The sequence below is a fragment of the Primulina huaijiensis genome, chromosome 14 (genome assembly GCF_012295235.1).
Source record: "Primulina huaijiensis isolate GDHJ02 chromosome 14, ASM1229523v2, whole genome shotgun sequence".
Taxonomy (NCBI): Eukaryota; Viridiplantae; Streptophyta; class Magnoliopsida; order Lamiales; family Gesneriaceae; genus Primulina; species Primulina huaijiensis.
Genome location: NC_133319.1, coordinates 5,944,549 through 6,015,279, shown reverse-complemented (window position 1 = coordinate 6,015,279; position 70,731 = coordinate 5,944,549). Strand labels below are relative to the sequence as shown.

At 36.0% G+C, this 70,731-nt stretch overlaps 3 protein-coding genes across 8 annotated transcripts; 2 read left to right on the top strand and 1 right to left on the bottom strand.

Annotated features, from left to right (window-relative positions):
• Positions 1 to 2,349: 2,349 nt before the first annotated feature.
• Positions 2,350 to 7,246, top strand: LOC140957738 (GCN5-related N-acetyltransferase 6, chloroplastic-like). Of its 6 annotated transcripts, none has more exons than XM_073415111.1 (9): positions 2,350 to 2,693; positions 3,758 to 3,980; positions 4,104 to 4,190; positions 4,340 to 4,376; positions 5,207 to 5,278; positions 5,759 to 5,863; positions 6,166 to 6,322; positions 6,439 to 6,515; positions 6,841 to 7,246. In XM_073415111.1, the coding sequence occupies exons 2-9, from the start codon at positions 3,967 to 3,969 to the stop codon at positions 6,913 to 6,915; spliced, it is 624 nt and encodes a 207-aa protein (XP_073271212.1). In that variant the 5' UTR covers positions 2,350 to 2,693; positions 3,758 to 3,966; the 3' UTR covers positions 6,916 to 7,246. The 6 variants fall into 6 exon arrangements, with proteins under 6 accessions (XP_073271212.1, XP_073271208.1, XP_073271207.1 ...); XM_073415107.1 differs by having other exon boundaries at positions 2,351 to 2,693; positions 4,138 to 4,190; positions 6,847 to 7,246; XM_073415106.1 differs by having other exon boundaries at positions 2,351 to 2,693; positions 4,138 to 4,190.
• Positions 7,247 to 24,432: 17,186 nt separating this feature from the next.
• Positions 24,433 to 27,663, bottom strand: LOC140957110 (uncharacterized). Its single transcript, XM_073414243.1, has 7 exons — positions 27,269 to 27,663; positions 26,188 to 27,175; positions 25,247 to 25,972; positions 24,999 to 25,169; positions 24,851 to 24,911; positions 24,522 to 24,769; positions 24,433 to 24,462 (listed from the first exon to the last, which is right to left on the bottom strand). The coding sequence occupies exons 3-7, from the start codon at positions 25,433 to 25,435 to the stop codon at positions 24,433 to 24,435; spliced, it is 699 nt and encodes a 232-aa protein (XP_073270344.1). The 5' UTR covers positions 25,436 to 25,972; positions 26,188 to 27,175; positions 27,269 to 27,663.
• Positions 27,664 to 27,857: 194 nt separating this feature from the next.
• Positions 27,858 to 68,051, top strand: LOC140956897 (uncharacterized). The gene is given in 35 exon segments (XM_073413828.1): positions 27,858 to 28,114; positions 32,890 to 33,057; positions 33,139 to 33,228; positions 34,619 to 34,755; positions 34,854 to 34,944; positions 35,105 to 35,187; positions 35,677 to 35,783; positions 36,044 to 36,196; positions 36,542 to 36,606; positions 38,435 to 38,522; positions 38,604 to 38,682; positions 38,759 to 38,867; positions 38,950 to 39,009; positions 39,145 to 39,263; positions 39,663 to 40,041; positions 40,142 to 40,326; positions 40,414 to 40,486; positions 40,673 to 40,823; positions 40,898 to 41,073; positions 41,248 to 41,595; positions 46,864 to 47,031; positions 47,129 to 47,422; positions 52,716 to 52,892; positions 53,975 to 54,238; positions 54,839 to 54,937; positions 55,023 to 55,207; positions 55,665 to 56,000; positions 56,735 to 56,888; positions 57,030 to 57,140; positions 65,223 to 65,390; positions 65,692 to 65,815; positions 66,733 to 66,885; positions 66,984 to 67,096; positions 67,170 to 67,229; positions 67,428 to 68,051. Coding segments are annotated over 35 exon segments (5,484 nt in total). The 5' UTR covers positions 27,858 to 27,901; the 3' UTR covers positions 67,632 to 68,051.
• Positions 68,052 to 70,731: the final 2,680 nt, after the last annotated feature.

Here is a 70,731-nt window from a genome sequence, read left to right as displayed (position 1 = left end):
ATCCCAACAAAAAAAATCGTGTTCTTTATGAAACTATTTGAGAGACAATTAGATTGCTCTCACTTTCAATAAAGATGGATATATGAATTGATGGTTTCAATAATAACATGTGGTTTTTAATTCGCTGAGGTTCATACAACTTAATGATATAATTATTGAATTATATACATTCTTAATCCATGGAGGTAAATTAAGAAAATAATTCAATATCATCTTATAATTAATTATATTTAGCATAATAGAATTTCTTGTGGGATAAAATTCACTATTCAAACATAATTAATCTCAATTATATATGTTATGACCAAATGTGATCCAAATACTTTATGTAAAATTTTAATTCTCTTCAATTAACTAAAACCATAAAAATCAATATAATTTTCCATATATTGATTTGTGGCTAATTTTTAATTTTGAAAATTATGTGAATTGGATCAATATAATTTTTCAAAATTTCTGCCCAATTTAAAAATCTTAATCGTATGAAAACGGAGGCAAAAACCGCTCTGGTAGGTAAAAATATAACATAATATTGACCTAAATTTGATCTATATACGCATAAACATACAACGTAAAGATTGATATGCAAAAAAATAAATAAGAGCAAATTCTAAATATAGCCATTAATATTGAATTTGAGATAAAAATGACGAGATCTCATGAACAATGAAAACAATGATCTTATAAACCTTTTATCCAATTTATTAGATATTGTATTACTGAATTAATTGCATTGATTTAGTAACTATGTATGCCAATTCGTGACGCCCTAGAAAGGGCGGCCCGTGTCATCCTTGGACTGGGACAGAAAGGGAGGACCAAAGCAAGACCAGTCCAAAGTTTGTCCTAGGAAGCCAAGAAGAGATAGGGTGGAAGCCAGTCAAGGTAAAGAAAGAGTCATCTGTTTAAATAATCCCTGACATGCAGCAACTCGATAAACATATTAGACAACTATAGACTAATACAAGTTAGGAATCATATTTCTTGGTCGACAAGACATGATTGAACGATTCTGCCTGGATGGAAAAAGTGTCTGGTCAGGCAGAGAAGCCCTTGACATCCCAGGCACTTGCAACACTTTGGAGTCTTCCTTGACAAGGCAAGGCAAGGCAGGGTACCTGAGAAAATTAAGTTAAGTGATCGTTGATCTTGTCCACCAATAATCGAGAGGTATGTTCCCCTCTACGTTTCTAAGCCATTCGACCCAAGCTCACCTTATCCGATCACCAGCAGGGACCGTCCAAGTCAGTTTTTTCCTACTCATACCGACCGTGAGGAGATTGGTGGGTCACCATACCTCGTAATAATTAACATGACAAATCAACGCTCACGACAAGACCATGGACAATATAGGTCGTCGTGCCTATTGTCAGGAACATTGTCCAAGAGTTGCAATCGAAGTCATATTCTCCCATATAAATACCCAGGTTTGCTATTCATTTGAGACGAGAGATATTGCGTTGTACTGTATTCAATAAATAATCTCTCTACTTAGTGTGTCATGTACTGACTCGAGCGTCAGAGTGTCCACCATATCGAAATTTTCTTGTCGAGTGTTTGCGGATCATTTTACCTGAGCTCATCCTACCCAGTCCAGAATACTCACAGTACATGCCAAGTCACCTGAGCTTATTCTACCCGATCAAGAGTACTCACCGTGCAGGCCATACCACACGAGCTTATCTCAACATGTCAAAAATCTTCAGAGGGAAAGTATATATCTATGTCTGATAGATTTCCTACCTAGCTCACCCAATTGATATGAACATCGTCACCGCTATTTATAGATGTTCTTTAAAAATCACAGAGAGACTTAAGATTTGACAAATCTTGATGATATATATGTGATATGAGTCAATCAAATATCAAGATACTTATTATCTTAATTCATATATTATTTTTGATTATTTCATCTTAAATATGAGACTGTCTCATATTTAATTTAATTAAGTATTTTGATCATAATTAAATTATTTTATGAACTTAAATAAAATAATCTTACAGAAATGGATTTGCAATTTCCTAACTCTCTTAAATGACGGCCCACCCCAACCTGCCAAATTACGTAAAATTAAATAAGTCCGTCGAACCACCTAACTCACCACCTGGAAAGATGGACTGGTTAGACCATTTACCATTTACCATTTACCATTTACCGATGCTTTACAAGCCCCTTTTCACGTTTCTACCAAGAGTTCCATGCCAAATTTTTAGATACGGAAATGCGATTTTAGTTTTGGGAACATCTGCTTTACTTCCTTCCACTGTCGATCAGAACCAAAGTCGTTGATTACTATTTGTGGACCCGGTTTACCCAACAGCGCATATAAATCTCCTGCTGACCTCTCTACGCTTGCCGTTTTCTGTATAAGAAAAAAAATCCCAATTTCTATCGATTCGCTCCCACTTTAGTTTCTGTATCCACTTCCGATTCTTGCTTTCGTGCGCCGTACTCCAGAAGACATTAATTGAGAAGAAATTCTCCGTCGATTGTTCGTTATGTGTTTGTCTTTTATGATAATCTGTCGTTTGATGGTCTCCCATTTGATTTGATGACACGTGGAAGGTCAGGGAGAAGAAATGGAGCTGAAGAACAATTTTTTACCGGAATTTCAAGTCCAGCAGCCGAAATTAACTTGCTTGATATCGAGCAACAAACGCAATTCTACCCCTGTTCTCGGAATGTTTGCAAGGTATTTTTTTTTATAATTATTATTTTATATATCATTGTAATGTGCTTATGGTGTAAATTTATTCGCGTATTAACGTATACATGTCAATAATTGATGTGTATTTGATTCTCCACACTAAGCTAACTGTTGTATTTATCAGTGTTTTTTAGACTTATTTTTTCCATTTTACATACTGCGATGGAATTTGAAATGTGTATTAACTTTGAAAATGGAAAGGGTGAACAATTTGACAGAAATTAGTTTTATTTGAGCTGTTGCTTTGGAGAACATGCAAGAAAGTGAAGCATATACAGCAGAAGGATTGTTTTGCTATATATGGATAAATTCAGACTTCATAACATGGTAAAACAGCCACAGACCCTTGTCCTTTATTCATATGTCCTTGGATTTCGAAAAACATGGAAGAAATTTTGTAGCCGTTGGTTTCATGGGCTATTTCATTTGCAGGAAGTTTTAAATGCTTTTATTGTAAAAATGTTAGGAAGATTTCCTGAGTTGTGATGAGCTACTTAAATGCTCGTGCGCTGGTCTTTGAAATATTTAGTAACTCAAAATCATCCTCGCTAGTCTCATGGATTTGAATATGTGGGTAAGAAACCTTCAAAAGAACCTTTTTGAGATTATGAGAAGGAATATAACTTTCTGTGATTGATGATATAAGCAATGATTTGTGATCATTTGCTTAAAAGCATTTAACTATTATGATTGGAGTGTGGTAAAACATTTCAAAACCTTTGTTTGGAATATTCTGCAGATGAATGTTTATTGTTCCATGAGAAGATGTTGGGAGTAGAGTGTACTTGCTTCATCGTCCATTTCATTTTTGCCAGTCTCCTGTTCTATGCCACCAGTATGTAACTGATAATCAAAGTGATCCATTGCATGGAATAATTAAACTGTTCGGGCTTTCCTTTTGTCAATTTACATTCAAATCATATCTGCCAGAATGTTACCAGGAAAACAGTTATCAAAGTTGTTTTCTTTCTGTCTTTATCAGACCTTACGGCTTTCTTAATGAACAATTATTCAGTTACTTATGCTTTGCACCTTACTTAACCGTATAGAGAGACATTTCCCGCTCAATATTATAGATGGAAACATCTTGAAGTTCACTGCAACAATGACCAAAATATCCAGAACTTGGGTTTATCGAAGAATGAAACATCAAAGCTAGCTAAACTCTCCTTTAACCGTCTTCAACTTACTGACCAAGAGTGTACTGGCCTTCAAAGGCGAAACTTTGGTCGTTTTGTTGCTCGTGGAGCTATCCTGGATGAAGAATATTGGGTTGGTTTTTCTTTCTTTTCCACTTTTTATAATATATGTATGAACCACCCAACCAAAATCATCATTTGGTTTTTTAGTTTGTGTTTGTATCATGGTGTCTGTATTTTTCTGAAAGAACATCAGATTTCTTGTCTCCATGTTTGACTTAAAATGGCAGACAGCGGCATGGCTGCGAGCAGAAGCCCATTGGGAATCCTTGTCTTACATGAGGTCAATTATCTGAATTTTGTACTACTTGATTGTGATTCAACATACTCCATTAAAGCCCACCCACACATATTAAAGAATCTTTCTTCTGGACATCCTAAATTGTCAATTTTCGAGTTAATTAATTACAATGATTATTTCGTCTTTTTCAGGAATGTCGATAGTTATAAAAGAAAATACGCTGAACAGGCAAGTCTATATAGATTGGAAGCGGTGTTTTTTAGATCACATTTTAGCCCCTGAATTTTCTTTATCATCGATGACTTGAATTAAGTTGATAAAAATATGTTTTTCTTATTCTAAGGTAAGCCTTTTTTGGGGCGACAAAAACTAATCAGTTTGTAAACCAATGCTCCTTAACTTTTACCGTTATGAACTTTGTTACTGTTTTGTCTTGATGCACGGATACTCCTAAATTTTTTTCTTGAAGTATCGGACACGAATACAGATATGACACGCTGGTACGTGTGTTGGATATGGCAAAATCCGTGTTGTTGACTTTTTGTAGGTTGACCAGTCGGATACGTCTTAGACAGGGCTATGATATGTCATGGACACGGCATGGATATGTTTCAGCAAATTTTTTTTTTGTTTATATCTCTTTAATTTTTAATATTATATTTATATATATATTAATAATTGTCGTATCCTAACCATATCGTATCTTATATTTTTAAAATTTGCGGCATCGCCGTATCCATATCATATTCGATACGATACTCATACCCTTATCCATGGAACATAGATGCACGGTATCCAAATCATGGCGCTTGGATTTTTTTCTAATGTTGTCAATAGCCCTGTTGCAGTTTGGTTGTGGACATCAATTGGCTTTGTGTTAAATACTATTTTCAAATAAGCTTTCTATTTCTGGGAGAAGCTCATGTTTGCTTTGGATTTTTGTTCACTACAAGTTCTTGTGATGACCCTCAAATCCTCTAGTACCTTGCAATTTAATGATCTATTAATGGTCTATAAGTCTATAACAATCTCTCAATTTATTCATCTCATATCGGCAGGAATTTTATGCTTTGAAGCGAAGATGTTTTGGCCAGGAAGGAAAATCGTTGAACTGCTTCTGCTTAGTTGCTGTAAGTAGAACAGACAGTGACACGAGTATTTCACCAAATCCTTTGAAAGTTTTGAGATAATTGCATGTGTCAATTTTTTCTTCTTCATTTATTCAGTACCCTAATGCTATAGTTCGAGAAAATCTCTACTTTTTGTCTGTTTATTAATCTATCTCATGCTCTGACGCACATTCCCTTTTTCCCTTTACTATTTATTATATTTCTGATTTACTGAAAAGAACCAACAGTATTCATATTCAAGATGATGTTCTCGCAAAAGAATTACTAGTCTGGTCTATGTTGATTATGTCAGCCTTAGAACCACACTATATCAACCTCATCCTAACCTGTACCAAAATCATCTGTTAGCACCATTCTTCTCTTCCGTTTATGTGCAACTTCAATTGTACATTATCTGATCATAAAACGTTGGAGTATCTCATACTTCAATTCCCATCCAGAGGCTCATAACTTACTGATGATGTTTTTTCCACCATGCAGGTTAAGAAGGAAGAGAAAAATGTCAGAAGAACGGTCTTAAATAGTATAGTGGGAACTTTGGACTTAAGTATTCGGCAATTTGTGCAAGGAGAAACATATCCTGAGGTACAATCTCGTGACCACGAAATGTTGTTGATTTCAAACATGACCTAGCATTTGTTGTGTGAGATAGTTTCCTGATTGGAAATGGTGCAGCGTTTAACAGCTATAAATCAGAAAGTATGATTTGTCTCAGCAGCTTCACATCTGTTGTCGTGCTGTTATTTGATATTTTCCTGATTGTGCAGTCTCGCATATTGAGGCTTCTATTGCATTATATTTTACAGAGGAACATGTGCACTCTTATTTGATTATAATGTGTTCCCCAAAATTTGACCAAACTCTGGAATTTTTTTCTTATTTTGTAGCATATTAAGAGATATTCTGCTGTATTGGCGAACCAAGAGCCCCTGGATATGCATAAATATGCTTATATTGCAAATGTTTGTGTGGCAAAGTTTGCTCGACGTCAGGGTATTGCTTCAAACATGATATACTTAGCCATGGATGTTGCCATGGTATCAGGTCTCATATCTTAACTTCCAACATTGTTGCAGGTTCTGCTTGTTTGTTTTGCTCTGAATGTGTTATATATTGCCCTAAATTAATGTCTTTTCTCCGATTTACTGTTGTGCCAACAGGTATGAAGCAGCTTTTTGTTCATGTAAATGCAGACAACAGGCCTGCCCAGGATCTATACAGAAAAACTGGCTTCAAGGTACCCTTTCCCTGCCCTTGCCTGCATATTCTATAGTCCCTCTTTGATTATTGTTGAACTATCATGTTTTTTAAATTCTCCACAAAGATGTCTCGAGGGCTAATGACACTACTGATATGGTTTTTGTGTCCATCATGAAATGTTTGGCTAACCACGCTTGACCAACTGAGACTGCAGAAAAAGCATAGATGTATCTTTATTGATTAATGCTATTAAACATTGTTTCCATGTTACATTTGTTTTATATTTTCACATCTTAGAGAAACCACTTTTGGATGGATTGACATACATTTAGTTTGCTGTAATCTTTATGATGTGAATCTAGAAACCGCATTTTGGATGGATTGGCAGGTCGTTGAAGCTGCTTTGTCTCATTTATCAAAAGATCAAAGGATATTAATGTCAATGGATTTATAAAATTGATGTAAAAACATACCTACTTCCATCCATGTGTCGTGCACCAAGATATCGCTAATTCCTTCCCCGACGGTATCATTTGCCTCGGTATTGTGTTGTATGCTCATTGGAGTCAACTTCTTGCTGGTTTGTGTATCTGTATTGTTTTGATATATACATTCTTTAAGTGTAAAAGGTGTAGAAACTATCATGTCCAGTTACAAAAGTTCACTGTTTACAGCCAGGATGGATATCATTTTTGAGTCACTGCTAACCAGATTTCTAAATATACGTGTAAAAGGTTGGTCAATGACTCACTTTTGGGTGGAAATTTCATGATATGTTTACTTTTTTATTAAATAGTTCTTATGAAGCCATATGGCAATAGTTATAAAAATTATCATATAATCATTTTATTTCCATATTGTTGAATTTTTTGATTATTTAGTTAATTGTCTTTAGATAAAAATTTTAACACACGGTATGATTCAATGTTCTAAAAAGCGCGAAAAGCGTCGATGTAAAGCTTGAAACAAATTTAGGACGGGTTTAATTGTAAAAAACAATTTTTAGCTTTTCCTGTAATTTTAATTTTCTCAATCCTAAAGATGAAATAATATATAAACATTAAGCTCATGCATAAATTCTCCCATTTTTTTTAAACATAAAAATATTAAAGTTATAATTTTTAGTAGTTTTTGAGGCGGAATATGTAGAAATAAATTATGGTAAACTTTTATTTCTTGGTTCGTCGCAATTGTGGAACAAACTTCGACGATCGTAGTTTTTAGTAACAAATTGTGGTGAGATTTAACTTTTGAAAGGTTTTGATGGGTTACGGGAGATTATCGGTTCTTTCTTTAAGAGGAAGGGTTTTTTGCAAGTTTTTATTTGCAGTACTCTTATTGGATGAAAAAAGGTTTATATTAATTAATTTAAAATTTAAAAATAAAAATGCTATTAAGCACACTTATGACGCTTAATGCAGTTAAACATGGTTTGATCCTATTCATAGTTCCCACGCTTCATGCTTAAAACCCCAATAATCGAATAAGTCAAATTTTTGCTTTAAATGTTCTTCGAATATTTTGAATAAAAGTTGGCTTAAACAATTCCTCGGTTAGCTATCCATGAAAATTTTCTGAGTAACTTTTATTTTTATTTTTATGTAATTTATCAATTAATATGTAAATTTTTAATCAGTAGCTATATTATGTACTTATTTTAGAGTGCTAAATCAATTTAATAAGATATAACTCTTAGATGTGATAAACAATCTTAACTATGAATAATTTAAAAAACTTCATATATATATTTTTGTACTACCTTTTTTTCTATATAAAATATCCAAGGGTGGATTTTTTTAGATAATTTTACCATATAATTATTATTAACACATGATTTTTTTATGACGTAGGAATATATAATCACTACTCTTCGGTGCATATTGAGTAAAATCCTGGAATTACACAATAGCCTCAAAACCACATTAGCAAGGTAAGCCATACTTGGTGACCAAGCCATGTTGACAAGCTCGTCCGAGAAAGTGTTGGTAGGAAGAATCGAATTTCTAACCACCATGTATTTACTTATTCTACCAACTCAAACATCAATTTGTCGGCCGTATTTTTTTTTTATTATTATCACTATAAAAACAAGGTCCATCTGCAAATATAGGCCCCAAACAAAAAATTTAAAGTCAAAAGCCTCTTGTAATTTTTTTTGGGTCAAATAGACCTATTTTGAATTAATTTATCTTTTAAAACTAATACCATTTTATTGAAATTTTTTAGTTTTGGTGATAAAAAAATAACATCAAGTTGTTTCATGATCAAAATTTTATTTTATTATATTTACATGTTTCGATCTAAATGCCTTGAACTTAATCCAAATTGCTTATTATTCAAACTTTAGCTGGACTGCATTTTCCTATCTCCAACTAGTTATTCTAAAGCCAGGCTTATCCTCTTTAAGCTCAAACTGCTTCAAGAGTCGGGCTGGATTGATTAAAAGTATTCAAGCTGCATATTGATATCCAACTGGTATGCTTGTGCATTAAGTCATTCTTTATGTCTACCAGCAGACAAGTCAAAAATTATTTGACTAATCATGCATCATAGTTGATGTCTCTCCGTTATTCAAGAATGTATTATAAAAAGACAAAGACACGAGCAAACCTTTCTCTCTCCAAAATCGAATTTATCAGAAGTTGTTAGTTGTCATATTTGTATAAATGCCAATGATTATTAATTGCAGCGTACTACGAAGGGAAATGAGACAAAATACACATTGTTTTTGTGTAGGCTAGAAGCTCAGTTGAACGTTGAAAGAGATTTGAACGTTGGAAATGTTCAACTACTTAAAGTCGTGGTTCAAAACCAAATAAACAACCGAAGCTTTTACGATCTGCCTTTAACAAGATATTGAGCACTCGTATATTTCCATTATCAAGTTGCTCAACTTATCACACACATAAATCCATATTTGATCATCAAAGATTATTCGTGCCACACAACAACTTATGTTGTTAATTTAAATTTTTTTGCTAGAATGTAGTGTTGTTTCTATCTGAACATAGGGTTCAATAAACAGTTGTTATTTGTATTTTCATTGAAGATGATATTAGGAGTCAGTATAGGCAATGTATAAGTCCTAGGTGGAGTGAGTTGTTATATAAGTTCTAAAGCAAAAGCGTTCTAGCGAATTCCTTCATTGAGTGGAATAATGAGATGTTGATGCATCGTTTTCTCGTGCCCAAGTCGCAATGAAAGTTTGAAATTTTTAATTTGAACATGCAAATTATGCTTGGATATTCGTATGATTTTAATCCAATAACAGGGGGTTTATGAATAATTCACTTAACTCCAATTATTTCGAGATTAGCAGATATATCTTTTCTTATATCTCCATACTAACAATCAACTGGATTAATCGTCTTTCTTCAAACTCTGAAATCAAGTACACAATTGATTTTCTAGTTCTTCTTCAAGTTTTCAATTGTAAACAAAAAGAAATTTTGCACGTTGATAAAAAGGACGATTGACGGATGCGTGGGGGCACGACAGTGTTGGGTGGTCGGTGGTGATGAATGGTGGTGATCGACCGATTTTCTTCCTCGAGAAAATAGATATGGCCGAAACTTGATGTTGGAGATGAGAGAGAATTGTCTTGATTTGATTGTCAACAACATTTAGATGTCCATATTGAAAACCTGCAGGAGATCCTTGTTTTGTCAGCAAGAAATAACAGAATATATGCAGTGTGGTGATCCCAAAAAAAGAGAAGAACTAAATAAACAAAAAGAACAGAAAAAGAAGCAATAAGAGGCTATAAAAAAATAATAAGTGAGAAGGACTGAAGAGCAAACGAGGAAGAAAGTCTGCAATCATTATCAAAAGAAGAAAGGGTGGAGGAGGAAGTGACAGTGGTTGTATAAGTGGATCCTATCAGCCTTCTCATAACCACCATAGATATTTTATATAAGTTGTAGGTGTAAAAATGATTCAATTTCTTGCAAATAATTGTAAAAACATTATTTTATTCGGTCGATAAAATACATTGTTTTCATTATGTCTAAATGTTGAACTTCTTTGATGTATTTTTTTTTTGTCTAGCAGTTTATTTTTGTGAACACGAAAAAATAAAGAAATAGTTATATTGAATTTTTTTAGTTTTGATAATGACAAACAACATCGAGTTGTTTCAGGATCCAACAGGCTTTGCTTTCGATACCCTGGACTCTAGCCGGATTGCTTATTATTGAATAGCTTATCTGGACTGCATTTTCCTCCAATTATTTATTCTAAAGTCAGACTAGATAATCCTCTTTAGGCTCAAGCTGCTTCAAGATTCAATCTGGATTGATTAAGAATATTCAAGCTGCATATTGGTCTCCAGCTAGTATGCTTGCACATCAAGTTATTCTTTATGTCTACCAGCTAGACAAGACAAATCATTTGACCAATCATGCACCATAGTTGATGGCCCTAGTGACTCAAAAATGACTTCTAATAAGACAAAGATGAATGTAAGCATTCTATCTCATGAATAAACTTTATCATCAGTCGTTAGTTTTCATATTTTGATACATGTCAATGAGCATTAATTGCGGAGTAATATAAAAGAAAGGGAGACAAAAGACACATTGCTTTTGTGTTGGCTAAAAACTCAGTTAAATGTTGAAGTAACTACTTAAGGCATGATTCAAGAGCAAAGAAACTACCGAAAATTTTACCATCTACCTTTAACAAGATATTGAGCACTCCTATCTTTCCATTATCAAACCGCTCAACCTAGCGCACATATAAATCCAAATTTGATCATCAAAGATCACTTCGTACTACGTAGCCACTCAAGTTGTTAATTTAAAAATGTTTGTTAGTGTTGGAGTACCGTTTTCTCGTACCTAAGACGTAACAAAAGTTTAAAATTTTTATTTTGAAATTCGAAATGCTCATTGAGTCTAGTATGAATTAAACCATTCATAGAGTGTTTAGATTTGTTTATCTTTGAGTATTTAACGTCTGCTCCGACTATTCCAGTTTTTAGCGGATATAACACTTCTTGTAAATCTCGTCGAACGGATCTCCCTCTTTTTGATATCCTAATCAAGTCCACAATCGGAGATTAGATTCCTTGTTTAAATAACACTAGAGATCTAAAAAACTTTGCATTGAGACTAAATCGCAGGAATTTCAGATATATTTAGACATAACAATTTTAAAAATAAACAAAAAATTCAAACCATGCGATTTCTAGGTTGATTTGCGAACATAAAAGAAAGCAAAAAATCAAAATTTTTCCACATATATCTATTAATTGTATAGATCAAAATCCACGAATTACGCCAAATTTGGAGTAAAATTGCATTGGCTCCTAAGTACTCTCTCGCGTACTTTAACCAGCCAAAGAGAAGATTAATGATATGTTAGTATTTTTATTATTTAATTTAAAATAAATAAACAAGGACAAATATGAAATGTTCCACGTGAGACATTTTCTTAAATCGAAATATGGGAAGGCCTATTGGCGGGCCACTTTAAAAACTAACCTTAAATAAATTTTAATTTTAAATATTAGCCTTTTAGAATTCAAAATTTGATAAATAACATCCACTTTAAAAAAAATTAATTAATTTAGGAAAAAGCGTACAAAACAGGGGAGAAAGGAAATCAATCGGTTCTTCTTCTTGTTCTCTCCATTTCTCATCCTTCTCACAACGATTTCTTTTCTTCATCCTTCACTCATTGGTCTTCTCTTCATTTTTTTTCTTCCTCTACATTAAGCAAGATAATATTGTAGAAATTTGTTTTCATAAAAAAAGTTTCAATTTCTCTCAACATTGTCAAAGATTTTAAATCAGGTGTAAGTTTCTAATGCCATCTCAATTTTTTTTTATCGATTTACTGATTTTTATTACAATGTGAAAGGGGATCGGTTACGGTGACCGGAAACGCAACGGAAGCACAAAATTTTTATTTTTTAAAGAAATTTTAGGCCACCAAGTAAATAGTGTGTAGCAAATACAAAAACACAAAATGACATTCATAGTGTGTTAAGAAATGTACCTATCAATCTCAAAGATTGATGTAATGGCTCCAACCAAGTTGTAAACAACTTGGCTCTTCAAAGGCAAGACAAATCTACAAGCTCTCCTTGTTCTTGAGTCCTTCCTTCAAAATCAAGCCCACCACCAAACTTAAAAGATCCACCTTACACTTGCACTAGAAAATGTAGGGCATTTTTCTTTGAGAAGTGAATGTTTTTCTTCAACAATTGAAGAACAAAATTGAGAGAAAAATGGGAGAGAAAACCATGAAAATTTCGGCCAAGGTAAAGTGGAATGAAGGGGAAGGAGACTTGTCTTGGTAGAGAAAAAAGTTGAGGCATAAAGTTGCATGCCATGCCTTGGTAATAGTAAAAGTTGTCTCCCAACCCTTCACCTCCCATGCATGCATTTTATTTGGTTTTTTAACAATTAAAAAAACCCATGGACTTAATTTTAATTATCTCAAACATATTTGAGACTAATTAAACATTACTTGAATTTACTCAAGTCCCACTAGTTAAATAATTATTTAAATTGAGCTCTACAAGACTCAATATGATTTAATTAATTCAACACTTGAATTAATTTAATTATTTGGACTCTACTAGGTCCACTAGTGTTTAATTAATTCAACACTTGAATTAATTTAATTTAGTCCATAATAATGTTTATGAAAATCACAATTTTCAAATACATTATTCACTTGGCCAAATTTTAATTTAGGAACACTTCCATAAATTAAAATTTACATTTCTCTCATAGAAGTCATACTTCTATTTTTCCTTACGCCTATAAACTCATTTATAAGCCGTTCAACACATTGAACTATTTTCTCCTTTATAGAAGTCATACTTCTAATTTTCCTTACGCTTATAAACTCCTTTATAAGCCGTTCAACACATTGAACTATTTTACTTCTCAACGGGATCTAGAAAGCTAGTACTTGTGTGGCCCTCAATGGTTCATTGATACAACTAGCCGTGGGTTCACATCTCCATGTGATTCGGACTAAACATGTCCTTATATGAGCATACCCCAATTGCTCCATTCTTATTTATCAACTCCTTGATAATAAGAACGTCAGAACTCAAGTCTGATAGTACCCAACCAATCATGTTAAACGCCTAGCAGCATCGCTTACATGATTCCCTAGGTATCAAATGATAGTGCCTGCAAGAACCATTCAATTATGGTTAGCGTACAGTACGGTCCCTTCAACTCATATATCCCGACCGATTCGACAACCATTGGTATATCGAGAGTTGTCAATGAATCGATACTATGTGTCATGTCGTAGTTGCATCGATGGTGTAATCTATGAAACCCCTTTCATAATTACCACCATACTCTGATCAGAGATTTCAAACTACATATACATGAAAAACACATAGGATATCCATACCCGTAGGTAAGCGGTGAATCCCCGACTACAATGCATCGACTCCTATATGTTTCGACAGAACACCCAACCTTGCCACCTGATGACCCCATGAGAGTCGGTAAACAAGTCAAAGTGTAATTCTAGCACATAGAGTCTCAATGTTGTCCCGGGTCATAAGGACTAATGGTGTACAACCATAAACTAGGACTTTTCCACTCGATAAGTGAGAACCACTTGGAAAGTCCTTTAATGGAGGGTTGTTCAGTGCACTCTACCAGGAGCACCTATCTGCATGCTCGGACATCACAATGTCCCCTACCAATGAAACATGGTACTCACATCGCAGATACTAGTCTCAAGCTCGAGCGGCCTATATCCTTCTTAGCGGCGGCTGAATCGACTAGGAACCGTTTAGAATATACAGTATTCCAAATATGAGTTTCATGATACTCATCATATGAGCATCTCATATTCTTTCTACTATTTGTATATTCAAGGGCTTTATCTATGCAACTAGCATGGGTATACAGATAAAGATGTGCCAAAACAATAATTTCAAATATTATTAAAATAAAGATTGCTTATACATAGAGTTTCATTGTGAACACTCGGCCAACACTTGGCTCGACGTGCACCTACTCTAACAATCTCCCACTTGCACTAGAGCCAACTACCCATATACTTCAAACCAATTGATTCGCGATGCATCTCGAATAATGGTTCAGGTAAAGGCTTAGCTAGTGGATCAGCAACATTATCTGCGGAGCCGACTTAGTCGATAGACACTTCTCTTTCCACAATCTCTCCGAGGATGTGGTACTTTCTCAATACTTGTTTGGATTTCTGATGAGACCTTGGCTCCTTTGCCTGAGCTATGGCTCCCGTGTTTCACAAAACACCGGGATAGGAGCAACTCCATTAGGAATGACGTCCAACGCTTGGACGAAATTCCTTATCCAAACAGCCTCCTTTGCTGCATCCGATGCAACAATGTATTCGGCCTCAGTGGTGGAATCCGCAGTACTGTCTCGCTTGGAACTCTTCCAAGAGACAGCAGCACCAATGAGCATGAATACGAACCTAGAGGTTGACTTTGAGTCATCGATATCGCTTTGGAAGCTAGAGTCGGTATAGCCTTCCAATTTCAGTTCTCCACCCCATAGACCAATAGCAACTTACTGGTCCTTCTCAATTACTTGAGGATGTCTTTCACAGTTTTCAAGTGTGGAAGACCAGGGTTCGATTGATATCTATACACTACACTTAGTGCTAAAACCACGTCAGGACGTGTAGATATCATCCCATACATGATGCTACCAATCGCAGATGCATAAGGAATGCTCGTCATCGCCGCTATCTCTGCATCAGTCTTGGGAGACATAGACATGGATAGGGACACGCCATGACACATTGGTAGATGTCCTCTCTAGGACTCATCCATCGAGAACCGCTTCACGATGGTATCATGTATGTGGACTGGGTGAGACCAAGCAATCTTCTTGAACTATCTCTATAGATCTGTATTCCCAATACAAAAGATGCTTCACCCAAGTCCTGCATCGAGAACTTACTCGCTAACCATATCTTAGTTGATTGCAACATTCCTACATCATTCCCAATGAGTAGAATGTCATCAACATAAAGCACAAGGAATGTCACCACACTCCCACTGACCTTCTTATACACACAGGGTTCCTCAGGATTCTTAGTAAAACCAAACTCTTTGATTGTATTATCGAATATGAGGTTCCAACTCCTAGATGCCTGCTTTAGACCATAAATAGATCTCTGAAGTTTGCATACCATATGCTCACTTCCGATAGATGTAAATCTTTCAGGTTGAGACATGTAAATCACTTTCTTAAAATCCCTATTAAGAAAGACTGTCTTGACATCCATCTGCCATATCTCATGGTCATACCATGCAGCCATGGCTAGCAATATCCTTATAGACTTGAACATTGCAATTGGAGAAAAGGTTTCCTCAAAGTCAACTCCTTGTCTTTGAGTATATCCTTTTGCCACCAATCGCTCCTTGAAGGTCAATACCTTCCCATCCGCCCCAAGTCCCTATGGGAACCGTTCCCTCAGGTGGATCCATAAGATCCCACACTTGGTTCGAATGCATGGAATTCATCTCAGATTCCATTGCTTCAAGCCACTTGGATGAATCGGCATCAGATAACGCTTCCTTGAAGGTCCTTGGATCACATCCATGAATAGGCTCATCATGGCCCTCTTCAAGAAGCAGACCATACCTCATAGGTGGTCTCGAGACTCTCTCGTATCTTCTAGGAGCTTGTATCTCCTCTCTTGGCTCTTCGGGTGTGGGTTCTACAATTGTGGGTGTCTCTCGAACCTCTTCGAGTTCTATCATCTCCCCTTTTCTATCCAATAGAAATTCCTTTTCCAAAAAGGTTGCATTCTTAGAAACAAACACCTTTGTTTCTTGGGGATGATAGAAACAATATCCAACTTAATTCTTTGGATATCCCACAAAGTTACATAAAATGGATCAACAATCCAATTTTATCTCCCACTACCTGCTTCACATAAGCAGGGCCCCCATATTCTAAGACAAGAATATTTGGGAGACTTACTCATCCATATCTCATATGGTGTCTGCCTTTAAATGGACATTTAGTGGAATATCTTTCAATTTTAAGTTATAGAGATCGTCTTCAAGTTCACCAGTACCAATCAAACATTCATTCTTGTAAATATTGCAAACACCTTTGCCAAATAAACAAGAATATCCATCTTTATCAACATAGAAATGGAAACAATGTTTTCTTACCAAATCAGGTACAAACAAAACATCTCTTAAAAATAACTTAAAATCATTGTTCAACAATAAGTAAACATCTCTTAAGGTCTTGGCAGCAACTCTTGCTCCATTGCCCATTCTCAAGAAGGTCTCACCTTCCTTGAGCCTCCTACTTCTTCCCATCACCTGCAACTCATTACAGAGATGTGAGCCACAGCCGGTATCTAATACCCAAGAAGTAGAGTTAATTGAAATGTTTACTTCGATAAAGAACATACCATTTCCAGAACCCTTCTGGGCAAGATATTCCCAGCAGTTACGCCTCCAATGTCCAGGCTTCTTGCAGTGATGACATTCATCAGCAGTCTTGTCAGCCTTAACTGGTGTGGCTGCCACAACGGGATTCGGAGATTGCCTCATCAAGGGCACGTTCTTCTTGGGACGTTGGAAAGAACGCTTCTTTCCCTTCCCATGTGGATCAATCTTCGTACCAGATGAAGAACCCACATAAAGAACCAGCTTCTCATTCTTGATGGTGGACTCAAAGGTCACAAGCATGTTCACCAACTCCTCAAGGGTCGGCTCCATCTTGTTCATATTGAAATTCACCACAAAAGGATCAAACGAGCTAGGCAGTGACAAGAGTAACACGTCAGTGGTCAACTCCAAAGGCAACATCAAATCCATGCCAACGAGCTTGTCCACGAGCCCAATCACTTTTAGGCCATGCTCATGGACCGAGGCCCCATCTCGCATGCGTAAAGTGATTAGCTCCTTGACGGTAGCATGCCGAAGAGGCCGTGTTTGCTCTCCAAAGAGCTCCTTGAGATGCAAATGAATGTCAGCAGCACTCTTTGCATCCTCAAAACGCCTCTGTAGCTCATCATTCATAGAAGTCAGCATATAACACCTGGCTTTCAAGTCATGGTCACACCATTCCTTGTAAGTCTGCAATTCCTCAGGAGTGCAGTCAGTCGGAGCCTCAACAGGGGGCGACTCAGTAAGTGTATATGCTATCCTTTCCGAATTCAAGACGATTTTTAGGTTTCTTAGCCAAGTGAGGTAATTAGGTCCGGTTAACATGTGTTTGTCGAGTATTGCAGATATCGGATTGCGAATCGAAGACATTGTCAATTTGTACTGAAAAGTGAAAACAGATAAATGTTGATGACTATTTCAAAATATTTAGTAAGATATAAAGTATGGACTTTTACTTTATAAATATTCGCTCCCACTGTTTTGACATCTTTCACTACCCTCTAGTGAAAACGGGAAACTCCTTTCCTCAGTAGGTACGTAAGGTCCAACTAGCGAATTATGATCCCGAATAATATCAGCCAATCACAATTCCTAAAAGGTAGTTTCCAATTGCATCTCCATGCAACCCTCTACGTAAACTTTTGTCTCACGTTTGATTAGGACCCAATAATATGACGTCGTTCATCTTCACGTGTCAAGCCTAACCCATCGATATTGAACCTTAATGGACGGTCGCCATGAGTTCCCTCAATAATATGAGCCGAAATCATGGGAGTTCCACGTAGTTCACATCACCATGTCAATGGATGTCACAGCTTTCCGGCACCCAAGGCCCCCCCAATAATATGAGCCGAGCCCCGAGCACGGGTAGCGTTCATCATGCACCCATTGTCGATGGAAGACATGGAAATTATAAACAAATTTATAATTCCCCTTTTCGGGCTTGATATTAATTTTGAATCTTATTCAAAATGAGGGTTTTTAATTTTGAAAGGTCTCATCATTAATTTTATTTAAAAGCTCGCCATGTTTGATCGTATGTTTGCCGGATTCATGCAACTTTGTTATTATCATAATAATAACGCACATACTCATTATTTATAACATATCATGCATATATTATAAACAGTAAACAAAATAAGGATGATCAATCGCCCCAACACTAATGGCCCGTGTGAGCTAAACACGGGCCTAGGTCCAATCCTAGGGAAATGCACGGGATGCAAATGCAACTATTACATTAGCTTCCAATATTTACATGTCTTCGATCTTCATAATCATCATGGCCACCATCTTCCAATCTTGATCATCCACTATACTAATATTTACAAATAAATATCCATGGCAAATAGGGATACATCTCATGGGGTGGGAACGGGCCATAAACCAAGCCCACTTTATAAATTTGATAATTATTACAATCATTCAACACAAAATATCCTAGCATACACCTAGCAAATTGGGCTTGGGCTTTTGATCATCCTTCATGCATAATATCACATATCATACACCATCAATTAATTATCACAATAATTAATTGATCCAATATTATATATCTTGATCCAATCACTAACCGCCACGATTATAAACTAAATTAACAAAGTATACAAACACCTTTGTCTACTTTCAAATTAATTTATTTATAACCGAATTTCTTGTAAATCACCATTTACTATAAATAATTAAAGTCCAACTTAAATTATTTATTTCATGAGAAAATATTTGCAACTTTTGTAAATTTAAACTTAAGGGCCCAAAAATTCATTTTTCACCAAAAACATTTTGGCCCATTTAAAATTTCACAAATGTGTTAGCCATCCAATGGTCCAACAACTCAAGGCCCGTGACACTTTGATATTTCAAAACACATTTTGAAAACCCTAGTCGTCATCGCCGTCGCCGGAGCTCCGTCGCCGGATTCCGGCCAACATGCCAAAAATTTTTTTTTTATTTTAAAAGTGGGACATTTGGGGCAGCCCGAAATGGGCAGCCCTTCGGGTAGCCCGGGCTGACCGAAACGGGCAGCATGTTGCTGCCCGAAATCATGCAAAAATTTGGCCTTCATTTTGTTGCAAATTTCATTCTCATGCGGTTATAAATCGATCTCAATATAATATCTTGAAAATGCTACACAAAAACGTAACCATAGCTCTGATACCACTTGAAAGGGGATCGGTTACGGTGACCGAAAACGCAACGGAAGCACAAAATTTTTATTTTTTAAAGAAATTTTCGGCCACCAAGTAAATAGTGTGTAGCAAATACAAAAACACAAAATGACATTCATAGTGTGTTAAGAAATGTACCTATCAATCTCAAAGATTGATGTAATGGCTCCAACCAAGTTGTAAACAACTTGGCTCTTCAAAGGCAAGACAAATCTACAAGCTCTCCTTGTTCTTGAGTCCTTCCTTCAAAATCAAGCCCACCACCAAACTTAAAAGATCCACCTTACATTTGCACTAGAAAATGTAGGGCATATTTCTTTGAGAAGTGAATGTTTTTCTTCAACAATTGAAGAACAAAATTGAGAGAAAAATGGGAGAGAAAACCATGAAAATTTCGGCCAAGGTAAAGTGGAATGAAGGGGAAGGAGACTTGTCTTGGTAGAGAAAAAAGTTGAGGATAAAGTTGCATGCCATGCCTTGGTAATAGTAAAAGTTGTCTCCCAACCCTTCACCTCCCATGCATGTATTTTATTTGGTTTTTTAAAAAATAAAAAACCCATGGACTTAATTTTAATTATCTCAAACATATTTGAGACTAATTAAACATTACTTGAATTTACTCAAGTCCCACTAGTTAAATAATTATTTAAATTGAGCTCTACAAGACTCAATATGATTTAATTAATTCAACACTTGAATTAATTTAATTTAGTCCATAATAATGTTTATGAAAATCACAATTTTCAAATACATTATTCACTTGGCCAAATTTTAATTTAGGAACACTTCCATAAATTAAAATTTACATTTTTCTCATAGAAGTCATACTTCTATTTTTCCTTACGCTTATAAACTCCTTTATAAGCCGTTCAACACATTGAACTATTTTACTTCTCAACGGGATCTAGAAAGCTAGTACTTGTGTGGCCCTCAATGGTTCATTGATACAACTAGCTGTGGGTTCACATCTCTATGTGATTCGGACTAAACATGTCCTTATATGAGCATACCCCAATTGCTCCATTCTTATTTATCAACTCCTTGATAATAAGAACGTCAGAACTCAAGTCTGATAGTACCCAACCAATCATGTTAAACGCCTAGCAGCATCGCTTACATGATTCCCTAGGTATCAAATGATAGTGCCTGCAAGAACCATTCAATTATGGTTAGCGTACGGTATGGTCCCTTCAACTCATATATCCCGACCGATTCGACAACCATTGGTATATCGAGAGTTGTCAATGAATCGATACTATGTGTCATGTCGTAGTTGCATCGATGGTGTAATCTATGAAATCCCTTTCATAATTACCACCATACTCTGATCAGAGATTTCAAACTACATATACATGAAAAACACATAGGATATCCATACCCGTAGGTAAGCGGTGAATCCCCGACTACAATGCATCGACTCCTATATGTTTCGACAGAACACCCAACCTTGCCACCTGATGACCCCATGAGAGTCGGTAAACAAGTCAAAGTGTAATTCTAGCACATAGAGTCTCAATGTTGTCCCGGGTCATAAGGACTAATGGTGTACAACCATAAACTAGAACTTTTCCACTCGATAAGTGAGAACCACTTGGAAAGTTCTTTAATGGAGGGTTGTTCAGTGCACTCTACCAGGAGCACCTATCTGCATGCTCGGACATCACAATGTCCCCTACCAATGAAACATGGTACTCACATCGCAGATACTAGTCTCAAGCTCGAGCGGCCTATATCCTTCTTAGCGGCGGCTGAATCGACTAGGAACCGTTTAGAATATACAGTATTCCAAATATGAGTTTCATGATACTCATCATATGAGCATCTCATATTCTTTCTACTATTTATATATTCAAGGGCTTTATCTATGCAACTAGCATGGATATATAGATAAAGATGTGCCAAAACAATAATTTCAAATATTATTAAAATAAAGATTGCTTATACATAGAGTTTCATTGTGAACACTCGACCAACACTTGGCCCGACGTGCACCTACTCTAACACAATGTATATATTGTAAATATAATTTTTCATATATTTCATTCTTATTTGTTCGGTCGCCCAAACATTATGGGTTCAGTCGCCTAATTCTATTTTCAGTCGCTCAATTCTGTTTTCAGTCGCTCACTTTGATATGTTATGTCATCCGATTATATGTTAAATCATTAATTTTTATGACATCTTTATTGCTTATTTTGTATAGGAATGACGTTCATCCAGATTTTGATTAATTCTAATGGAGAGTGGAAGAACGATGAACAAGTAACTTATACATAGTTATCCGAATCTAAAGAATGGACAGCTATTTCCATTGATGATAGTAATTTGACCATAGAATGTGTCATGAATGAAATATACGAGACACTTGGTCTGGCTAAATCAGATGTTGAATTGACATTGAGTTATTTACTAGAACTAGATTCTTGCAAACCATGCACAATCTATATACGAAATTCACGATCCTTGGGAACATATCTATCATTTGGTAATTCGCGTACTAGACCTGTTTTTCATGTGGAAGTAATTGAGATTTGTGATATAGGAGTTGATAGAGAAAAAGTTAATGACAGTGATGTGCATTTCGGAGATGTGGAGGGTAGTGTTGTGAATTATAATATTAATGTAGAAGATAGAAAAAGAAAATGTGATTTTGTTGTAAATGTAGAATGTGGAAGAAAGGAAATCGATTTGGATATGGATGCTTTTAATCAAGGTCTTCATGATGAATATTTTGGTTGTACTTTTATCCAAGATGGTTTTGAATTGACAGCAATAACAAAAGAAGTCGTCGTTGAAGAAGATAATGCCAATAAAAACTTGAACCAAAATGATGTCTTCGATCTACCAAGCACACAAAGTCCACATGTTGATTTCTATCATTCTGATTTAGTGGAAGCGAATACACAAAAGTTGTTGGCGATTAACGATGGTGATGGTGCATTTTCATTCACTGATTGATCGAATTTATTAGTTGGTCAAAAGTTCAACAGTAAAAATGAACTTAAGAAAGAATTGACTAAGATTTCTTTGAATGCTTCATTTGAAATGAATGTTGAAAGGTCGACAAAGACACTTTATGTGGTGGGATGCATTACAGAAAAATGCAGTTGGAGAGTGCGAGCAACACGAAAGGCTAATTAAACTAAATTTGAAATTCGAATTTATTGTATCATACACACATGTGACCTTTCTGACAGAAGACGAAGGCACCGACAAGCAAGTTCTATTGTAGTTGCAGATGTATTGCTAGAAAATTTTAGAGGGCAACAAATCACCCCCGCGCTAAAAACAATAATGACGATGATGCAAAATAAAGGGCTTGGTGTTAGTTACAACAAAGCTTGGAAGGGCAAGCAACTTGCTCTTAATCATTTGAGGGGAGATCCAGAAGAGAGTTACAGAACTTTGCCAATTTATTTATTTGTTGTTAAGCAAGTGAACAAAGATACTATAACTCATTTGGAGACTGACTCTAGTGAAAAATTTAAATACATGTTCCTAGCTTATGGGGTATGTGGAGGATAGTGTTGTGAATTATAATATTAATGTAGAAGATAGAAAAAGAAAATGTGATTTTGATGTAAATGTAGAATGTGGAAGAAAGGAAATTGATTTGGATATGAATGCTTTTAATTAAGGTCTTCATGATGAATATTTTGGTTGTACTTTTATCCAAGATGGTTTTGAATTGACAGCAGCAACAAAAGAAGTCGTCGTTGAAGAAGATAATGCCAATAAAAACTTGAACCAAATGATGTCTTCGATCTACCAAGAACACAAAGTCCACATGTTGATTTCTATAATTCTGATTTAGTGGAAGCGAATACACAAAATTTGTTGGCGATTAACGATGGTGATGGTGCATTTTCATTCACCGATAGATCGAATTTATTAGTTGGTCAAAAGTTCAACAGTAAAAACGAACTTAAGAAAGAATTGACTAAGATTTCTTTGAATGCTTCATTTGAAATGAATGTTGAAAGGTCGACAAAGACACTTTATGTGGTGGGATGCATTACAGAAAAACGTAGTTGGAGAGTGCGAGCAACACGAAAGGCTAATTCAACTCAGTTTGAAATTCGAATTTATTGTAACATACACACATGTGACCTTTCTGACAGAAGACGAAGGCACCGACAAGCAAGTTCTATTGTAGTTTCAGATGTATTGCTAGAAAATTTTAGAGGGCAACAAATCACCCTCGCGCCAAAAACAATAATGACGATGATGCAAAATAAAGGGCTTGGTGTTAGCTACTACAAAACTTGGAAGGGCAATCAACTTGCTCTTAATCATTTGAAGGGAGATCCAGAAGAGAGTTACAGAACTTTGCCAGCTTATTTATTTGTTGTTAAGCAAGTGAACAAAGATACTATAACTCATTTGGAGACTGACTCTAGTGGAAGATTTATTCATATTCCTAGCTTATGGGGTATGCATCCCTGGGTTTCGTAGGACGCGAAAAGTTATAGCAATTGATGGGACTTTTTTGAAGGGAAAATATAGAGGTGTTTTGCTTCTTGCAACAGCCCAAGATGGAGATTTACATCAATACCCCATTGCATGGGCTGTTGTTGACTCAGAGAATGAAATGTCATGGATTTGTTTTTGCAGAAATTGCATGAACGGATTCCAGATGATCCTGATCCCGATTATATTTCTAATTTGGAAATGCTACCTCCTAACTTCAAGCCAAAACGGGGGCGACCAAATAAACGAAGAAGACCATCTATTGGAGAGTTTGGACGACAGCGAAAAAAGAAATGCAGCTTATGCAATGATGTTGGACATTATAAGACGAAATGTACTCGTAAAACCACTTGATGTACTAGAAAATATTGTTTTTTGAAAGTGGATGGTTGGATGTTTTTTTTTTAAAGTAATTGAACATTAATGATTTAGTATGAATGAATCGAAGATATTTTGTACTATTCAATGTATAAAAGGTGATCAATATGAATGAATCGAAGATATTTTGAATGAAAACATCCACGTATGCTTGCAATTTTGTAAACTTCTCATCTATATAATCTCGAAGTTGGACAAAATAATTTGAGACACTCGGAACCTCTCCAACAAAAGCACTCGGATCAATATGTGTGGAGGTGTGCGGTCGATTTTCTTCTTGACGAAGTGGAGGTGATTGTTTGTCATGTGCATCTGCTCTCTGGCTTTGCATATCTTCAAAAGATTTTTGCTCTTCTAAGGGTTGATCAACGTTTTCGGGGCTGCTATCTGCGTAGCAGTATGCATTTTGTCTCTCCGACAACAATGACAGAACATGCGATAAATTAGGATCTGAATCAGAAAATTGACCATTTGTGATGTATGAGGCTTGTAGTTCCAACTTTGTAGGTGTCAACACGCCAATAACCATCTGTATATTTCAAATTATAAAATTCCAACACTCAATTACAATTAAATATATTTGAAATATTAAATAAATTATTGGCAAAATACTCACCCTATTTAAACACTCATGTGATGCTTGAACAACTTCATTGTACTTTGGAGATGATTTCACATGCCAATCATTTGAAATCCATCTACACATACGCGGAAGTATCATGTTATATCTATCTCTTCGCTTAGCAAACTTCTTTGCAATGCCAGAAATACATTCATATGTAAGAATCTGCATTAAAAAAAATTATAGCCAACTTAATTTTAAATAAAGTAACTAAATAAATACAAAACAAATAAATATCTTACTTGCAATGGATGAACAAATCCGTTCAAAGTAAACGCTCCATATTCGACAATCTTTTCGTTCTTCTTCTTTTTTTTCAATTTGATTGAAGTTAAATCTCGCTTTATACTTTTAAGAACTTCGTTATAAGCTATCATACCCCAAGGATATTTGTTAAACAAATCCAAATCCTCCACTAAACTCAAAAGCATGTTGTCAACTTGAAGAACCGTCTTTTGTCGAACTGGCCAAAGAACAGCAGCACCAAAGTACAAACATGCTAATTTCAATTTTTCCAAATTTATAGTGCGTTAAGGTGTTTTTCTCATTTCCATTAGCTTTGTCGCCACTTCCTCAATATATACATTTTCATTTCCACAAAAATGTCTATCCCGAAATTGCATCGTCTCTCCAACTTCAGGAAAATCTTTTGAACAATCAAGCCCAGTTATAAGTGCATACTCCATTTTCGAAAATCTCAACGGTCGTTGATTCATAACCATCCACAACTCATCACTAATAGTCTTACATGACTGTCTAGCCATCAAGAACCATATAATCTGACTGGATAAATTGTAATCACTTACATACTTAATTAAATTACCAAATTGAGTTCCATCAATCATATTCTGCATCTCTGCATCATTGAGGCATTCCTTGATAGACTCTGATACACTTTTGAAATGAGAGTTTAAACTTAACTTGCATTCAAAGTGATTCTTTCTCAATAACTGAGGTTTCAATTTTACCTACACACAAAAAAACATAAATGATATAAAAAATATAAATATTTTTCAAACATAAACAACAAATACAATGTTGAACACAATTTCTCAACAAAAACACAAATAGTTTATTCATTTATCAATTACAGATATGTAAGAAAGTTTAGGCAAAAACTCAATTCCACAAATCTAACTAAAAGTAAAAACTCTATAAAAATCATATAAAATGATAAACTTACGCAAACTTCTTCTACCATTTTAATTACAAATGTTAAATGTATGGTTGTTTAAATGGTCCTTGATTAGTGAATTAGACCATTGATTGATGGAAAATTTCAATGGAGCTAATAGAAGAACGGTCGGTCACCTAAGGAGAAGAATGAATGATGTTGTTAGTTTAACGTCACTCATAAAATACTTATATCAAAGAGAATATTCAAAACTAAGAATTGAACTCATGCAAAAACAATTTTATAAATGATTTCTAAAAAGAAATAAATTAACCTCAAATACAAATAATTTATTAATAATAAATCGTTTAGTTGAACTTGCGGGCTGGGTATCAATTTTAGACCATTGATTGATTCAATGAAAAATTTTTCTAAGCTGGACTTGCGGGCTGGGTATCACCAAATCCAGATGGATTCCAGGGACATTCACAAGACAGCTTTTCGTACTCATGGGGATCATTATGAATTCACTGTTGTGCCATTCGGTTTATCAAATAAACCCTCTACATTCCATTCTGCTATGAATCGGGTTTTTAGCTCTTATTTGCACCGTTTTGTTATCATATTCTTTGATGATATCCTTATCTACAGTCAATCAGAGGATGAACATCCCGTACACTTACAAAAGGTTCTCGAGTGTATTCTTAATCAGAAATTCTTTGTGAAAAAAAGCAAATGTCTATTTTTTCAAAGCACCATTTATTATTTGGGACATTCGGTGACGGCAGGGATGATATGGCCGATCCAGGAAAAATTGAAGTCATGACACAGTGGCCCCAACACAAGACATTTAAACAACTTCGTGGGTTTCAGGCATCACGGGGTACTACCGTCGCTTTGTGCAACACTATAGCAGAACCCTCACCGATTTACTTAAGAAGGATGATTTCCAATGGTCTAATGAAGTTACTGTTGCTTTTGAAGAGTTAAAGGATCAACAATTAAAGGATTGGGCCACCAAAGGAATACTGTATCAAGATTTGATACGGAAATCTAACTTCACAAAGAGTACAAATTAAAGAACATTCGATGACGATCTTTTATAAGATTATATAACATAATTAATTGCTACCAAAGTCAAAACTGGTACCATTACAATCTGCATAATCTCTTAGGAGATAATAGGGTAAAGAAAAGAAGGAAAAGGGAACTCCGGTGCTTACCTCGAAGCATGAACAATCGCAATAAATTCTGTGAGCTCGAAATGCACCTTAATTGAACCGCAGCCAAATCGAACATGAATAACGATTAAAACAATCAAATGAAAACTGAAGAGTAAACCTGAAGCGAGAAGAAGACGACGAGAATCCAAATAGCTGATAGGAGGTAGGAATCCCATAAATATAAAAAAAAATCAAACACATACAATAAGATTATGAAAAGGAATCGACGGCGGCTCAGCTTCCATTTAAGATTGTAACGGTGCCACTCAGATTTGTAGTGAAGCTTCTGCTCAGAATCGTCGTGGAATTTCTTGTTGCAAGTCAATCCCTGCATCTCTTGCTCTGGTGTCTGATGGCAACCAAACGCAGAAGACGACAATGGGATTTCAAAAAACGTTAGGGTTAAAAGAAAAAAAGGATTTGAAAATATTTAAAATGAGGGTAAAATGGACATTTCAAGAGTGAGTACGTTCTGGGGTGGTATTTGCCTAAATTTCCCACTATTGGCACACACTGAAACAAGGAGAAAAACACAACTCCGGGGCACGATAGTCCATTTCATGGCGGAATCTTCCACCACCGCCACGCTCGCCGCTGCAACACCGTGGTCATCGCTGTCAGGAAAATCGGAGCAAGAGAGAGAAGAACTTCTGGACAGAATTCTGACGCGCTTGGCACTATGCGATGACTCGAAGCTTCAAGACTTGCTTGCCAAGATTCTTCCTATCTCCATTGCAGCACTCTCCTCTGCCTCCACCGGTCTCCGAAATAAAGTAAAATTTTCTAATATTTACTCTGATATTCTTTAATTTGCTTCACGGATGCGTATGAACTTGGATTTTTGTCTAGAAATACAATCTTGATTAGGCTCGAGATAAACTTTAAAAAAAATGTTTGCTTTGATTCTTATATGTTGGGAAATGTTTTGGAGAAAGAGTTTTGTTTGTTGATTTTGTGAGAAGGTAAATTTGGAATTACTTTTTGAGAGGGACAATTGTATTGATGTTATGTGGATAATGACTAGGAATTGATGTTTGTGTGAAATGATTAGGACTGATTTATTTAAAATTTTATTGGGATATAATATAATCTAACGAAAATGCAAAATGAATTTAAAAGTAAAGATCATGTAGGGAGATTTGTAGAGGATTGGAAACATATTTTCGAGAACAAGAATGAAATGGGATGGCCATTTGGATGTGTTTTGCGAAATTTTAACTAGGAATAAATTTTATTTTTCTTGTAAAAATTGGCTTTGAGATTGTTTTTGCTAATTGTAAAAGTAAACATATTTGCAAGTAGAACATAAACGGTAGACACAAGAACAAGTGTCTATACCGTTTATATAGTTAAAAACATATTTTAACTTACCTTGATCCGATTAATAGAGCAGATAACATGAATATTAGAGTAAATGTAAAATATATAAAGTAAATGACAGGAGAACTTATAAAAATTCGAATTAAGTCCTTTACTCATCTTTCTTCTCGCCTGAAGATATCCATTAATAATTTTTGATCTACTATGCACTTTGGTATTACGTCAAAATTTTTCTCAACTATTCACATAGATTGGTCATGTGTATTGTTTAATATTTATATGCAAAGAGATCACTCAAATAATATATGATGTTTATCGCTCTTAAATTCAATGAACTGCTATGTAGCTCTGAAAAGATTCCTTAATCTTGGTCCTGAAGTTTAAGGCTTTGACATTGTAAGGTTGTTTCCCGTTATTTTGTTCCACTGTCTTCGTGGTTGTAATGATCTTCTGATAATTGTTTTTCAAACCATCCACTTTGACTCTCAATTCTCTGGCTTCACGCTTTGATTTGTTCTTTAATGACGTACATGTCTGCATCAAGAAACTAGTAATTAGAATAGGATAAGCCTTGTCTGATCCGGGTGTTTGTCAGTGTTGGTTCTGTTGCTTCGGACTAATGTATCAGTTGGTTGACATCTCTATTGGTCAACATGTTGCTCCACTTCTAGCAAAGAGAACTTTAATTCAGCTTCCATTAAGGACAACTATATATTATTTCTGGTTCAGATAACTTCTACACTTCTGGTATGGATAATTTTTGTGCCGCTTCCTGCTAACAGAATAAATGCACACGTAATCAAGCATTTAGTAACATAGAAACTAGTTTTGTAATAATCGACACAATGATAGTTATGTTACCATTCTAGTACAAAATTTGTCGGGTGGCTTTGGAAAATGAATAATGTGGTATGCATCAGTGCAACATATCACATTAACTAAATAATCTCAAATAACAAATTTAACAGTCGATATTATCATATTCATTTAGTTTAGCTTTATAAAAAACTATGTTGCATGGATACGGGTACGAGTATCGTATCGAATACGATACGGATACGGCGACACGTCAAATTTTGAAAATATATGACACGATACGGCTAGGATACGACAATCATTAAAATATATATCAATATTATATATATTTATATTTATATAAATTTAGCATAGTTGTCAAAGGCGAGCGCCTCGCGCCTCAAGGCGAGAGGCACTACCAGGCGCGGGCATTGCGCCTGGGGAAATCCCAGGCGCAGCGATTTACAAAGGCGAGCCCAGGCGCGCGCCTCGGCTCGCCTTGGAATGGCTCTCGGGCGCGCCTGAGATTGCCTTTTTTTTTTAAAATTCAGTGACAGAGAAGTATCATTTGAAAATGCAATTTCTCTGTTTTTTTAATATTAACTTAAAATGTAAAATGCCCAACCCAACCTTAAACCCTAGCAACCCAGTTAACAAATTAAATATCATAAGGTGACAAGAGCAGAAGTGTGCACACTGCAACAGAATTACAGAAGCCAACAACGTGACAGCGTGAATAAGAGAAAGGCCAAGAACCATTTATTGAAGAAAGCTCAGGTATCAGTTCTAGGGACTCTGATGATTCGATGGAAGAAGATGAATTTGATTTGGATGATTGAAGAATTTTAATCGTGTTGCTTATTATAATGAACTTATTAATTATTTGTTGTTTTTTGTGACATTGTGACTTAATTATTTCATATTTTAATATATTATTCTAAGATAAATATATTTTTTAAAAAAATAAATAATGTGCGCCTTGCTTCGGTAAGGCGCGCCTCGCCTTGCGCCTCAGGCTCCAGAGCCCTTGTGCGTCTCGGTGCGCCTTGCGCCCTTGACAACTATGAAATTTAGTATTGTAAAGTAAAAATTATAGAGATAGATGTAATATTTCATTTATCATAATATCTTAAGTACAAAATATTATTTATGGATAGATGTAATATTTTGAGCAGAATATTTTGAGCAGAAATAGAATGAAAGAGACGGACAAATGTAGAAAGATAGATGTAAAAATTATAGAGATAGATGTAATATTATAAAGATAGATGTAATATTATGAGCATAAATAGAATGAAAGAGACGGACAAATGTATAGAGATATATGTAAAAATTATAGAGATAGATGTAATATTTCGAGCAGAAATAGAATGAAAGAAACGGATAAATGTATAGAGATAGATGTAAAAATTATATAGATAGATATAACATTTTGAGCATAAATATAATGAAAGAGACTGACAAATGTATTTAGGGATTTAAAAGCCCAGCCTAATTTATTTTAAATTATTTTTCTTTTAGTCCTTTTAATTAACCCCTAAAACTTTTAAATATTTGCAATTTTGCCCAAACGTATCCACGCCGTATCCATGGCGTGTCCTCGCCGTGTCCAAAACGTATCCGACTGGTCAACCCTAAACAAAGTCAACGACACTGATTTTGAAGTATCCGACACGCGTATCCGCGTGTCGTATCCGTATCCGTGTCGTATCGGTATCCGATACTTCAAAATTTTTTTTTTTAAGGTATCCGTGCTACATAGATAAAAAATAACACTATCATTTCCACACGCCTTCTTAGGTGTTTTTGGAGGAAAAACTAGGGGAAAGCTATCCTCTCTGTGAACAAACCATCCTCATCAACCTCCTTACATCAGATTTGGCTTTCACTTTATAAAATAGAGATTTTTTTTCTATCTCATCAGGACAAATCTGTTCCCTTTTTGAGCCTGAAAAAATTATCACCTACTTAAAATATGAAGGTATTTATATGTTTTTTTTTTGGAATTGTTTTTTTATCTCCATGTAGTTTATTTTTTATATGGTCTTGGTAAAGGGAGGGAATGGAAAACTATAAAGAAGTCAAAGCTCATTTTTGAGAAAAAATAATGGTGGTTGTGGCCTATAATGCATAGTCGGAGGAGGCACAATGAATGGTGAAACTGTTGCTTGTGGATGAAGATATTAGAAAGAGAAAGTGTATTTTTTTGGACTATGCCATTTATATTGTCAATGTTGGAGATGCAGTTTAAGTTTATAGCAGTTTGAAACCTGATTTTGTAATGTTAATGTGGAGTTTTGAAGACGCCCTTTTAATTTCATCATTTGTTATTATTTGCTCTAAGATTTTGCAAACCATTTTATCTGATATGGACCATAGGGTAGACGAACATATTCTCAGAATTCTGGCAAGGCTGGCTTACACTCTGAACAAATATGCTTAAAAAACTGTTTTGCATGATATATCCAACTGGACCTATGTTTCTTTCTCTGAAGTCTCTCCCCTCAACCACGTTGTCCCAATTCTTGGTTCCCTCCATAGCTCTCGTTGCTATTCGTTTGCGCTTTGTAATGAGAAAATGGTTTCAGAGAATAAAACCAAACATTGCATTTATTTTTCTTGATCTTCTTTCTTTGAGACGTACAATCTTAGACTGATTATGGATGGCCTTTGATTTTATTTGAAGGTGTTTTATGTTCTGGACAACTGATGGCATGGAATCTTTAGAGAAATTGGAATAGTTTCAGTCTGTATTGATTTCTCATGAAGTCATAATCCATGAATCTTGATTATTATTCCCATATGTTCAAGATTTCAACAACCAAAATTGTACATTCGATGATATTCCTCTTTTCCATCATTTTCTAATTTAGGGTTTTTTGAATTCTTATGGAGGGTTTTGTAAGATTGAGTTTATGTATCATGCTGTTTAAAGGGATACTTTTTTAAGTTTGGTTCATGAATCTTGGGGCAAAATTGTAGCAATTGTCGTCAGGGGCTAGGTGTAATTTTAGAAGAGTTATAATGGGAACCAGTTGCTTTCCGTTTTTGGAAGAGAAATTATGTAGTTTTCTGATAATTTATTGATCAAGTTGCAAAAATCGAGAACAAACAATGTCAAATTTCATTCTTGTAATTTTTTAGGGTACATGCTATGGCACAACTGCTTGCATGCAATATTTATTATTAAAATTTACACAATGGAGGAACTCTGCACAGTCGTGTGACTTATGGTTTCTTGCCTCAAATTTTCTCATATTCTCATTTTATTAATCAAACTTCAGCTTTGGGTTGAAGAGAAAAATTGAGAGAGGCAGAGGAAATTTTATCTCTAACATAGTGTTTGTACCAAATTTTATGTTTTCCTACTGTTTGGAAAAACTATTTTCTTCTACAATGCTCGTGTATAAACTGCTTGTCTTCTGTATGTTAGGTTATTGAAATCCTGAGTCATGTGAACAAGAGAGTAAAGCACCAGCTTGAGATTGGTCTACCAATTTCTGATTTATGGAAATTGTATGTGGAATCTACCAGTGCTCCGATGGTTAGAAATTTTTGTATTGTGTACCTTGAGATGGCAATTGATCGCGCTAAAAAAGAGGCACGTGTTTATTCTTTGGTAGTTGACATATTCTCAAAGAAGAATATGTTTTCTTAACTTGGTTTCGGGATGACACCGCAGGAAACACAAATGATAGCTCCTGTTTTTTTAGCAAACATTTCAAAGCTGCCTCCCCAACATCAGGACATATTATTTAGAGTTACAGCAAAGGTATTTTATTGTTGTATCCTTTCTGCAACCATATCTCCGTTCTTTATGCCATCGGGTCATATGATTTTTGTATTTGTTCAAACATGCTTCCACGAAAATACTAAGCACCAATTTATTGACCATCAATCTTTATGGATTGCCATTATGTTACTTACAAAATAGTGATGTCATTCAACCGTCCATGGAACTTTGTGGATCCTCGAGCACTAAATTCTCCTAAGAAGACAAACATGGAAAACATGAGTCGATACCTGTCGTATATTAAATGTGAAAGAATCTAATGAAGCCTCTTCCTTGCATACAATCTTGTGCTCCTGCAAGGAGATCACCATGACTCTCATATGACTCGTAATTTTACAAATCTTGATATAAAATTTATTTTCTAGTTGCTTAAAATCTCCAAATGTAGTATTTTGATACAAAGAAATGACAATCAATGTTGGCAACGTATAGAGAAATGCATGAATAATTGTGCTTAAATTATGAGGTATCTAGATATCTCCCTATAAGAGCACCTTAACTGGAGAATGGATCCAAGAACATGAATGGTATTATTCATTCATTTGCATTTATATACTAATGAATGTATATTTACTGCAATCAATAGCTTGTAACGCAGATACCAGTTAATATGTGATGAAATTTTCTTTAAATCTTAATATATATGGAAATTAATCCTTTATGGTGCTTTACTTCAAAAAGACACGCGTTGTCTTGCACCTCTAGCATATATTTCCAATAGTAGTGCTTGTGGGGACTTTTGGAGATTCAGAGTTTGGGTAATCTAGTCTTTCAATTAAATGAGTTTTTTTACATCATATTGCTCTCCGAGATGGAGGAGTCATTTTTTAATCTTAAAAAACCACTTATGTTTATTTTCTCTTTTGCATTGAATCCCGACTCAGGATCATGGATTATTTTGCTGGGGCTGTTAGTTTTTCTTTTGTTCTCTTTTACTTTTTGTGTTTTCTGTGCTATATATCCTTGTATTCCTCCTTATTCTTTTATTAGGTTGCTGATCATGTATCAAAATTAAAGAAAAATATAAAATAAGGTAAGCTGCTAGCATCATTCATTGAGTTGACATGACTTGTTATTTGGTAATATATTTCGTTGTCCTACTTAGTTCTTAATTCAGTATTGGGGTATGATTTCTAGGCCTAACACATGTTTAGAAAAGTGAGCACTTGTCCGCTAGGCTCCTTAACTAAAATATATTTTGGTACCATGTCATTTGTTTTTAATTTTTTTTCCAAATCAAGATGATGGACTCCTTTTAAATCTCGGGAAATGTACATATGAGAATATCCATTTCTCAAAGTTTACTTCTGTTGTTTACCATGTCGTCAGATATTGCATGGACTTACAAATACAACTTCCTTGATTCTAGGTGATTGGTGATTGCCATTCTTCCCGAATCAGTGACGAAGTCATGGCAAAATATAGGATACTAGTAGGTTCAAAGGAGTGTGAACTATTTCTCGACTTTTGTCTACAAACAATATTGTATCAGCCATCCTCCCAGAGGTTAAATGTTAACTACACTTATTTGTCTCTATTCATGTCTAGTAAATTCTGTTGATCAGTAATTCATCATAAAAGTAAGAATATGGTTGTCTGCGCAGTGGAGGATGTCCAGCTGGACTTTCAATTATCCAATTTGAACGCGTTACTGGTAAACAGCCACTGAAAAGTGATGTGCTTCGGAATAGAAAGGTACAAGTTTTAGACTTACTTTTGCTTAACATTAAAACTGTTGGCTGACATTTATGCTTGGGAAGTTTGCATGTAATATGATAATCTGTTTTTGTTGCAACATTTCTCTAAATTCTCCTTAAACCCCAAAAGATGTATTCTCTTTGTTTCCATTTTCTAGTTAGGGATGTTAAATATCATTGAAGCTTTGGAGCTGCTTCCTGAAGTTGTTTACCCTATCTATACTTCAGCGTGTGCAGACAGGTACCAATTTGTTTTCTCGGTGATTGTATCCTGTAGTTTGTGGCATGTTGTGCTTTAACCAAGCATGTGACATGGCATTTTAATCCTGCCAACTACGATAAAGCGAGAAAAAAGATCGCAGAGTTAATTGGTTTACATTAGCTGACCTTTCAAATGTCTTGGAGACCAATTTCTTCCTTATTTAGGACGAGCCAGTTTTTTTGTTAATTCTATCATTACCCCTTGAGGAGAAATTGTGCCACCTCTTAAATCGTGTTTTGTTTTGCTAAACTCGGCCTATACATTTTTATTCGAGATTAACTCAACCTATACATTTTGAAGATGTGAATACAGTTATTAGCATGCTGGTCAATGCGAACCCAACAATTTAAAATAGGCTAAGTTAACATCAAACGCAATGTTATCATAGTTAGGTGGCAAGTGTTACATGTATGTTGCATTAAACCCATATTTCATGTGGTCTATGTTGTTGGTTTTGTTCTGCTCTAGTCAGGAATCTGTTCTCAAAAAGGGGGAGGAGCTCCTGAAAAAATATGCTTCTGGTGTGAATTTAGATGACCCGGACCTCATCAGCAGACTATATCTTATGTTCAATGGTATAAGACAGTTTGTCTCAGCTTTGATTAAGCTTATGTGATTTAAAGGAAGTTTTATGTGTTGAATCAATGCTCAATGAATGTTAAGTTTTTTATAAGGATATGAATAATTGGAGAGAGATGTCTCGTACCTCTGAAAAAAGTGGAAGTGGTCATGATCGAGTCAGTTATTTTGAAGTGGGAATTTTCAACAGTCCTTTCATCTTCCCATGACCAAGAGCTGTAACTTAGACTTGAGTGTTTTGTTTCACATCATGCAGGCACCATTGTCTCTGAGAACATAGCTCCTGAATTCAAAGTCAGCCCTGGAAATTTATCTTTGAGAGTAAGGCTCATGTCTACTTTCTGCCGGTCAATTACAGCAGCGAACAGTTTCCCATCAACTTTGCAGTGTATTTTCGGTTGTATTTTTGGTAAGCTGAAATATCTTTGTGCGTTAACTTTCCTCTAAATGTTCTTGATGTATTTTTTGCAATGTATCTTTTATCTTGATGGACATTCAAGCAACAGTGATGATATCGTACAAAAATCAAATAGCGAGAAGCCTCACACACCTTTTGTGGTACGATGTTTGAGTTAAATAATTTTAGTTGATGAAAATGACCGCAGTACGCTTCTATAACCAGAATGAAATTGCCATAACTTGTTTTAAATATGGCTTCAAATCAATTCAAATATAACCTAGTAAAGATTGGTCTTTTGGCTCCTTGAACTTATAGTCTGTTGCAACCGCCCTAAATCTTCTTACTTAATTTTAGGAATGGATACTACCTCCAGGTTGAAGCAGTTGGGTATGGAGTTTACAGTTTGGGTCTTCAAACATGTAAGCTTTTGGTAGCTTGTTTCATATTTCATATACAGGATCATGCGTTAACACCTTCTAGTGGGATGTTAGAAAGCTATAAAATACATCTTAAGTGCTTTTTTTCATCTAAGAAATGGATTGATGACCTATCAGGTATACTGGCATATGCATGTGTAATTGTTCACATTTTGCAGATTCATGTGACTATTTGTTACGGGCCCAAGTCTATTGGGCCTAGGAAATGAGGATCATGTTTTTAATCCACAAGAGTACACTAGAAGTAACTTGAGTAAGGGGAAAGAAGAAAAATATATGAGGCTGGAGTTGGTAATAGGAAGAGCATTCTAGCAGATTGTTTGTTTGGCTAGTTTTGTGCTAGGGCAGGGAGAGAGGAGTGCCTTTCTTCTTGTAAAGGATTTAATCCTTGGCTGGTTGTTGCACTCAGATTGCTGTAGCTTTAGCTGCTTTGAGTCACTGTGATCGCTCGACATTGTTCTTTGATTCATTACTTTCTATATATCAGTATACATTCTCGCTATTTTGTGTTGTGGTCGTATCAGTATCGTTCTGCCATTTCGTTCAATTCATTTTGCTATTATTCTTTATGAATACTCTATGTTTTTTCGTTTAAATGTCAGAAAAATGAATCATGAAATGTTATTTTCCAAAAAACTCATTACTTTTTCATGTATTATTAGCTCTTAATTTTTTGTAAATTAGTTGTGTTCAAATTTGTTTACTATGTCAATGTTTTGGCATAGCAGTTGCTGTATATCTGCATTGCATTTTTAATCATCTCCATACAAACACTTACCTAATTTTTATTACAGAAGAAACTATTATGGACCATTTAGTGATTTTTGTATGTTTTCTTTTGTTGGGTTTTGTAACCTTGGTAGACTATTGTAATTCTGTTATTGAGAGGTCTTGGCCTTATCCCTTTCCCGTGCACGTGGTTTTCTTGTTCAATAAAGATGGCATAGTTTTTTTTGTTTTTTTTAAAAAAGAAGAAATCACTGTGGAAAAATGATTTTTTTTTTTATACGAAACTAAATTTATTATAATATTTAGAGGTTACACCATATGCGCGGATGAGTAATCCGCAGCAACGTTACAAGAAGACTAACTTAAAACACAACGCAAAGACATCGTCACACGATTCTCACGACCATACAAATTTCCAGTCCCTAACCAAGTCTGAAATACATAATGATTGTACTCTTGCAAATTTGTCGTCCAAGATACAACTCTGAATTTTATTTTCTCCCAGACTCGATCGACGGATTCCGACACATCTTCAAATACTCTGATTTTTTTTTCCAACCATAGGGACCAAAATATGCAGTGAATTATGATATACCAGAATTTGCAGAATTTTTTCGGTATGGGACACCCGGAGTCCAACTTAAAAAGATCTTCAGCTAGCCTCGGAAAGGCCCATTATTGTGGAAAAATGATTAATTAGTTCATGTGCATCCAAAGAGAATATAATGGTCAAAAAATGAATATACAGAGTTTTTATCCCCAATTTCAACTGAAAGAAAAACTCACTTTTTGTAACTAAATTTCTTGATTGTCGTGTTTTCTGTTTTCAGGACAATGATATATATCTAACCGTTTATCTAGTTTTGTTTTTCTTTATTATAACATGATTTATTGAATGAGTTATTATATCTACAGCTGATATATTGGTTGTTTGCTTAAATTTTCCATTACACCCATTTACTGAATTTCTTGACAGCTTGCTTCTTGATGTACTTGATTGTATTTGTCTTTGGGAAAGTTGAATGCATGTATAGCACTACAATTGCCTTTTCCCTATGGTTTATTCCTGTCATATGCGCAGGCTAATATGGATAAGCTGAAGCTTATGGGCCCCGTTATACTAACTGGAATTTTGAAAACACTTGATAATTTCCCATTGTTGGACTCAGGTCTGTTACTTGTTGTGGTGCAAACTCATGTATCATCTTGACCAACATTGTTTATACACATTATCATCGTGACATGCACAGATGCTGCTGTTAGGGGCACAAGAAGTTTTTGTTTTCAAGCTATAGGAATGCTAGCACAGCGCATGCCTCAACTTTTTAGGTATTTTCAGTTTATCATTTCCACTTAATTTGTTATATATATTAATTTAATGCCATGCTGTTCCTCGTCCATCTAGAGACAAAATTGATGTTGCTATCCGTCTCTTTGATGCTTTGAAGCTTGAGGCGCAGAATCTTCGCCTCATTATCCAAGAAGCGACAAATTCTCTCGCTGTTGCATACCAGGTGTAATATTGTCAATTGTTTATTTTAAACTTCGTTCAGTCTTTCAATTTCTGTTTTGACGGTGACTTGCTTTGAGTGTAAGGGTGCACCCTCAAAGGTGTTAAAGGATGTGGAGTTGCTTTTGCTGCAAAATGCTCAAATGGTATGCACGTTCATGCTTTTGTTAACATGTATATAAGTGATACTCATTTTTCGTCTTATAACTTTGAAGTCCTCATTTTTTTTGTTTAACATGTTTAAGATCTTCAACATGACTTATTATCCTTTTGTGGGCAAGGAACAAAGTGAAGTACGCTTTTGTGCTGTGAGATGGGCAACATCCTTATTTGACTTGAAGCATTGTCCCAGCAAATATATTTGTATGCTTGCTTCAGCAGATTCAAGGATGGACATCAGGTAGCTTGCCATCAGATCAGGCAATTTATGCTTTCACCTTAGAGCAACATCTTTGTTTTTGTGTTGTGTGAACTTTTTAATCACCAATTTTGTTGGTTAGTGCAATGGCACAATTACCATGTCCAAGTCAACACCCAAATACTACTTTAATATGTAGTTTGGTATAAATGCACTGTGTCCAGACCCCCAGAGCCTTACATCAATAAAGTTTGGTTTTATTGCCCACGATACCTTTGTGCCTTGTGCTTTTTTATAAGTATGGCCCCTGTCTCTAGGGGCGTTGATCCCATTGCTGTTGTATTATCTTTGATTGGCAATTAGAAGTTCCGTGCTGTTTATTTTCATGTTGATTTTAGAATTTTTGCTGTCATGAAGCACATTGAACTCTTTTATGTCCAGGGAAATGACATTAGAAGGTTTATTTCCTGGTGAAGACCATAGAAAGACTGTTTCGCAAAACATGTCTGCCAAGTACCCGAAACTTTCTGACATGCTAGCATATATTCTAGAGCAGCAGCCAGCAATCTTAGATTCAATTGGAATGGGAGATGTGAAGCATATTTTTCCATCCAAAACTTATTTGGCTATGATCAAATTTTTATTGAAGTGCTTTGAGGGAGAAAACATGCGAGCTGACTTGGTTGAAGATTCTGAGTTTTTACACTCAGTTGAAAGATTGTGCTTGCTATTGGAACATGTGATGGGGTATGAAGGTTCTGTCGAGTTGCATGCAACAGCTTCCAAGGCAATAATCACTTTGGGATCCAAATTTCCTCAGGTTGTTTTAATGATGTTGTGACCAAAGAAATTTGATTTACGCATTTCAGTGCTTTTTTGGTTCCTTGATTTCCTTAAAATTTGATGATTCTCGATGCTAGATGATATCCTATCATTATTCGAAAAAAGTTCCATGGCTTAAACAATTTCGGAATCATCTGGACTACGATACACGTGAAGCAATGGCACGTTTACTTGGAATGGCTTCCTCTGCACTTCCCGTCCCTTCTTTGACTGAACTCATTGATGAAATTATACATTCACTTGGTGGAGCACAAAAATTAAGGTTTTATTAGCCTTTATCCATGGAAGTTCAGTGGCAATTAGACATTTACTATATCTCATCATGATCCTGATTCTTTGCCTGTCGCAGATTTGAAACTCAGCATGGACTATTATGTGCTTTAGGATTTGTAACAGCAAATGGCTTAATGAGAAGTTCTTCTGTAAGATGTTTCTTTTCTTATTGAGTACTGTGGAATTGACAAAAAAATGTGATGAGATATTTAGTTGCATAATAGCATAAAATATGTTGTAAGCCGATGCTTGCTTGTATAAAATGGAGAAGATTTTGTTTATTGAATTATTATTCTGCCTCACATTTATCTGTCTTTTACTTTTCTGTTTACCAGATCTCAGACTCGCAACTTCAAAATATTTTGAAATGTTTGGTTGACATCATTAATTTCGAGACTGTAACATTAGCTTCTGTGGCAGTGCAAGCCATGGGTCATGTTGGGATCTGTATCCCACTGCCTCCCTTGCTTCTTGACTCCACTGCAGGTGAAATTGCTTTTATCTGGTTAAGTCATAATTTGTTAACTTGTGTACTGAAGCCACACTTGTGTTATTTTAAGCCGCTGTTTCCATTTGGACCATCCTGCATGAAAAACTACAAAAGCTTCTCTCTAGTGATGATATCAAAGCTGTCCAAAAAACTGTGATTGCACTGGGGCATATGTGTGTGAAAGAATCATCCTCTTCACATTTAGATACTGCACTAGATCTGATTTTCAGTCTTTGCTGATCAAAGGTAGGTGAAGAACTTTTGATATTGATCCCGTCCCTCGACATATTCACTGCCCTCAGTATCTGGCCGAACTTATACTTCATGGACGTCAAGGAAATACATTTCAATTGCTTTGAGAATCTGTGTGAAATGGTTGTTTAAAAGTAATTGCTACAGTCTTGCTTTACATTGGGACAGGTTGAAGATATCTTGTTTGCTGCTGGAGAGGCGCTTTCATTTTTGTGGGGAGGCATTCCTATCACTGTTGATGTGATTCTCAAAACTAATTATTCTTCTCTATCAATGATTTCTAACTTTTTGATGGGAGATGCGTCCTCATCTTTTCCCAGAGCCTCCTTAATGGAATTCCAAGACGATGAAAGTTACCATGTTATAGTTAGAAACACTATTACAAGAAAGTTGTTTGATGCCCTTCTTTACAGTAACAGAAAAGAGGAACGATGCGCTGGAACTGTCTGGCTACTATCATTAACAATATATTGTGGCCATCATGTGACCATCCAACAATTGCTTCCAGACATTCAGGTTAACTCTCGGAATTTTGGTTGTGTGTTGATAACACTGCATGATTCCATTTGTTGATGTCAATAATTTTGTTTTGCAAATGAATGTTATCAAATATCAGACAAAGAATTGCTCGATTCGATGAGAAGTTGTGTTTCGAGTTGGATTTGTGGTACTCAAATTTCTAGGTTGTTTATCATAGGTCACCTGATTTTCATGAGAACTATTCTTGTATTTAGCATTTGTTTTGATGTATCAAGCATGTTTTTTTTTGTTGCTAGGTTTTCCTCTCTCTTCAATATGCATTATTTCATACCACAAGTCATTTCTGTAACTTGTATCCTTGAGAACATCTGCTGATTTTAATTAATGAAGATCGACTGGTGGAGAAGCGGAAACGTAGTTGAGCAAGCTATGAGGTTAGGATTGGATATGGATATTTTCTTTTACATGGTTAATTGCAAAGAAGAGTGGCTTGTGATTGTGCAGATGTTTTAACAGTTCTGCACCACCATATTTCTCTGCTAACATCTCTTTTTTTTTTTTTATCAGAAACATAACTTTATTAATACTTAAAATTTTACAATAGATGCGGATAAGTAATCCGCAGCAGCAGTACTAAATCAGTCGATAACTGACTACGACATTGAAAAACATGTTCAAACCCATATGAAATTCCAATCCCTAACCAAATCTGAAATCGAGAGATGTTTAAACTCAGTGAGCCTAGTCGTCCAGTTTGCAACTCTGAATTTAATTTTCTCCCAAACTTCTTCCACATTCTCTGACTGGTCTGCGAATATTCTATTGTTCATCTCCAACCAAATAGACCAAAATGTGCAGTGTATCACCACTAACCAGAATCTGTGATAACTTTTGATTGTTGGACCACCTTGCTCGAAGACAAACAGATCTTGTGCCCTATGCGGAAACGCCCAAACGAGACCCAGCTCTTGCAACACTTTTGACCAGATACGGGTTGAGAAAGAGCAATGTAACAGTAAATGATCTTGATTTTCTCCATGCTTCCGACATAAACTGCACCAATGCGGGCACAAAACACAAAGCGGCCACCTTCTTTGCACCGAATCACACGTGGGGAGTTTCCCCAAAGCCACGATCCAAGAGAAAATTTGAACCTTTTGTGGAACAGGTACCTTCCAGATATTATCATAATATGGAAATGAAGGAAAGGCACCGATCGGGAAAAAAGAGTTATAGAAAGATTTTACCGAAAACTGACCAGAAGAATCTCCCAACCAAACTCTAATGTCCCCTGAACTCGACTCTGACCTAACCGTGTCTAAAACCCCTAAAAGTTCATTAAACTCCCCCAATTCGACCTCATTTAACTCTCTTCTAAACCGGACATCCCATTGGAAAATTGGATTAACCCCACTAACGACCACATCTGTAAAATATTGAATTGGTTTATTTACCGAAGTACATACCCGAAACAGATAAGGAAATCGTTCTTTAAACGACTGAAACCCCCCCGCCCAGACATCTTCCCATAACCGAATGATATTACCCTTTTTTAGTACCGCCCCGACCAATTGATGAAAGGTTGGGTAAGACCGAGAGATAGATTTCCAAGGGCTTTTGAAAGTCGAGTTCTTCGCTAATCCCACGTCCTACCCATTCTCTTGGATGCCATAAATACTTTTTATAACCTTTTTCCACAACGCTTCTGTTTCCAATGAACCTCTCCACCACCATTTTCCCAGTAGCGCTCTATTCCGTAGACAAATATTACCCAATCCCAATCCTCCCCTGTCCTTCGGCTTACTAACCTGATCCCATCCAACAACATGGCAATGCGTGTCCCCATCAGCTCCATCCCACAAGAAGTCTCTCATCATTTTTTCCATCTTCTTGGCCACCTTGCTTGGCATTTTAAACAGAGACATGAAGTATGAAGCTGGTACAATAGAGTGGAGACTGAAAGAATGATTTAAAAGTGAAGAATGAATACCGGTTAGTACCTGTCCCACATTAGGTTTACCATTATGATTTTGAAGTGGCACGTTGGTGGACAAAAGCTCCTTCGATGGTGAGAAAAGCCCCTTTAGTACAGCAGTCTCTTCAACAGATTTGACTGAGTTCTCTGATCGGAAGTAAAGTTGACTGTCTGAATCCGATGTATCAAGCTCAGTTTCCATCAGGTCATCTTGAGAATCTTCAAAGTCGATTTCTATTATGTCATCTGAATCATTAATCCCCAGCTTATGGCCATCTTCCTTGAAAAGGGTGTTCGAATGAATTGAATGTAATGTCCCGTCACCGCCGCGACTCTCACCTCCCCTATCTCTTCTGCAATATACCTTCCCAGCAGTCGGCACCCATTGATTATTAGTTCTATCAGCCTCTCTAATGTCTTGATCCTCAGTAGCAACTGTGTTTGTCGAAAGTATTGGTGATTTTCTGAATTTTGCTGCTTCTTTTGGTACCACTTTCTTCAGAATCTTGACTGCTTTTCCCCCCAACTTTGATGCAAATATCTCACTCGTATCTTTTGAACTCGTCTGTTGAATCTTCAAAGTTGTATTCCCCTGCATTTTATCCATCACTATTTCATTGCTCTCGTTTCCAATTGTTGTCCTCCTGTTTTCCTTAGTCAAGGATTTCTGTAAATTGATCTCCGAAGCAGAGATATCCTGAACTGGACAGCTTAAGGACAGCTCCTTGGCAGGCATCTTACTTTGAAAATTCTTATTACCCCAACCTGCCACAGTCCTCTTTCCATTCACCAGTACTTGTGCATATGTTTGTCGATCGTACCGTTCGTAAGCTGCCGCATCGAAGGATTGAACCCGAATTCCAATCTCTATATTTCCCCCTTCCAACGAGATCTTCATCACATTTTTTATAAACCCTCCTTCAGTGCCCTTCACCTGTATCTTGGCTGTTTCCAAATCATGAAACAACATTGTGTCAATGTTAATCTCCAACAATCCCCCGCAAAGATCCCCAATAATTTTAAAAGTATTTGACGACCATAAATTCCACGGTAGGCCACTAATTTTAATCCAGCTGTTGCAACATTTTTGTACCAAATCTTTCGTGTTGATTTCCATTCTCCACTGCTCAAAGGTCAAGGACACGCCACTGTCAAAGAAACCTCTCTTCAGGTTTGTGTAGTATAAGAACTCATCCGAATTTGATGGCCACCAAACTGCTTTGTTGGCTTGAAACGGAAATAATTTTACCGCCTCATTTGTTGTCTTCCCAAGAACGTTTTGAATTAACTCCCACGAATTATTCACTCTGCTATTGGTAACAATGAGAGCTTCATTCCACTTCATGTCCTTTTTGAAACTGCCACAATCCTCCACATCTTTCATCTGTCCTCTTTGGAAATTCCGCTCTGTTGTGTTAACGGCTTTTATCACTGTATTTCTTCTCAACGTGTTGGGCTCAATATGTAGAGTAGCTGGTTTGTCCCTTCTTTGATGACTCCCTGACAGCAACTTACTCAGCGCAACCGAAATGTTCATCCAACCCCCTGCATTGTAGCCGCTGGGCACGATTGTAATCTGTTTTCTGCCCCGCATATCGAATTTGTTTACCTCAATGAAGCTTCCACGATTGTTGTTAAATTTCTGTATTGTGAAAATCGCGTTTCTTCCCCTAAAGCGATGGAAAGCCGAACTTGAAAAGGGATTGTCACTGAAATCCTTGAATCTAATGCTTATCCAGTTTGCTTCCTCACGGTCGAAATCCATCATGTAACTCGATTTTCTAGTTCTTTCAGCCCACCAAATAGATCTTCCTCCATTACCCAACCTCATCGTAAACACTTTCTGTTCAATCTTTATGACTTCATGCCGTGATGCTAGCCCAGAGGCCCTACTCCATGCGCTTGTATCGTACAAAGCTGGCATGGTTAAACCAAAGGTAAAGACCAATCTTCGTCGTGACCGCGTGGTACCGTTACAGAGGAAAGGAGCGCCGTAATGTGCGAGAGATTAGTAGCGCACAAATACGACAAAGTTCCAGGACCGAGTGTGACCGGCGTGCACCGAGAACAAGTGTAAAGAGTCGCCGGAAGTATGCGAGACTGACGGCCAAAGAGTGACCAAATCAAGGCGACAGAAAACGACTCTTGAAGGACCACGGTGTGTTCGGAGAAAATTCCGGCAGCCGGCGGTTGGCGTCGGAGTCAAACTGTCAAAGGTGAAAATGCTGTCGGCGATGGTTAAGAGCACAAGGCAAAGATCGGAGACGAGCAGAAAACGAAAAAACGAAACTCACACGAAGGAGAGAGCAATTTAAAAAATTCTCTCTCTACAAACATTTTGAATTTTTTTCAATCATTATTTGCCTCTGCTAACATCTCAACTAAGCTTTCTTTCTAAAATCTATTCTGAAAGGCAACTTTTTCTTATCTTCTCAATTAGAATACATATTCCCTTCCCTTGTTTCCTGGTGAATAACTTTTGGGCAAATGAATAGGCTTGACAAGCAAGCTCATGCTAAGGTCTCTAAGCGGGGGTAGATAGTAAGCATCAAACTATACCAAAGATAGAAGGGCTTTAGAAAGTTTGTGAAAAAAAGAAGAATGTAGAAAGGCGTTTTCTAGGTTGAAGATGATTTATCATTAGGATCAGGTTGTATCATATTAGGAGGTTGAATATATTTGGTCTCCATTGGTCAAACCGTCCAAGATAACTTGTAGATGGTCAATTCATACTTTTTATTAGTGCTTGTGAAATCATGTATCCTATCCATGCAAAATGCTCCAAGGTCACACTACTATTTCAGTGATTTTTTATTTAGCATTTGAAAACATGCCTCCTAATTCCTATCCATGCAAAATCATAATTTTCTTGCACATTGCATGTGTTTTTCTCGAGCTAGAATAGCCACTGTGTTTTTTCCCGCGTATAAGTAATTGGGATGTACCTTTGGTTTAATTTTTATTATTTGAGGATGGTTTCTCGTATGTTTTGTTTATTTTTCCATTATTGTTCTTGGAATAGTTTGTATTTGGAGTGTAGTGCACATTGGTGGGTTTTTTGTCTAAGTTGATGAGCATGCCAAGCTGAACTTATGAAGGAAGGTTATGCTAATTGGTTCCAGACAAAGACATTAATGTGCAAACTAGGTTGATCCATACTCTTGCTAGGAATTATTAAGCTCTGCAGATATAAAATTATTGGTTGTGAACGATTATTCTGAAACATCTATGGAAGACATTATTATTTCTAGTACCATTAGTTGAAGTTTCTTGAAGAATCTCTTTCATTAGCCTTCAAATCTCTTAGCATTCCATTTCATTTAATTCAGGAAGCATTCTCACGTCTGATTGGTGAGCAGAGTGAACTTACACAAGAGTTAGCATCTCAAGGTCTCAGTATTGTTTATGAACTTGGAGATGATGCCATGAAGAGAAACTTAGTTAATGCTCTCGTTGGAACTCTAACTGGCTCGGGGAAGAGGAAAAGGGCAGTCAAGGTCTGGGTTATTTATTTTTTGATTCTTTATCTAGTTGTGTCTCCTTCACTGTCTTATATTTCCAATAGTGAGCTTTACTTCTAATTTAATTTTTCAGCTTGTTGAAGACTCTGAAGTGTTCCAAGAGGGTGGATTTGGTGAAAGTCCTAGTGGGGGAAAATTGAGTACTTACAAGGAGCTTTGCAGCCTAGCTAATGAGATGGGACAACCTGACTTAATCTATAAATTCATGGATTTAGCAAATTATCAAGCTTCACTTAATTCAAAAAGAGGTGCTGCCTTTGGGTTTTCTAAAATTGCCAAACTTGCAGGAGATGCCCTACAACCTTATCTCCGTGCATTGATTCCAAGACTTGTTCGTTATCGATATGATCCTGATAAAAATGTTCAGGTATGGATCTCCCGAAACTCCAGGTATCTTCACTATTTGAAGGACTGGATATTTCTCTTCTAATATGTGATTCTTTAAGCATCCTTTGTCAAATTTTGCTTATATGTATATATTTGACATGAAAGATCACATCATTTAGATAAAAAATAATGGTACAAATAAAAATATATATTGGGCATGCCCAGGAAATCATAACATCAACTCCTTCAACTAATAACTAACCAACTCCTAACATACAAGATTACTCAAAACCTCATACAGCATTGAAAAAAATCTGTATTTTCCTAAAGATTTCGTCAAATATCTGTTCTTCATTCTAAAAAATCCAACAATTTCTCGCACTCCAAATATGAAAAATGACAGCTTCCATAGCCATGTACCATATTCTTGCCAGGGAATAAGTACCTTGGTAGACCTATCTAAAAACCTTTAACAATGCTTGATGTGAGCCTATGAGTTTGTTCATTCCTGGCCATTCTTGAATTTTCATCCAAAGAGAATTCGAGAAGTGACAACGGGAAAACAAATGATCAAAACATTCATTATAATCACCATAAGATACATTTATTCTCTACCACGGAGGTTCAGCTACGCTTAGAGGATTGATACGTGCCGTTTTAGTTAAAGAAAGGCTAGACTTAGTTGTATTGCAATAAATCAAAAGAGAGATGGTGGATAGGAGATTTATTGCTAGTGTGTGGAAATCACGGTTTGTGGAGTGAGTTAGTTTACCTGCATTTGGTCGGTCAGGTGGAATTTTGGTTATGTGGGATCCAAGGGTGATTTCGGTTAAGGACAATTTGATTGGAGAATTCTCGGTTTCAGTCCATATTCAAAAGGATAATAACAATGATTAGTGGTTTACGGCGGTGTGTGGTCTATGCAAACCAAGGTTGAGACATTTTGGGATGAATTAGCAGGATTAAGAGTCTTATGCGGGGAGAGATGGTGCTTTGGGGGAGATTTTAATGTTGTGAGATTATTAAACTATATCCTTTGTACAAATAATTCTTTCCATCAAACCAACCACTCATCAGCGTCATAGAATCATCCACCGAACCATGAACTCATCACGGATCAGAAGGATTTTCCTCACAAGACAAGAGTCATTCTTACGTACCTTTCTATCCCATATACTTCTTGTAACGGCCTCTTATATACGTACTTGAAAATTTGGGGAAAATTTAAAATTTTTCTTTTTAATTAATTCAAATGCATCATTCATAAATAAATAACTGATAAAAGTTTAACCATTCAAAATAGCAGCGGAAGTAAATGTTTGCTTGCAAGATAATAATTTAAAGCAATTCAACAACGAAGAAATTTGTTTGAGTCAAAATAGTAAATGCTAAAAACATGAGGTCCTCGGGTTCCACTACTGCCGACCCAAGCTAGCTCATTGGTCCCCGCCCTCGGTCCCTGCATCATCGGTACCTACAACAATCAAGTCTAGTGAGTCTAAAGACTCAGCATGCATATATCGTAAATAACGAGTAAATAAATAATAAAATTGCATACAAGTGAAAATATCATGTCGTGATGCATAACGTAAAATATCGTGTCATGATTAATTATAATACGCGCATAACTGAACTGAAAATGATAGTAAAAATGTTTGCTCCTTGGAGCCCTGTAATGAAATAACTAGTAATAATTTTCTTGGTGAGATTATGGTCTACGCAAGTGTCCCCTGAACTGAACTGAACTGACCGGTAACTGGCGACCGGGTGGTACAAAGCTGAACTGACCGGTAACTGGCGACCGGGTGGTACCAATAATCCCATGATAGTAAAGTGACCCCAAGCAATATCACATAAATCTCAAAATGAATATTTTGCACGTAATATAATTAAATAACATAATTGAATATAAAAAATTTCAATTTTCTTGCATTAAAATCATGTACTTGCGATATTTAAAAATACCTATATGGCTTGATTGAAGAGTGAAAGAAGATATAAACATGCCTTGGTTTGTTTTGACAGAAAACAAACGAAATAACGACGCGGCGCAGCGGAGACGGAGCGCTCTTCACTTGCTTACTTTGTCTCTTTTAATTCCTTTAAACCAAGCATGCACCATAATTATTATAATAGCGAAAAAAAATCGTAAACATGATGCATGAACATTTAAAATATCATAAATTTGTGCTCAGGGCGCTGCTAGGACCAAAATATCACCCCGGTGCAAAATGACCATTTTGCCCCTAGAAACCCGAAAATTATCGTTTCACCCCTGGACCTCTAAAATTGACCCGAAGCTTACCAAACTCCTTAAAATATCCCAAAACATTTTTAAAAGTATTCCTAGACGTAAACCCGAGCCAAAATCAGAACTTAAACGATTCGTTTTAAAACTCGGATCGAGGTCCCGGTTTTAACCCGAATCGACTCAAAACTTAATCAAATTTCTCCCAACTTTTTACCATATCTTACAAACACTTAAAGGTCCTAAAACCCAACAATTCCAGCCCCTAAACTCACGAGACCAACCTCTTACAGCTGCTGGAAAGTTGATGGAAAATTGCAACTTCCCTACCCCAAACCCGAAATGACACCACTCGCCTCCTAGCGCTTCTCGGCTCGCCCAAGCTCTTCCCAGCTACGAACCAACCCACTAGGGACCAAGACCAGACACTAACGGACCTACCATACCCACGCCACAAGTCCCACGCAAGCCGCCAATTGCTAAGAACCGAGAATCAACAAGAAGCTCCTACCGCGGCTAACCCGTATCACCCTTGCTCGACCGCTCCTTCCGCCGTTTCCAGCATGGTCCGAGCCATTCCAGACCCCGACTCAGACCCACCAGGGTCTGGTCCAGGGCTGGAGAAGGCTCTTGCACAGCCGGAGTGGCAGGAAAGTGAATCGAAACTCCTCACACCTCACACCAGATCGGCCCCTCACCCTTTTTCATCAAAACTCGAACAAGTTGCATACACCAGCACCTAAGCCTCCACAACCATGATCTGTACATCCCCTTACCGCCCTAATACAGTAGCCCCTTGCACAGAAAAAATCAGAAAACGTGAACACCAAATCACATATGCAAGAAACCACAAGGAAACCGAAAATCCTTCATGTAAAAGCTTGGATCGAAACTTTTCATGCAAGCACACCACCGTCAGTATATATTAATGTGTATGATGCAGAAAAATGATACAAAACGTGCCTTGATGATTTCTACGCAAGAACGTCGAAGAAATGAGCAACGCGGAAACGCCCGAACAATTCTTTTGCAAGAAAATGAAGTGGCCGAACTTTGCTTGAGTTGCTGCTGGAAAAACCGAGAGAATGGAGAGGGGAGGGGAGGTTTGTGAGTGGAGGAAAGTGGAGGCGTCGGTTGATTGGAATAAATGGGTGTAGGGTATCAAATAGTATATTAGTTAATTAGGTAATTATCAAGAGAATGAACCTTAATTATTAATTAAAAAGTTTAAAAGAGTTTTAGGCTCAATAAACTTAAAATTAGACCCATTAAATCCAAACATACTCCCGAAAAATATTTCGTGTTGGAAAGTTTTTGAAAACATTAACCGAACCTTCAAAAAGTTCCCCGATTCGCTAAAATTTACGTACCGGTTAAAATAAAACCTTGCGGGTAAAATCCCCCCAAAAATCTCATTTTTTGAAAAATACACTTAAAAACACCTTATATTAATTAATAAAAATAAATCATGTAATTAAAATAATTTTCCTGAAAATTCTCCGGTCCCCGTTCCTCGTTCGAGCGCGAAATGCAACTTAAAAATCTTTAATGCATGAACCTATAAAATTTCATGAAATAAATTCTATTATGAAATAATTATGTATGAACTTTAACTAAATCATGAATTAAAACACAACTTAATGAAATAAACATGCATTTAATGCTTTAAAACAATTTAATAAAATACCAAAGAAATTTAATAACTTGCATGCATGCCAACTTTTTAAATTATATTTACTAGCATGCTAAATTACCACTTCTTAAATAAGTCTTTATTTACTTATCTCAATACTCCATCTCCAGTCCGGCCTCACTTATTTAACTGAAAAGGTGACAATTAAACTACTACGTAAAATAAATAAATTTAAAGAAAAGAATTTAAATACTCATGCAATAAAAATCATTTTAATTTAAATACTAGAAATTATGCATGGCTTATACGTAGTCCAAGTTACGGGTTCTACACTTCTCCTACGAAGAAGAATTTGATTTATCCTTTGATCTACAACATATCTTTTTTTATGAATATTTCACAATGTTTTGGCAAGTAGAACATTATTCCACGACCTCAAGTCCCACAATCACGTACCACCATTTCCTGCATAAGACAAAGTGTTCTTTGGCCATGATCCGATATGTGCTGATATATTGTCTACCAGAATACTGATTTTTTTTTTATAGGAAACATTAATTTATTATAATGATAATAAAGTCTACAACAAGCGGATAAGCAATCCGCACATTAGAAAAGAAATAAAAACAAGATTACAACGCCATAGTCACGCCCAAACATATTTCTAGTCCCCAACTAAATCCGAGATACAAAGATGTTTATACTCCGGCAATACTATCGACCAACTCGCGACCCTGAATTTTATTTTTTTCCCAGACTTCATCCAGTGACTCCGACTTCTCTTCAAATATTCTTGTGTTTCTTTCCAACCATATCGACAAAAATGTTTAATGGATTATTATATACCAGAATCTCGTATGTCGTCTCCCTGTTTGCAAACTCGGTTCCATAATAAACATGTCTTTTGCCTTTTTCGGTAACGTCCATAGAAAACCCTTACCTGAAAGCCTGTAATGAAATTTATTTTCTGCTTTGTTTTGAGAAAACAAAATTTACTGTAACAGTCAAATCTTTAAGTCTTTATCTAGTGATTGATATTTTTGTGATATGTGGAGTGTGTAAAAGTTTTAAAATGTATCATATTGTGCTAAAATATAATATATTATAATAATAAAATATATGTGGGGTGGTGAAATTTTGAAATAAAAGTAGTAATTATGTTGGAAGATGTGAAAACGAGTCTTGCAGAAAGAAAACGATAACATGTTTTTGTTTTCAAAGATTGACTAAAATTTGAATTAGAGGTAATAATTATGTTAAAAAATGTGACAATGAGTTTTGTAGAAAGAAAATGGTCACGAGATAGTAGTGTTGTTTTTGTTTTTCAAAGATACGAAATTATTTTCTTAAAACATAAAAAAACATAGCTTGATATCCACACACCCCCAGTCAGTATCATTTAAATTTTTTGCCTCCATTCTACTTTTGTTTTGACCTCCTACACTGTATCAGGATGCAATGACGCATATCTGGAAATCATTAGTGGCAGATACTAAGACAGCCATTGATGAACATTTGGACCTTATTCTAGATGATCTCTTGATACAATGTGGATCTAGGCTATGGCGGTCTAGGGAGGCTTCTTGTCTTGCTGTTGCCGATATACTTCAAGGACGAAGATTTGATCAGGTTCTTTCGAGATATATGGTTTTACTGCCATTGTTATTTTGTGATTCATCTTTCTCTGAGTGTGCAATATTTGAAATTACATTCAGTTTCAGTTTTCCCTCTGCTTACCAGTAGTATGTCTGTTCCAGCAGATAAATTATATATGCACATTTAGACAAATAATTCGCAGGTTTCATCATTCAACATTTTTGTCTGGAAGGGGACTTTCTAATTTAATCGTCGATGAGTTTTGTCATAGCGAGAGTTCAGGGTTGGAATAAAATTGTCCAACTAATTAAATTCAACTTCCTGTGAAGCAGTTTCAAAAGGAAGGATTAATTTGTTCAGGAAATCTGTTTTATATATTGGTCTTCTAGTCAATTTTGGAGTCCTTTTTATTGTTTATATGTCATTTGCCAAATCAGTTATGTGATCTTTAAACCTCTTAGTTGTAACCCTATTGATTAATTGTGGGAATTGATAACGACTTTCTTTTTCTCGAGTCATCGCTGATCATATGAACTATTGCCATTCTCTGTTGCTGCCACTCACAGTTTATTTATCATTGATATGTCTTACTTACTAATTATATGCTTGTGCATTTTTGTGATCTAAAATTTGTCAGGAACACCCAAAATTTAGTTAGACCCTTCTTATTCATGACATATATATATGTTGGATGAAGGTATATTTGTTACAAAAAATTTATTTTGGTTTGCCGTTCTATATTTAAAAAATGATTTTACATTCGATCAAGTGTTTGAGTCAATACTGAACTCTAAAAAGTAAAATGAAAAAATAGAAGTTTAAAAAGTTATATCAACTTATCATACTAATGGCATTTGATGAATGGATTTGTAGTTTATTTGTTAAAGTTATCATGGTCATATAGAGCACTCAACAATGTAATTGACTTCTATAAATTGTTGACATGATGAGTTTTTCTCTTTTTTTATTTTGTCGGTTGCATGCTAGGAACGGCGACCAAGTTTTGAATTCTAGATCCCTGAGGTGGTTGATAGTTTTCTGTTGACCCAAAGAAGCTTTTAGGCGATCCCATAAAAAAAACCGGTCTTAGTATTTCATTTTCTGCTACGTTATAGGCCGGGAAGCATTTAAAAAGAATATGGGCTGCTTCTTTTAGAGCCATGGATGACATTAAGGAGACTGTCAGAAATTCAGGTGACAGATTATGCAGTGCTGTTACTTCTTTAACTGGAAGGTTATGTGATGTCTCTCTCACACCTGAACCTGAGGCAAGACAAACCATGGCCACTGTTTTACCTCTACTGCTTACAGAAGGCATTACTAGTAAAGTTGAAAGTATTCGCAAGGCATCTATAAGCATGGTTACAAGGCTAGCGAAGGTAATATCTTATAGGCTTTTAACAGCCGAGTGACATAAAACTTGTTCGTTTACAATTGGTGGGTCTAAGTTCATATAACATTTTTCTCTCAACTATTGCATGTATTTGTGCATACCTACTGTATTGTATATTATGAGTCTTCATCCCAGCAAAGCATTGCCTTTTGTTTACCTCATTCTAACCAGTTAGTGCATTGGTGTACCTTATTTTTATGGGGCAACAGACTGCCTGTAGTCAACACCAGTAGCGTTAGTCACCTTTCTTTTGATAATTTCTTATATTGCACCATTGATGTGCTAAGTCCCGAATTAATTTTCTTTTATCAATGCTCGAGTTAGATTCCATTTTAGAGAGTGGTACTTGACTTGTTCTACCCCAAACCTGTCAATAGTTGTACTCAATTTGAGGTATGACAGATATTTCTGTAAAGAAACTAAAAAATCCTAAAGTTTCTTTTATACTCTAAATTATTCTTAGATTGATATATTTTCACATTATTTTCTTGAAATCTCTGTCAAGAACAGATTTGAACTCAAAATGCATCTTTCTTGATTGCCTTTTTTCGAACTCACTTTTATTTTGGTACGTGAAATATCTCAGGGTGCGAGTGTTACAGTTCGTCCATATTTAAATGATCTGGTGTGTTGTATGTTAGAAAGTTTGTCTAGCTTGGAAGATCAAGGAATGAATTATGTTGAGGTATGGATGATATGACCACAGTTTGCATTTGGAAAGTCTCAATTTTTAACCTCGTTCAGTTCCTTATCTTACTCTGTTTAATTAGTTGCATGCAGAAAGTGTTGGCATACAAACCGAAAAACTCGAAAATTTGAGGATTTCAATTGCTAGGGGATCTCCAATGTGGGAAACTCTTGAAATTTGCATTGATGTTGTTGACTCCAATTCGCTTGAATTATTAGTTCCTCGTCTTGCGCAGTTTGTTCGATCTGGCGTTGGCTTGAATACCAGGTAAGTAGAAATTTTTTTGAACTTTTGGAACTAGCGAAAGTAGAGTTACGTGACTCAGTTCATATGTTGGGCCTGACATAATGTATCCAAACATTGCTTCTACATGAGACTGTTTTGCAATGAGATTTAAACAAAAACTTCTGATGGCCCACATATTGGCGATTCAAACATATGATACTGGTAATTTTAAATTTGAGTTGCGATATAATCTGATATTCTGCTCAAATGTAAACTCAAAACGTCACATGAATGTAAATTTCTTCTTATTATTAAAAACTAACATTTTTACTGTTTTTTTAATAAATCTATCATCGGAACAGAGTTTATTTGTGGCTGCGACTGTATTGCCTCAGGCTTGTCACATGCTTATGAAATTTGGACTCATGTCTACATTTTTTTTCCAATTGCAACTGGAGATTGCCAATCAATGTGTCCATGATGTCCATATATATCACAGGGTTGGCGCGGCAAATTTTATCAGCTTGTTAGTCCAAAAGGTCGGTGTTAGCGTTAAGCCATTCACGCCTTTGCTATTGAAGCTGTTACTTCCAGTTGTGAGGGATGAAAAAAGTATTGCATCAAAACGTGCCTTCGCAAATGCATGTGCATTGGTTTTGAAGTATGCAGCTCAATCCCAGGCCGAGAAATTGATCGAAGATACTGCAAATTTACATTCTGGTGATAGGAATGATCAAATTTCATGTGCACTCTTGTTGAAAAGCTATGCATCGATGTCTGCTGATGTATTGAGTAGATATCATGCCATTATAGTTCCAGTTATTTTTGTGTCAAGGTTAAATCTAGCTCTTGCTATCTTTCAGATGTCGATAGCAAAAAAGATTCCATCTTTACAAACTAAAACCTTGATGTTTTTTTTTTTTTTTCCCCTCTTATTTCTCCGTCAACATCACATATGTAATTGATTTATAACAATTAACACCTTTTACTCGGTTAAGCTTCCTTGGAAATAGTGGCTTGTGGCAAAGAGCCAAAGATTCATGGGGTATTCATGCAGTTAGTGTTTCGCTTTCAGAATGGTGATTCTAGACTCCGTGATGCAAGGATGTATATATATATATATATATATATATATATATTCAATCATGGAATATATTTGTTTACTGTAGATTGAGACAGTCTAAGCTCTCGTCATTTTCTGTCTTCTGTCTGAGACCTAGTCTTCTCTAATAGTTCTTCTGGGAATGGACTTTGAAGACGTCACATGCTCATATTTTGATTTCATGTCTCTGTTCCTAGATTATAGAATTGTGACATTACGAATTCATTTTATTGGATATAATTAGAATGGTGATTCTAGACTCTGTGATGCAAGGATGCACCATATAGATTTACATGTTCTTTAACGTTTAACCCTCTAGGTGTTCAAGTCAGTTGGCATATTTCTGACAAATCCCTAACCTAAACCTTTTGTTCTGATTTTAACTGTTGCTGCTTATCAGTTTTATTCACCACAGCTGTTACTAATGTTGGTGTTTTATTAAGATGAACATGTATATTCTTATGCAGATTTGAAGATGACAAGATCATTTCTAGTCTTTATGAAGAATTATGGGAGGAAAACATGAGCAGCGAACGAATAACTCTTCAACTTTACTTGGGAGAAATTGTTACTCTTATCGATGAAGGGATCACGTCATCCTCGTGGGCAAGTAAAAAGAAGGCATGTTCAATCTCTTCTTCTGTGTTTTATGTCTTCTATTTTCCCAATCTGTATAGAATGATAATCCTGCTACCATATCATCTCTCTAAGTATCAATCTTCTTTTCTTGTGGGAAATGCTATTTTTTCTTGGAATGTGCAGGCATCTCAAGCAGTTCGTAAGCTAAGTGAAGTCCTTGGTGAAATATTATGTTCACATCATAATTTGTTGCTGAATTCTCTTATGAAGGAACTTCCTGGACGTTTATGGGAGGTAGGTATATTCTTTTTTGTTGGAGATTTGTTAAGATATTCTGAATATATTGAAATTATATTATGTATCATTCCTTAGTTGACTAGTCAGTATAGGAAAATAGAATAGTAGGATTTGGATGTATCAATTAGAGATTTTCTTGATTAGGATTTCCTAAATTAGTTGCTCCTGTGTATGGCCGAGTATGTATATATTTTGTAAAAGGTTTAATGAATAATTAAGCAAGAATATTTCATTCAACTCTTGTTTCATGGTTTTTTTTTTTTCGTTTCGAAGATGGCATCCAAAGTATCTTCAACTGTTGAAACCTCAACATCTCCAACTAAAGCCACTCCCAGCCCATCATTTGCCAGTCGCTCTCTGCAAATCACACAACACAAACTCAATGAACTAAACTTTCATGAATGGTTTTAGTCGGTGATTATTGTCATCAAGAGAAGAGGAAGAATTGGCTACTTGACAGGATCCATACCAGCCCCTTGAACAACCGAGGCCAACTATAGCACTTGGGAGGTTGAAAATTCAATTGTAATGGCTTGGCTTATAAACTCTATGGAACCAAAAATTGGACGTACACATCTATTTTACCAGATAGCCAAGGAAATTTGGGACGCGGTCCAAGAAATTTATTCCGATGTTGAAAACACATCCCAATGTTTTGAGATTCGATCAAGGATCCGTAACACCAAACAAAAGGAGACCTTACCATCACTGAATGTTACAATTCTCTGGTGGAATTGTGGCAGGAAATCGATCTGTTTTACGATGTTGGATGTGCATGCCGTATTGATGCTGAAAAATACAAAAAATTGCTTGAAAAAGAGTGTACCTTTGATTTTTTGCATAGGTTGACTCCGGATTTGGATGAAGTTTGTGGAAGACTGCTTGGTGTAAAGCCCTTTCCCACCCTCCGCGAATCCTTTGCTGAAGTTCGAGCCTCCTTCCAAACCAGAGATGAATTCCTTGGAAATACTGAGCTCCGTCCTTGTAACTAGGGGTGGGCAATCGGATCGGGTTCTTCGGGTTCCACCCGATCCGAACCTTGTAACTAGGGGTGGGCAATCGGATCGGGTGTAACTAGGGGTGGGCAATCGGATCGGGTTTTTCGGGTTCCACCCGACCCGAACCCGACTCGAACCCGACTATATTTTAGTCGGATCGGGTTCAGATATAGAGTTGTTACCCTCGGGTACCCGATTGTTTTTTTAAAACAAAAAAATATATATATGGGCTTATAATTGGACCGGTCCAGTTTAATAAATTGGAAAATGTGGCACCACAGCTAATCAATTATCATTCTTTTCCAAAGCTGTACCTGTACGTTTCTCATTCCAAAGCACCGCAATTACTGACCTCTACTTGGAACGAGGGTCGGTGATTGTGAGCGGCAGTCCCGGGAGAAAATGTTATTTTGTCAAAAAAAAAAAAACCCGAACCCAACCCCTACTCGAACCCGACCTTATCGGGTACCCAAAAAGGCGGGTAGTGTCTAGAATCGGATCGGGTTCGGTCGGGTAATGAAAATGCTACCCGAAAAAATCGTGTACCCGATCCGAACTACCCAAAAAACCCGACCCGTGCCCATCCCTACTTGTAACCATTCTGCATGACAGTGGGCGCAGCTACGGGTGGGCACGAGTCAGGTTTTTTCAGGTATCATTTTTAATACCCGAACCCGACCCGATTTTTAGGCTACCCGACTATTCGGGTACTTGTTCAGTTCGGGTTTTTCTGGCCGGGTTCAGGTTTTTGGGAGCATTTCAGCAAAAATGCCAACTAAGTTCATTGGTGATGATCATCTTCATTGTCCGAATCGTCTTGATGTCCATCGGGTAGTCCACCTGGGCCAACCACTTCTAATATAGAGTAGTGCGAGCATACTGGGCATTTATGTGGTCTGCCCTTCTCTAGACAGAACCAAACAACATCATATTCATCCTCTGTTCTACTCCAAAGCATCCCACAATTCTTGTCATAATGAGATTTAATCACAACAGGTTCTTTCTTTGTTTCGAATGGACCAGACAGGTAATTTATTTCAAGAACATCTTGTCTTTGAAGAGACACTTGGAGCTCCTCACGCTCATGACCAGTGGCAATTGGCATTACATCCTCCACACTTTTCGTTGCACTCACATCCCGAGAATCGGTGCTAAAATGGCGTGAGAAGACGGGGAATGTTCGGCAGGGATTCTCCGGGCTTGTGGAAGTTCCAACGACGAATCGGGCGGATTTGGGAGCTGAAAGGATTGTGGCGAGAATTTTGGAGATCATCGAGCCTTTTTGACATAGTTCTTCAGCAATGATCGATTAGGATGTCGGATGTGATCCGAGCTCACCAATTTGTAGCGCAAATCAGAACTGAGGAGCTCGATCTCCTAATTTTTTTTAAACGGGTTTCGGGTTCCCGATTGGGTTTTTCGGATAGTAAAATTAGACCCGACGCTGACCCGATTTTAAATAGCCTTGTTCGGGATTTAGCCCAAACCCTATTTTTTTGAAAGTCGATTTTTTTGAAAATTACCCGACCCGATCAGGTTTTACCAGAACGGATCGGATAGGGTATCCGAAACCCGAATCCGAATGTCCATCCCTAGGCGCAGCCCTCAACAAACTGAACGCGTACGGTGTGATTACTGTCAAAAGCCATAGCACACTCATGATACTTGATGGACTTGCACGGCAAGCCGGCTGATTGGAAGCCGAAGAAACAACGCAGGCCACCAAGATTCGCCCACATGGCTGAGTCGAATTCAAGCACCACTGTTGGATTCGAGGAAATGCGGACATAACTTCTTTTTTTTTATAGGAAACATCAATATTATATTATAATAACGAACGTTTTACATAATAGGCGGATGAGTAATCCGCGAATTCGGGAAAAACAAAATGCACTATCTTGAAGACAAAACAAACTTCCAATCCCTAACTACATCTGAAATAGTAAGATGATTGTATGGGAGCTTTGTTGTCGACGTTGCCACCCTGAATTTAATCATCTCCCAGAGTTCATCAATGGAGGCAGATGAGTCGCTGAATATTATGTTGTTCCTCTCGAGCCATATCGACCAAAAAGTGAAATGAACGATAAGATACCAGAATGTCTTGACCTTTATCCCTGCTGGAATTCCGGGCTCAATAATGTACATGTCTCGTGCCCTTCTCGGAAAGATCCAATAAAGCCTCAGTTCTTGCATCACCTTGATCCATATTCCTCTTGAAAAAGCGCAGTGTACCAGAAAATGGTCCTGATTCTCGTCGTGACTTTGACATAATGTGCACCATTGCGGGCTTAAAACACAGGTTGGCTATCTTTTTTGGACCGAATCTGAGGTAAGGAGTTTCCCCAAAGCCACAATCCATAAGAAAATTTGAATCTTTTGCGGGATAGGTACTTTCCAGATATGATCATAGCATGAGAAGACTGGGAAAGTATTCGAGGGAAAGAAAGAATCGTAAAAAGATCTGACCGAGAACAAACCCGTAGAATCCCCCAACCACACCCTGTAGTCCTCTGAACCCAACTCTAACCTGACCGTATCTAAGACTCCCAGTAAAGTAGAAAGCTCCCCCAGCTCGAAATCATTAAGATGTCTTCTAAAACGCACATCCCATCGATAAGTTTGACTGACTCCTACATTGACAACCTCTAAAAAGCTGCTGATAGGTTTATTAATGTCAGTACAAATCCTAAACAAAGAAGGAAAACGTTCTTTGAACGAAGGTCCCCTCCCCCCAAACATCCTCCCAGAACCGAATGAAATTACCCTGTCTCAATACCATCCCACTCAAATTATGAAATGCTGGGTAAGAATGAGAAATCCGAGGCCGCTGGTTCACACTCTTAAGCCGTCTACTGTAGCGATGGCACAAACAGTTACTGTTGCTCATGTTTTTTTCTCAAAGTCGCAGCAGCCTTATTGTTGGATCGTAGACACTGGTGCCTCTGATCATATGACTAGAAACTTGGATGTTTTTGAATATTTTACCAAGTGCAATAACACAATAAATGTCTAGGTTGCGAATGGAAAAATGTCCTTTGCAATGGGTTATGGCACGGTTTGCTCACCACATATGATCCTGAATTCAGTTCTATTTGTGCCTAAATTAAATTGCAATGTAATATGTTGTTCGTAAGCAAATTAACATCAGATACGAATTGTGCTGTGATTTTTTTCTCCTCTCATTGTGAATTTTAGGGCCGTTCTTCGGGGAAGACGATTAGCATTGCTAAGAAGAAAAATAGCATTTACTACCTTTCCACCGTTCATGCGACCATTCACCATTAGAGGTTTTTGTCAGTTGTTTCCAGTTATGACGTCTTCTCATCACCATAAAAGGTCTTTGTCGGTTGTTTCTAGTTCTCGTGTTTTGTTATGGCACATACCTTTAGGATATCCTAGTTTTTCTTATATGAAGATTTTGTATCCAAATCTTTTTATCAACAAAGAGCAACTTTTGTTTTGATATGAGAATCGTGTCCTTGCTAAACAGTCACGGGTCCGTTGTCCACCACACACGTACAAACCCTCACAACATTTTCAGTTAATTCACAGTGATATCTGGGGTCCTTCTCGTACACGTAATTTGACTCGAACCCAATGGCTCATAACATTCATTGAAGATCATACCAGAGTTTGTTGGGTGTACTTGATGAAAGATAAATCCAAGGCATTTCATTGGTTCAAACAATTTCACAAGCTTGTTCTCAATATATTCTAATACAATATCCACATCCTTAGAACTGATAACGGGCAGGAATATTTTTCACACGAGTTATATCAATATTTGGGGGATCATGTAATACATCATCAAAGTTCTTGTGTATACACACCTAAACAAAATGGAGTTGACGAGAGGAAATGTTCACGAGTTTTGTTCCTAACTCTTATTGGGGGAGATGATTCTTACTTCAACCTATTTAATTAATCGTTTATCTTTCAAGATGCTCAAATTCAGAACTCCGTTGAGTACCTTTATTGATCATTTCCTAAATATCAACTTATTTAATTCCTTGTCACTAAAGGTGTTTGGATGCACAGTGTATGTTCACAATAAACAACCCCACTGCAACAAGCTCGACCTTGGGTGTTTAAGTGTCTTTATGGGCTACTCTTCCATCCAAAATGGATACAAATGCTACTCGCCGCTTCTCAAGAATTTTTTTGTCTCGTGCGACGTAACTTTGTTTGAACATATGATGTACTATCACCTTACCCATCGCCAGGGGGAGAGTCATGACGAAGCCGGTCATTGGGATCCCACTGTCACTTTGCATACCACACGATGACTCAAATGCCCTTGTCTCTACACCACTTACGCACTCGAATCCAAGTCCCATGCCTACTCCTATCTCACATCAAGATTCAGGGGGAGAAATAAGACTTTAGGAACTACTTCACACCTACTATCGAAGGCCGTGAGCTCCTCAGCAAAATCAATAATTGAACCAAAGATCGGATCATGTTGTGAACAATGACTTGGAGCCACTAATTGCACTTCGAAAAGGGGTAAGAACATGAACTAAACATCCTATCTCAAATTTTCTAACCTGCTCAAGGTTGTCTTCTACTTTTAAAGCTTTTACAGCAAAGCTTGATGGTGTTAAAAATTAAAATTCCAAGAGATATTTATGAGGCTCTAAAGGATCCAGAGTGGAAGGATGTTGTGCAAGAGGAAATGAGAGCATTACTTGAAAATGTAACTCGGGAAGTAGTTCACTTACCAAAGGATAAGAAAGTGGTAGGAAGCAAATGGGTTTTCACTGTGAAATACAAGGCAAATGAAGAAGTAGAAAGGTACAAGGCTCGTTTAGTGGCTCAAGGCTTTACACAAACATATGGAATAGATTATGAAGAATCATTCGCTCCGGTGGCAAAACTCAATTCTATTCGAGTCCTATTGTCCTTGGCCGATAATCTAGATTGGGAACTACACCAGCTAGATGTGAAGAATGTCTTCTTGAATGGAAATCTTGATGAAGAAGTGTATATGAAGATTCCACTAGGGTTTGAGTTAGAACAAGAATTGGGTATAGTCTGTAGATTAAAGAAATCACTATATGGTCTGAAACAAACTCCACATGCATGGTTTACTAAGTTCAGCTCAACCTTCACTCGACTAGGGTAAATTCAAGGAAAGGCTGAGCACACTATCTTCATCAAGAAAGGTGAAGGTGAAAAGAGAGCTATTTTAATTGTGTTTGTTGATATCGTAATCACGAGAGACAATACCATTAATATTCGTAGGCTTAAGGAGAAATTGAAAGAAGAATTCCAAGTTAAAGATCTAGGAACTCTGAAATATTTCTTTTGCATGGAAGTTGCTAGAAGTAAGAAGGCATTTTCATTCAGAGGAAATACATCCTTCAGCTACTTGAAGAAATCGGGAAGTTGGGATGCAAACCAGCAAGAACCCTGCTTGAAAAGAACTGGAAGAGCAAGATCAAATATGACGAGCCTCATGTGGATAAAGGAAGATACAGACGACTGGTTGCTAGGCTGATTTATTTATCTCTTACACTACATGGCATTGCATATAATGTGAGTGTGATGAGTCAGTACATGCATTCACCTACTCAGAGAAATCTAGAAGCGGTAAATCATATTTTGAGACACTTGAAACTCCTGGAAGAGGTCTAATGTTCCAAAAGAACAAGAACTGAAGTATTGAAGGATATGTTGATTCTGATTGAGCAGGAAGTGAACATTGCAAGTTGACTTCAGGACATTGCACCAAGTTTTGGGGCTACTTGGTTGCATGAAGGAGTAAAAAACAGACAGTTGTGGCAGGCTTGAAAGACTCATGCAAGACTTGGAAATCCCTATTCTCAAACCCATCGAGTTGCATAGTGACAGCAAATGTGCCTTCAGCATTGTGAAAAATCTAGTTCAACATGATAGAATGAAGCATGTAAAGATCGATCGAAGTTTCATCAAGATTGAAATTGAGGAAGGAGGTGTCGCTCTATGCTACATATCTACTCTTGAACGAGAAACAGACATCCTCAAGAAAGGCCTCACTAAGCCTCAAGAAAGCCTACTTATCAAACTTGGAATGAAAAACATTTATTCCTAACCTTGAGGGGAAGTGTTGGAGATTTTGTGAAGATATTCTGAATATATTGAAATTATATTCTGATTGTATTATTCCTTTGTTGATTAGTCAGTATAGGAAAGTAGAATTAACAGGATTTGGATAAATCAATTAAAAAATTTCTTGATTAGGATTTCCTAACTTAGTTGCCCTTGTGTATGGCCAGGTATGTATATATTCTGTAAAAGGTTTAATTAATAATTAAGCAAGAATATTTCATGCAACTCTTGTTTCATTTTTTTTATGGTATTCTGTTAGAGAATATAGGCAGAGAGAATTATTTTATTCTATATCAAAGAAGTGATACAATGTACAATTATATCGTATAACAAGAAAGCTATTCTAGGTTACTACCTACTTTACAGAAATGCTTCTAGGAACTAAATCAATTAGAAATCAATTTCTATTGATATACACAATCCTATATTCAGAATATCATATCTTCGAATATATTCAATCGATCACATGAATTCTGTCAAACATGGCTTTATTTAGCAGTTATAGCCATAATTGATAAATATATGTTATGTTGAGAGCCTGAGAACATGCTTCTGAGGTTGCCAAAAGAGCATCCACACTGTCCTTTTTATTAAGGTCTGGTAATGATCTGAGATAATCTAGTTAGCATTTAAGTTTCTTTGTTATGTAAGTTTTGAAATGCTTTTTCGTGAGTAAATAATTGTGCTTTAATGTGATGCAGTAAACCCCTAGTTCTGTACAGACTAGATCAAAATTTCATGCAAGCAACTTTACTTTTAAATTAAACCATTTAATGAGCTTGCAGCAGACTTGGCATGTGATCCACAATAATGCACTTTTCACAAGTGTAGTCTACTTTTTCGATTTTCTAATCCTCTATTTTGTTTTTCTTGCCAGTTTTCTTTGATAAATGTCTTATGTATTGTGGCTATACTTTGTTAGATTGGAACGATACTGGTCCATATCGTTACATGAATATCATTGTGTCTTTATAATACTATGTGACAGGGAAAGGATGCAGTATTATATGCATTATCTGCTCTTTGTACGTCTTGCCACAAAAGTATATCTGCTTCGAATCCTGATGCTCCAAATGCTATATTGAATATTATATCTTCAGCCTGCACAAAGAAAACACTAAAGTATCGTGAAGCAGCATTTAATTGTCTTGAGCAGGTACGGCCTGTGCTCTGCTTGTTGCTATTTTCAATCATGAGAGATCTATGGCGTTTGGTTGTGAACAGTTGATTTGAAATATGATGTAATGATTCAATCGAAAATTTTGAAAGGAATATTTTTCTGTAGTTGGTTGGTGTTATAAATTTTTGGTGGGCCCTTCCTGACTGCTTACCTTTTGTCATGCTGAGAGTTTCAAGTGGAATTTTAGGTGTAAAAAATTATATTTTGTAGTGCCTTTGATTTTATTTCAGCTATTTCCCGCCGTCCTTTTGGCTTTAGTGTTGCATCGCTTTTTTAGGTTATCAAAGCCTTCAACAATCCAGAATTCTTTAACATGGTTTTTCCTTTGCTGTATGAGATGGGCAAATTGTCTGCTCATGTCAAATCAGTCCAAATATCCCTGGCAAGTGACGCCGAAGCAGGTACAAAACAATTCCATTTACTTGTCGGGTGGGTTCTTATGATAATATTATGCAAAAATGTTTAGAAAACATGGCTATTGAGTGACATTAATGTCTGTATTTTTTTCTCTAATTCCATGCTATTGTATATTGTCACTCGGAAATCTGTCGACTTTTCTTATAAATGATGGATTAGAATTTGTTGCTCTAATTGGTATAAATTCTTTTTGGTTCCATGCTTTATGAATTGGGTCTCAGAAATGTTCTTCATTTTCAAGGTTTTCCAGGATCTAGAAATGTATTCTTTATGTTAAATTTGGTCCTTATTCCAGTTTTATCTCCTAAAGTATTAGATCCTCTAGTCTTGGATTTTGATGTTTTGCCACTGCTTGGTTTGTCACAAAAATGAACCCTCATATGGCAGAGGCAGAAGAGTAAGAAGCTAAACTGTTCTCTCTTTAGTGGATATCATCATTTTAACCTAAAATATCTACCGAGACAGTAACTTGGTGGCGAATCCCCTAGCTAATTGGGCTTTCCTTGGTAAGGCATAATTAAACTAGAAGAATTTGGATTTACTTATGTTCGGATTGGATGGTAAAGTATCAATTAGTGCTTGTATTCCTTGAGTTGTGGATTCAACTTCTCCTCTTGTATTTTCGTTAGATAACAACCAGAGATCTATCAAACTCTACACTGCGGCATCGAGTGTTCTATGGAAAGATAAAAGCCAATTAAAAAAAAACCCAAAAGGATAAAGGGAAATATAACAAGTTTTTTCATGTTCCTTTACATGGATAAAATGATGTCATATTCAATCATACCCCGAGTTTAAGTTATTGGACATGGAATTGGACAATTAAACGAATTATTGGACAATTTATATGTTAAATTCGTCCTGTCAAGTTATTGTTTTGAGCGCTGCATTCTTGATGCAGATGAGACAGATAGTTCTCCGGCTATACATGATAAAATACTAATATGCCTTACTGCATGCATCCACGTGGCAAGAATTGGCGATATTCTTGAGCAGCAGAAGAGCTTGATTAATCTGTATTTGTTCTCTCTCTCACCTAGTTTCCTGTGGACAGGTATATGCCGTTCCACTTCATTTTTCATTTCACTGTATTTTTCATTTTAATCCTGCCCTGCTAGAGTTCCATGCTAGTGAACTTCTCATTTTGAACAGTTAAAATGTCGGTATTTTCTTCTGTCAAAGAGCTTCTCTCAAAGTTGCAACATGGCGTAAACGAATCACAAGATTCTTGCATAAATACCAGTATATATGCTTTCATTCATAAGGTAATGTTAGTTCCCATGATTCTTTTTTGCAAAAGTTTTATGGACTCTAATTGACTTCCTAAATGTTTTTCAGTTATTTTATGCCATCTTACCCGAATTGCTCAAATCCCTTCGCACAATAAATATTGGGCAGGTGACTTATTCTTTCTGAAAGCTTGCTTTATTATACCATATCACTTCTCTTTTTTTAGTTTTTCCATCTGTCCCCTACAGGATGGCAAAATAATCCGAACAGGCACTAATTATCGATGCACTAGGCATATGCGTTTTGTCCAGTTTTTTAAACTTTTACTTACATTGGGTTTAAAGTTGTTTAGTGCATCTATCTCAGGTTCATATAGCAGCCGCTGAATGTCTTCTTGAGTTAGCAAATCAGTTTGTGGTTGTTCCTCCTATCGATCTGGAAGAACTGATCTTCATGTCTGAGCTTATAGACGTATGCGAAGTGGAAAAAAATGAACATGCCAAGTCTTTGTTGAGCAAGTGTGTTGACTGCCTTGGTAGACTGAAGAAAGTTGGTGAAATTCAGAGCTGAAAATATACTCAGAAGAGAGTGAGTTGTATGCCTTACAACCAGGCATCGTGTGTACCTCCACATGGACCCATTTCAGCTTTCTGGAACAAATCTTACTCGGTGGCTTTGTTTGACTGAAGACTATGTCTATGACGGAAAGATTAGCCTAAAATCTGGTGATAAGAGGAAGAAACCGGCACGATCGAAACAGTGTCGTATCAGCACACAATTCTTGAAAATAATCTCTACAAATTTTCACTCTTCAAGAATATTTGTTTTTAAATAATTCCAGTAGATTTTCTAGCATTTTAAGTATTCTTATTGGGATTTTAGCAATTTTATTGTGTTATATGTTATTTCGTTAGTAAAATCCTACTGTTTATTATAAAGATAGATTATGTCAAGAGTTTATTTTCCAATGTCAGTAGTTTTTCTTCAGTTTTCGTTGTTTTTGAAATCTTATTTGTTTAAGAGATTATAACGAACGATTGAATTTCATTGTCGTTTGAATTTACAGAAGTTAGATTTATGGTATTTTTCAAACATGGCCCGTAACTTGAGAAATTATGAAAACTGATTGTATGGAGATCTGTTCGTAATTATAAAAGTGGTGCTATATTCGCTTAAAACTCAAAATAGTTGAAGGCGGTGTTACATATACAAAGGTAAATCAGATATAAATATCATATAAATAATTTATATTATACGAAATATAAAGAATTTTTTGAATGTCAAAACTAAAAATTTTAAATTTTTGCTATGTCTTTGATATGAGAAAACATGAGAAAACAGTACACTAATATTATATACTATGAAATAATACGACGATTAATTATTAGTTAATTCTATGTAAAAATATTCCTATACGTTACATGTAGTAATTATGAGTCTTGTCCTATTGAAAACTATTGCAGAGGTACGTGGCTTCATGCTGAACACAACTTTTTTTGCCGAGTTAATTAGATAATGCAAATATATGTCATTTTTTTCATTTATAATTATAACATGGTTACGTACGTAACTGCCCTTATTTAAATGTGAGAAAAGAGCATTTCAATCATTTTTAAAATTTTTTTTTTTCAAGTAAATTAGCTAATGCATCTTAAGAGGGAAAATGAAACAATTTATCACATTTTAATCTTTTGAGTGGTATAAATAAAAATATTTGAGAATTTACTTTTTCATTAGTAAAAATTTCGGTAAATCTTTACTATACATATTTCTATTAAAATCTATCAAGTTTGGTTTTAATTATCAAGTGAAAGCTTTCGTTTGTTGCAAAATAAGATTAATAAATTAGAGAAAATTTTCACAGAGTTCGTCGCTATTATTGTATAATATGATTCTAGAATATTTTTAGAGATCAGTCTTCTATTGTTATTATATAATATGACTACTCGATGGCTAGTATGTATAATATTACCGTAAGTTAATAGAGTATACACGTGTACATATATTAAAGAGTAAGTCTCTTGTGAGACGGTCTCACGAATCTTTATCTGTGAGACGGGTCAACCTTACAATATTCACAATAAAAAAAGTAATACTCTTAGCATAAAAAGTAATATTTTTTCATGCATGACCCAAATAAGATATCCGTCTCACACAAGTTTTTGCTTAGATTAAAAAATTCATTTACATTAAAGAATCCTTCTTCCCAATTATAAATATGGATGGATATATAAGGTCCATTGTTTTTTTGAATTCACACGTCTAAATTAAATTTAGATCATTAGATCGTAGAGATTACAATTACTGGCTGGGGTTGGGGAGAGATTTATATCTCCCAATTGACAGAAGCAAATCATCTTGATGCGCGACCGAGGCATGCACAAGTAATAATGCAAGAGAACTCAATAAATGTCGATGAAGACAACAATAATGGCAGACCACATTTCAACTTCTCATGCAAGAGAAGTTGATGATGAACAATAATGGCAGACCACATTTACACACACTGCTAAATATTAATTGTGTTAATTATGCATCGTTATATCATATGTTTGGCATAGATATTCTGTACTTTTTTCTTTATTTGGGAAATAGTTTTTATCATTAGTATTATTATTAAAATGTTCAATTTTGGATTTTGATTCATTAAATTTTTTAAAGTTTGATTTTGATACATTAAATTTTAGTTTGATCTAGTTGCTGATATGACATCGAAAATTGGCAACTTTCATACGTCATATCAACAATCAGACCAAAATGTCCGAAAATTGAAGTTAATGTATCAAAACCGAACTTTGACAACTCAATGGACTAAAACTAAAAATTGAACAAGTTAATGTAACAAAAAAAAAAATCATTTTCCAATTTTTTTTTGTAAATAAGTTGAATAGGAACTCAAAATTCGTTTTCCTTGGCCAATAATTTTATTTTATATTTGCACAAACAGTAAAAATGGTTTGGCCATAAAAAAAATACATGGGTTTGGTCTGGAAAACATTTAAAAAAACATATAACTTCTGTATTGTGTGTTTTTTTGCCATATTCATTTATCACAATGTGATTGATTTTTAGATTTTTTTTTTTTTTTTTTTTACATATATGATGGTTTGACTATATGTCTCACTATTTTCAAAGAAATCATCTTTTGTTGAAAATATTTGAAAAATGTACGTAGAAGATAAAAACATTTAAAATAAATTCTTACAAAAACTACTTAAAAATCTGAAACTCGAACTCGAGATCTCGTTATGAACCTTTTTATCAATTGGAACCGGCAAGAGGAGACATAACACTCTTATTCAAAATTAAAAATATTATATCCCTACAAAAAAAAATAAAAGAATAAGAAGTCATCTCGAGCCTTTGTGATCTTGAAGATGTGCTTCAAACATCCATCCATCCATCCATCTCGTCGCTGATAATTACCTTAGGATATGCTCTCTTTTTTTCCTTTTAAGTTTTGTATAACATTATTGTATGTATCATTTCGCGTCATAATGCTGATGTAAAAACATAAAATCAACATAAAACAGAAAAATATAATTATAAAAATGAATAAAACTTAAAATTTGAACGAATATATACAAATGTTTTTCTCTTAAATGACGGAAATTCTCCTTGAATAGTCATATAAATTCCTTGTATGTTAAATAAATTGCCCACTGTCCCC

What these genes read in the sequence shown, in the direction of transcription:
- LOC140957110 (XM_073414243.1), bottom strand. Translation starts at nt 25,435, where the DNA reads ATGCTTTTGAGTTTAGTGGAGGATTTGGATTTGTTTAACAAATATCCT. An exon ending in AGCCTCATACATCACAAATG is followed by an intron (nt 24,770 to 24,850) that starts GTCAATTTTCTG and finishes ACTGCTACGCAG; the next exon opens with ATAGCAGCCCCGAAAACGTT. An exon ending in AATTGCAAGCATACGTGGAT is followed by an intron (nt 24,463 to 24,521) that starts GTTTTCATTCAA and finishes TACATTGAATAG; the next exon opens with TACAAAATATCTTCGATTCA.
- LOC140957738 (XM_073415106.1), top strand. Translation starts at nt 2,581, where the DNA reads ATGGAGCTGAAGAACAATTTTTTACCGGAATTTCAAGTCCAGCAGCCG. An exon ending in AAAGAAAATACGCTGAACAG is followed by an intron (nt 4,377 to 5,206) that starts GCAAGTCTATAT and finishes TCATATCGGCAG; the next exon opens with GAATTTTATGCTTTGAAGCG. An exon ending in ACAGAAAAACTGGCTTCAAG is followed by an intron (nt 6,516 to 6,840) that starts GTACCCTTTCCC and finishes ATGTGAATCTAG; the next exon opens with AAACCGCATTTTGGATGGAT.